This window comes from Dryobates pubescens, chromosome Z (assembly GCF_014839835.1).
Source record: "Dryobates pubescens isolate bDryPub1 chromosome Z, bDryPub1.pri, whole genome shotgun sequence".
Taxonomy (NCBI): domain Eukaryota; kingdom Metazoa; phylum Chordata; class Aves; order Piciformes; family Picidae; genus Dryobates; species Dryobates pubescens.
In genome coordinates this window covers 2,048,602-2,111,768 of record NC_071657.1, presented here as the reverse complement: position 1 = coordinate 2,111,768, position 63,167 = coordinate 2,048,602, and the positions used below count along the sequence as shown (strand labels likewise).

General features: G+C 49.8%; 3 protein-coding genes across 3 annotated transcripts; 1 reads left to right on the top strand and 2 right to left on the bottom strand.

Annotated features, from left to right (window-relative positions):
- Window positions 1-3,659: 3,659 nt before the first annotated feature.
- On the bottom strand, window positions 3,660-30,516 carry BDP1 (B double prime 1, subunit of RNA polymerase III transcription initiation factor IIIB). The gene is made up of 10 exons (XM_054178721.1): window positions 30,327-30,516; window positions 14,205-14,757; window positions 13,553-13,656; window positions 12,525-12,584; window positions 11,346-11,489; window positions 10,312-10,445; window positions 6,906-7,000; window positions 5,875-5,929; window positions 5,159-5,302; window positions 3,660-4,009 (listed from the first exon to the last, which is right to left on the bottom strand). The coding sequence occupies exons 1-10, from the start codon at window positions 30,497-30,499 to the stop codon at window positions 3,660-3,662; spliced, it is 1,812 nt and encodes a 603-aa protein (XP_054034696.1). The 5' UTR covers window positions 30,500-30,516.
- Window positions 30,517-30,806: 290 nt separating this feature from the next.
- Window positions 30,807-36,119, top strand: SERF1A (small EDRK-rich factor 1A). The gene is made up of 3 exons (XM_054178619.1): window positions 30,807-30,864; window positions 35,374-35,482; window positions 35,826-36,119. Exons 1-3 carry the CDS (start codon window positions 30,858-30,860, stop codon window positions 35,896-35,898), a joined length of 189 nt encoding a protein of 62 aa, XP_054034594.1. The 5' UTR covers window positions 30,807-30,857; the 3' UTR covers window positions 35,899-36,119.
- Window positions 36,120-49,346: 13,227 nt separating this feature from the next.
- SMN1 (survival of motor neuron 1, telomeric) lies at window positions 49,347-55,738 on the bottom strand. The gene is made up of 8 exons (XM_009901419.2): window positions 55,681-55,738; window positions 55,535-55,606; window positions 55,303-55,428; window positions 54,796-54,969; window positions 54,232-54,375; window positions 52,476-52,547; window positions 51,611-51,724; window positions 49,347-50,110 (listed from the first exon to the last, which is right to left on the bottom strand). The coding sequence occupies exons 1-8, from the start codon at window positions 55,717-55,719 to the stop codon at window positions 50,054-50,056; spliced, it is 798 nt and encodes a 265-aa protein (XP_009899721.1). The 5' UTR covers window positions 55,720-55,738; the 3' UTR covers window positions 49,347-50,053.
- Between the last annotated feature and the right edge of the window lie 7,429 nt (window positions 55,739-63,167).

Genomic DNA, 63,167 nt, shown 5'->3' with positions numbered 1-63,167 from the left:
GCCATGAATGGAGACCCCACAGACTTTCTGGGTAACCTGCGCCAGTGCTCCACCACACTCACACTGAAATGGTATTTCCTGATGTTCAGAAACATCCTCCTGTGTGCCAGTTTCACAGAATCAGCCAAGTTGGAAGAGACTTCCAACATCATCAAGTCAAACCCATTACCCAGCCCTAACTAACCAACCAGATCGTGGCACTAAGTGCCTCATTCAGTCTCTTTGTAAACACCTCCAGGGACACTGACCCCACCACCTCCCTAGGCAGCCCATCCCAAAGGGCAATCTTCCTCTCTGCCAAGAACTTCTTTCTAAGATCAAGCCTGCCTAAACTCCCCCCTGCACAGAGTCATTCATCATTGGAATGTGCTGCCCAGGGAGGTGGTGGAGTCACTATCCCGGGAGGTGTTCAAGAGGCTGCCCTAGAGCTTTCCTGCAAAGGTGCTTTCCACCCGTGCAGCCCTCAGCATGCCCTAGAGCCCGGGACTGTTCCGCCCCAGGTGCACTTGCCCTGGCTGAACTTCAGGACCTTCCTTTCAGCCACTTTCTTTGTCTTTTAAATTTGTGGAAGCTGATGAAAGACATCTTAGGCAGTATCAGCTACCATTACTTCCAGGTAATTAATTACTTCTAGTACATAAACAGTTTTCCTACATAGCATTGACTATTACCCCAAAAACGGGAAAAAAAACAACCAAACACCAACCAAACAACAATGTGATAACACAGCAAAGCAATCACAATTACAGCAAAGTCTTTATGAAACCTGTTTAGATTAAGGTAATATCCTACTGCAAAAAAAACTTTTTCATTTCCCTAAAAACACGATTTCCTTATTTTGTTTAAATTTATTATAACAATTTTAAGAACAGCAATAGAATCAGGTCTCACATCTCACAAACTCACATGTTCTGATGAGTATTTCTGTGGTTTCAGTGATTATGTTAATATAACTTAAAAAGAAAGCATCCACATCAGAGCAAGAGAAAGAGATTTTTAGTGCTACCACCTTTCCAACTGCAGGCATTTGTTACTTCTGAAAACCCCAAGCAGCTTATTTTCCATTAAGACAAATAAATGATTTTAAGTAACAATCCAAACTAAAAGTCAAAGGACATAAAATTTATCCATCACGTCAGGAAAATCCTAAGAGAATTTCACCACAAAAACCTCTCTCTACAAAGATCCTGCTTTGTCTTAGAAAGCACAAATAAAGTGAGTCACTCCCCCCCTCTGCACAAGACTTAATACATTAAAAAAAGTTACAGTGATGCAGGGATAGAAGCATGATCAGAGAAATGTAACTTTCTCTGTATGAGGAGAAATGTAAGATTAGGACTCTAAGCTTAAAAACAGTACTCTCCGAGAGAAAGAAAAGCAGCAGTACAACCAAGAATAGCTTGGAGACAAACAGAAACACAACAGAAACACAACAGAAACACAGGCATCTACAGCTCCAGGCATCAGGCTGAAAACAATCTAAAGAGCACACTTTTTTTTGTTGTTAAGTGAGTAATGAAAGGAACGGAACCCTCGGCTGCTACGTGCAATCCATCGCAAAGGCAAATGCTTAAAAAGCAGCTGGACACTCTCATAAGTGAGAAATGCATCCAAGGCTTCAGAAGAAGCTAGATGCCATCCCAGGCAGCTTCTAAAAACCCAGACCTGCTCAGAATAGAAGAGAAGAGAAGAGAAGACAATAAAGCAGACATACCTCACAGAAGATCCTTCACTTCTGTTTCAGTTCCCTCTGCCGAACCACCTCACAGAAGCCCGTACAATAAAATGACAGTTTACACAGCTCTCCTGTCTGAAGCTACACAGATAACTCAATGATTGGATTCCTTTTCTAGCACTTTCACGCCTGAAAAAAATCTTGCTTCAAGGTTTCACTGCTGATACTGTACCGCTTCACTTGGGGGAAAAAAGTAAACTGTTCGGCTGTTTTGTCTAAGAGATAAGCCAGGACAGCCAAACTTATAGCATTTTTAGCTTGTTGGAGTTCTCAGGCTTGTGGCCTGCACAAAAAGAATCCAAAACAATATAGCTTTGCCTTAAAATGACACTTTCAGATGGTAAAAAATAAGATCTTAAGGAGAAAGACCTGCATAAAAAAAAAACCAAAATACCTCTGTTTCACCAATTTCTTCAGATTGTCTTTCTTGGCTTCTACCCTCTGCAACTGGTAACTCTGAAATCTGGCTTCCCTGTAAAGCACCACCTCTAGCAGAATCCATTTCTAGCAAGACATCACTGCCACCTTCAAAGCTGAAACCAATAAAAGCACAGAAATATTATATTGATGTGTTTTAATAAGAAAGAAAGAGAGAAAGAGAGAAAAAGAGAAAGAAAGAGAATGAAAGAGAGAAAGAGAATTAAAGAGAGAGAATGAAAGAGAATGAAAGAGATAAAGAGAATGAGAGAGAATGAAAAAGAAAGAGAAAGAGAGAAAGAGAGAAAGAGAGAATGAAAGAAAGAAAGGAAGAAAGGAAGAAAGAAAGAGAGAGAAAGAAAGAAAGAAAGAAAAGCTATTACTGTTTAGAGCTAGATCAACTTGTACAGAAAAATTATACCATTTTGCCATTAAGTAACTGCATGTGCTGTAGGGATTCTGAGAAGTTTCACTTCTACCTGCAGGGTATGAGCTTTAAAGCAACTTTTACACCTTTGCATTGCTCTTTCCAGAAGATTTTAAAATCCCATCTGAATACTGCAGACTAGAAAAGTGTTGCTTTTTTGAACAGGTTTTACTACCAGAAGCACAGCATGCATAAGTGCTCTGTTTTTTGCTCCCCTGCCTTCATCCAGCAATCTGTGCTTAGTTTAAGGATGGACGCTGCTCCTTCATATGCTTCCCAGGAGGTACTCAAGCACACAGAAGTTTCTGGGAATCTGTGTGACATAACCAACAATTGCAGTAGAGTTAAGTACAGCAATTAACACACAGGATAGGCAGCTTCCTAACAGCATTTTGGATTTACCACTTTCTCACGTAGCAACTTGGGTTAAAAAAAAAAATGTGTATTGGGAGTCAGGATAAGCAATAATCTCCACAAACACTGCAGAAAAATCCACGTGAAAGCAGTTTGGTATTAGGCCTTAGCATTAATGCAGGTTTATTTTGCATGGGCTACCCATCAGGGCAAAGAATATATTTAGTGTAACTTAAAAAGAGCTTAATAAGACAATGTTTCTGAGGACAGCCCTCAGAGACAAAAAAAAAACCACCTACCTATTCTGTGCCAGATAACATCAGAGTAAGCATGAATAAAATCAATATTAAAACCTCAAACCTTTTTCATTTCAGTTCTTTTGCTAGAGTTTTCCATTGTAAACTTGCCTGCATAAACTGTCATCACTTTCTCTCTCCATTCTGTGATCCACTGGTAAGCAGGGCCCTGATCTCTCTTCCTCTGTAACAGCAGTCTCAGCTTGTTTTCCTTCCATAGCACCATCCATCTCTTCTCCACAGGTAGTGTGACCATCATTGCTGGCATCACATACCACTTTTCTTTCTGCCACTGAAGAAGAATTACATCAGTTGAGGAGAACTTTTTCTCAGCGTTTAGATATAGTAAGAAAGCTGACTCTGGAAAGTGTTGTTTTACAACCTCCCAAGGCAGTCAGTGCTATATGACAAAACAACCACCCCCAAGATCTCATGCTGGGAGTCTGTATGTCTTTATATACATTTGAACATTTAAAAGTGAGTACTTCTGACTCTCACTTTTCTTAAAGGATTTCTCTTTATCAGCAATCTTTGAAGGGACAGCCATTTCATCTGAAAGACTCTCCACTTCCTCTTCAGCATCATCTTTTCCCTTTCTCTTTCTCTTCCTTTTTGCTAATGCTGGCTCTGATGCAATCTGTTCTCCTGCTTCTTCAGAAATGCCCAAAGATTCCTCATTTTCCTTCTCAGCCATCACAGCATCTGCTTCTGCATCAGAAATTCTGGCCTCCTCAAGATCACTTTGTTCATCAGCAACTTCTGTGTTGGCATTTTTCACTGCTGAGAGACAAGAAGAGCTCCTGGTGAACAGACTGGTGGAATATTAGGAGCCATAAATCACAGACATTTCCACAAGTAACACCTTGTGAATTCACACATCACTGTGAATTGTGAATTCATTTATCACTGCCAGGCACATGAGCATGTCCACGAGACGCCTGCTAAGTCAGATAAACTTCAGCAGACATCAGCACTAAAGACAAAACACATTCAGTACATGGGACAACACTCCACCAGGATAAAGTCAATATAGGATGTGAAGCCAATGCAGAGTAAATGTTCTTGTTCCTATACTGTTAGCAGGTTACAGAGTCACTTTTGGATCCAGTATGCTTTCCATAGAGTGCAAGAACTCTCGATGATCCCCAGGTGTAGGAAATCAGGCAAGGAAGGGAAGAGACCAGCATGGTTGATTTGGGGCACTTGCAGCTCCTGGGCTGCATTGAAAGCATGGCCAGCAGGTTGAGAGAAGTGATTCTGCCACTCTGCTCTGGTGAGACCTCACCTGGAGGACTGTGGCCCTAAGCACAAGGACATGGACTTGACGGATAAGGTATAGAGGAGGGCCACAAAAATGCCCAGAAAGCTGGAGCAGGCTGTGTTTGCTATGAAGACAAGTGGACAGAGTTGGGGCTGTTCAGCCTGGAGAAGAGAAGGCTGCAGGGAGCCCTTTCAGTGGCCTTTCAGTAACTGAGGGAGTCCTACAGCAAGGCTGGGAGAGGTACAAGGGTTGTACCACTAGGACATGGAACAATGGTTTGAAACTAGGGCAGGCTAGACTTAGATTGGACCTTAGTAAGAAGTACTTTACTGTGAAGGTGGTGAAATACCAGAACAAGTTGCCCAAGAAGGTGCCGCAAGTCCCATCCCTGGAAACAGTCAAGGTGAAGTTGATGAGGATCTAACAAACCTGATATAGGTAGGGCTGTCCCTGTTTACAGCAGGGGGGTTGGACTGGATGACCTTTGCATCCCTTCCAACCCAATACATTTTATGATTATATGATTTTATGATTCTGTGGTTGAATGGCCATGGTGGTGTGGGGGTGATGGTTGGACTCAGTGACCTTAAGAGTCTTTTCCAGCTGAAACAATTCATGATTCTTGACCACTGCTCTGAAATGCTATCTCAAGCATTCTTAGCAAGTACCTTTTAGCTTCTTTCGAGGCCTTGATGGCTTCTTTTCCTTTGGCTTCTGGCTTTTAACAGCCTTTTGCTTTCTCTTCTCTTCATCTGCTAGGACCTTCTCAAGCAGCTGGGCAAAGAACTCAAAATCAAAGGGCCGCTTCTCTTCTGTCAGATTAAAGCAAGGAAAGGTCAGAGATCACAAAATTCATATTCTTCCCATGTTTCAGTTGTACATGTTATGGCATTGAAAAGCAAAGGTTATACAAATTTAAACTGAGAATTCTCTCTGAATATGCTTTCTGTGCCACTTGAGCAGGGGCTAGAGTGAACATAGGTGGACTGTGGCGGCTTGATTTTGAAGGATGAATAGCAAGAAGGCTGCAGGCTAATTCTACCATGGCACAAATAACCTGTTAACATGCTGCTCTAGGACTTCTGTAGCTCATTCAAACCACACAAAAATCTTCAAAGGTTCTCAAAGCAGTAGCTGTGCTAGGAATGCCCACAGATCAGAAAAAAAAAAATCATCAACTAAATACATAAAGTTTATATCACTCTTCCCTATCAGATACACAGAAAAGGTAAGAAATTAAACCTACAGCCTAATATCCCTCAGCTTCTGAACACAGCTGCAAGAAAAACCTTTTTGTTGCAATTAATGCAAGCAAGGCAAAGCACAACAATCACCATGAAAACAGATGAGCACCATTTAGTGACTCACTGTAGGGTGTACTTACTGAAAGCTTTGTCTATCCTCCATCCATTCGCTTTTTCCTCACGTTTGAACTTGTTCTAAAAGCAAAGGGATATTTGCCTCTTTCAGTAAGCAACAAATGCAGCAACACATTGCACAAAGTGGCAGATCAAGGTAAGCTTTTTTTCAAGGCAGGACATTTTTCTAGAAGCTAAAGCACGTTAAAAACAGGCTCACAAATCTGTCAGTGTGGGAGGATAAAAGAATACTGGGGAAGAGGACTCATGTGAGAGGCAGCTGGAGGGTCTTATAAACACAGATATCATGCCAATTGTTTTCTGTTCTTGTGTGGTGAGCAAGAACATCAGGATTCAGATAATGTAGGTATCCCACAGACTCAGAGGCACCTTACTGAATGTGCATGTGATTCCCCCCCCCATGCTGTGGGGGAAGTTCTATGCACTATGGCAAATGCTGCCTGCAAGAATCCCTGTGAACTGGTGAAAGCAGTGTTTGGAAGCTTTCTTTGCTCTCTAGCAGAGACCAAGCTTTGCATGGCCTGTTCCACCCTACCCCCTGCCTTGTGTGCCTCCACCCAGGTTCCTGCATCCTGCCTGAGCTGGCTCACACAGTCATCAATAGGTATCACCAGTCATATTTTGTATTGTTAGAAGATTCATTAATTTCAATACTTTTGGTCCTTACTTCCAATCTAAGCAGTGTTTGAAATGTCAAAGGTTTTCCCAGCTGGATACTACAGAAGAGGCATCATAGAAGACCCTTCACCAAACATCCACTGATGTTTATTAGCAGTATTTTAACTGGAATAAAATATGAGACAAATTGTGTCTAGGTATGCTAGACCTAGTGGAGATATGTTGATCAGAACTCAACCCAGCATGTTTCAGATACTACCTGGTGAAAACAGGCATTAAAAAAAAAACGATTGAACCAATTAGCTGCAGAACCAATTAGCATGAAAATTACCAGTACTAATAGAAGAGGCATAAGAACAGCAAATGAGCAACAGGAAAGTGCAAACAGAAATTTTAGAGGTTGCTTTAACCTTTTTACCTTGATCTCTGCTCTGGCTCTGTGAGGAAACAGCCGTCCAATCAGGGAGAAGTCTGTTCCTACCATACTGATAGCTAAAAAGAACATGTCTGTTTCTGGAGGTAAAAAAGAAGACAGACACATTTAAGCCTTCAGTTAACCATCCTTGCTATCTAAAAGAACAGCTCTCCCACTTAATGCAAGGAGGTTAACAACTTTATCTACTATGGCTACAAGTCTATCTGAGCTGGAATATGTAGGTTATAATCCCAATTACCTCTGATAGCATTTTCTGAACGAGCTGTAAACAGAGGAACTGTCTAATCTGTTGTGGGACTGCAGAATGTGAAACATGTTTTGTAAAGCTGGAGAATCCCAAATTGTCAAAGTTCATTGCTACTAATTTTGACCTACAACCTTCTCTTAGAGAAGCTGGCAGCTCATGGCTTAAATAGGTGTAATCTTCACTGGGTAAAAAGCTGGACACCTGAGCCCAGAGCGTTGTGGTGAACACAAGTTAAATCCAGTTGGTAGCTGGTCACAACTGATGTTCCTCAGGGCTCTGTCTTGGTGGCAGCTCTCTTTAATACCTTTATGAATGATCTGGATGAGAGGACTGTGGGCACCCACAGTTAGTTTGCAGATGACACCAAATTGAGCGGGAGTGGGTGATGTGCTTGAAGGTAGGAAGGCTCTGCAGGACCTGGATTGTTGGGCTGAGGCCAAAGGGCTGAGGTTCAAGAAGGCCCAGTGCTGGGTCCTGCACCTGGGTCACAACCACCCCATGAAGGGTCCAGACTTGGGGCAGAGTGGCTGGAATGCTCCCTAGTGAAGGAGGACCTGGGAGTGCTGGTCAAACAGACAGAAGAAGATGAGCTAGCAGTGGGCTCAGGTGGCCAAGAAAGCCACCAGCGTCCAGATTTGGATCAGCCATAGTGTGGCCAGCAGGAATGGGAGAGACATTGTCCCACTCTACCGAGCACCAGTGAACAGTGAATACTGACTACTGGGCTTAGTTTTGGGCCCCTCACCCCAGGAAGGACATTGAGAGGCTGGAGCAGGTCCAGAGAAGGGCAATGAAGCTGGTGAAAGATCTGGAGCAGAGGTCTTGTGAGGAGTAGCTGAGGGAATGTGCTGGGTTGAGGCAGCCCCCTCTCCCCACCACGGGCAGGAATAAAACACTCAGACAAACGGATTGCAAAAGTGATGAAAGTTTCAATAGAAAGCAGTGAACCCAAACAGAGAACCCAAAGCGCAGTGACAAAGATCCCAGAGCAAACCCAGAGCCATCCCATCCCCACCTGAGGGTACACCCACGACCCCCAGGGCTCCTTCTTCCCCCTCCCTCTGCTGGGCTAGTCTCAGCTGGCCAGGCCTGAGACTGCCCATCCCCCCGTGGCCTTGGGCCTCGCCAGGCCCAAAGCCAGCAGACATCTCCCCCAGTTACCGGCTGGCGGAGGAGGAAGGAAAGAGAAGGTGCCAGACCCCGCACTGGATCTTATAGTGGTGCAAAGAATCATGGTAGGAAATACACACAATGTCCTGTGTCCATCCCTCTGGGCTGGACTTCTGGACACAGGAAGTGAACACACCAGGGGGGCACCCAGCTCAAACTGCCACAGGGAACAACAGCAGAGTGAGCACTAAGGAGAATCTTCATCCTTTGATGGATGCAGGAAGAAGCATTGTGACAAGGGATGAGGAAAAAGCTGAGTTACTCAATGACTTCTTTGCCTTGGTCTTTAGTAGCAAGAGTAGTGGTTCTCTGGGTACTCAGCCCCCTGAGCAGGGAAAGGGAAGGGAATGAGGCCCCCATGCTTCAAGGAGAAATGGTTTGTGATGGGCTACACAGTTTAGACTCACACAAGTCTCTGGGAGGGGATGCTAAAGGGCCTGGGAGAAGCGACCTCATCATTTTTCAGCAGTCCTTGCAAACCAGTGAGGTCCTAGGGGGCTGAAAGTTAGCAAATGTGATGCCCATCTGAAAATTGGCTCAAAGGAGGATCCAGGGAACTACAGCCTTGTCAGCCTGTCCTCAGTGCCAGGGAAAGGCATGGAGCAGATCATCTTGAGTGACATCATGTATCATGCATGGGACAAGAAGATGATTTGTTCCAGTCAACAGGGGTTTAAGGAGGGCAAATCTCATTTGACCAATCTGATCTCCTTCTATGACAAGGTGACCTGCCTGATGCATGAGGGAAAGGTTGTTGATGTTATCTACCTTGACTTTAGTGAGGCCTCTGACACATTATCCCACAGCACCCTCCTGGAGAAACTGGCTGCTCATGGCTTGGACAGGGACACAGTATCTTGGGTGAAAAACTGACTGGATGGCTGGGCCCAGAGAGTGGTGGTGAATTGAGTTAAATCCAGCTGGTGGCCAGATAAAAGTGGTGTCCCCCAGGGCCAGTATTATGAGATTCATTAAGCTCAAATGTCAAGTGCTGCACTTGGGCCACAACAACTCCATGCAATGTTACAGGCTTGGGGAAGAGTGGCTGTAGAGCTGCTCTGAGGAGGAAGACATGGAGGTGTTGATTGAGGGCTGGCTGAATATGAGCCAGTGATATGTTCAAGAAGGCCACCAGCATCCATGCTTGATGGCCAGCAGGACCAGGACAAGGACTGTCTCCCTGTACTGAGCACCGGTGAGACCACACCTTGAATACTGGGTTCAATTTTGGGCCCCTCACTATAAGGACATTTAGGTGCTGGAGCAAGTCCAAAGAAGAGTAACTAAGCTGATGAAAAGCCTTGAATACAACTCTTATAAGGAATGGCTGAGGCAACTAGGGTTGTTGAGAGGAGGCTGAGGGGAGACCTCACTGCCCTCTACATCCCCCTGAAAGGAGTTCACAGAATCATAGAATCAATAAGGTTGGAAGAGGCCTCAAAGATCAAGTCCAACCTGTCACCCAAGACCTCATGACCACTAAACCATGGCACCAAGTGCCACATCCAATCCCCTCTTGAACACCTCCAGGGATGGTGACTCAATGTGCACTGAGATCAGCACACACAAGGATGCTTTGCATGATTCATTCCTGGCCATGTTGGGAGAACCAAGTAAAGAAGCTGCTGAGAAATGCAAACTGCTCCATACAGAGCTCAAGCATCTGTACATCAGAATCACACTTTCTGATAAAGCTGACTGGCATTTTCACAGCATCTGAACACCCAGGAAAGAAACAAAATCACAAGTAGCCTGCATACTGTAAGGATTTTAAACATGGCCATTTTCACACTAAACATCAGAGCTCTGTTTGTTCTAAGAGTCTGGGGGGTTGAGATTTTTTTTCCTCACGCACAACAGGATCCACTCACTGCACTGGAAGAAGAAACTGTTGGGTGCAAAGCACAAAGCGGGGAAAAGAAGCCTGTATTTTTCTGCAAACTCAAAACACGAAACTAAAAATGCATTCACCTTTATTTGACCATGGTTTTGTGTAAAAACTTTTCCTGAAGCTGGAATACGTAGTTGTGGAGCCACGCTCAAAGATGGGATCGTTTTCTTCAACCACACGTGGGCCTTTTGTCCTTAGAACTTCCACAGTTAAACTGGAAAAGCCAACACAGAAAGAGACATCTGAAGATGCTGCTAACAAAACACACAGCAGATGTTTTCAAGACAGCCATTCAGATTTTTTTCCCTTCCTGCCAGAAGTCAGAGTTTGTAGTGTGTCATCAGGTTGAATGAACACAGTACAATGGAAGAATGCAGCAAGACATCGTTACCTTACCCAGCTTATGCAAGTAAATTGTTCATTTTCCCTTCATTGTAAGAGATAGTACAGAGATATGATTAAATATCTTTTAAATAAATATTTTTTAAGTAAAAAACCAGCCATTTTAACATTCAAGAAAAAATTATTTGCAAAATCACAAGAGTCTTTCCATACCCTTTTAGGATACTACAAAATTTCTTTACCAGGCCTAAAAATGCCTTGCACCTTGGCCTAGATCTCATGCTGGTCGTTTTTAATTTTAGACACATTTTGAACACCCTGAAAATGTAAACACATTTGCAATAACCTGAAAATAAAATTCCTTATAAAGCTGTATTTTAAACAAAGCTACTGGGAACGCTGGCAGCTGCAGGAAGCAGCAACAGGGACGATACAAAGCTGGAGCAAACCACACCAATATCTGACTAACTGCAAGCAGGGATGCATCTGTGAGAATCAAACAAGTTAGCTGAAGAGAATATATGGCAGGCATTCACTGTTCACTCACTGTGACAAAATAAGACATCTTCCTCTCTAAGTCCTCAACAAAAAGAAAACGTTTCTTGTAGCGAAGAGGCAGATAACTGCTGTTTGTATTTTGTACTTTCCTGAGTTGGATAGCTCAGATCTCAGCACGTAAATACACTCAGGTTTGTCCTCAGCCAAAGCAGCTGCTCCCTGTTCACAAGCTAAGCAGCAGTACTGTCCCTGAGGCAGGCACAGAATTCGTTACCTTTCTTCATCCAGAATAATGGAACCATCTTCTGCTACTTTCACACGAGGAACAAGAAGTGGACCATCCTGACTCTCCTCCTCATTCTCTGCTTCTTGCTTTTCATCATCTTCTTCACGATCAGGAGCACTTTTCTCTTCCTGTCTACAATTTTAAAAGACCAGAGAAAAGAAAGTAACACTGATTTAGTTAGTGTTTTGAATTACCAACAATTTAACAGACCACCCAGCAATGCAACCCAGTGCTGAGCCATTCAACACATGACAGTGAGGACTGCAAGGGTTATTGATGGGTTAGCAGCCACAGGAGCAACTGAGAACAGTCAGGTAGGAGTTAGGACTTCTCCCTACAAAAAAGCAGCAAGACTATCAGACCAACAGAAATGCACTTGGGTCACAGATCCCTGAAGTGCTTCAGGCTTGGGGCAGGGTGACTAAAAGCTGCCCAGGACCTGGGAGTGCTGGTTGACAGCCAACTGTATACAAGCCAGCAGTGTGTCCAGATGGCCAAGAAGGCTAAGAGCATCCTGGCTTGGATCTGCAATAGTGTGGCCAGCAGGGCTGGGACAGAGATTGTCCCCGACTCTACTGAGCACTGGTGAGACTGCACCTTGTATACCAGGTTCAGTTTTGGGCCCCTCACCACAAGAAAGACATTGAGGTGCTGTAGCATATCCAGAGAAGGGCAACAAAACTGATGAAAGGTCTGGAGAACAAGTCCTGTGACAAGCAGCTGAGGAACCTGGGTATGTTCAGCCTGGAGAAAAGGAGAGTGAGGGGAGACCTTCTGGGATTCCACAACTCCCTGAAAGAAGGCTGGAGTGAGGTGAGGGTCAGTCTCATCTCCCTAGTGAAGGAACGAGTGAAAATGGCCTCAAGTTATTCCAGGGTAGATTTAGGTTGGACATTAGGAAAGATTTCTTTCCTGCAAGAGTGGTCAGGCATTGGAACAGGCTACCCAGGGAGGCAGCGGAGTCGGCACCCCTCTAAGTGTTCAAAAAACATGCAGACATGGCACTTTGGGACAGTTTAAGAGCCCTGGTGGTGGTAGCTCAATGGTTGGACTCCATGACCTGAAAGATCTCTTCCAACCAAAACAATTCTATGATTCTTTGGGTGCTTTTTTTACCAAGAGCATGTAAACTTTTTGACTGTAAGCATTTCCATCACCGAGACTTACTCTTTCATTTGACTTGGTGCAGAATTTCTTTCTGTTCTCTTTTCTTCTGCCAGTGAGGACCTAGAGTTTAAAAGAAAAAAAGGTAGAGACGAACATTTGTACAGATACCTTTCTGCTTCATTTTAAAAAACCCCTGCTTTTAGTGGATAATGGACAAAGAAGCACAGAGCACTTGAGGCTAACGAACAACCACCAGGGAATAACAAGTTTTGTTGTGGTTATTCTGTATAATCAAGGACGAAAAATATTTCAGGCAGCAATCTGTTTTAAGAACACAGAAGATAGGACACCTGGTTCACCATTATCTCCTCAAGGGCTTCTCCCTGCTACAAAAAAAAAAAAAATAACAAGGAAACTGATAACCATGAAAGCACACAAACATCACCAAGGAAGTGATAAGAGACAGTAACAGAAAGCTTATCTGCTAGTGAGAGGAAGACCACCCCCTGGACAGCTGCACTTGATGTTTATGTAACTGGTTTTGGCAGCTGGGGGCCCTGCTCTGTTTGTGGAGAGAGCTGTGAGGGTTCTGCATGAGCAGCTCTGGGGTCCTCACTCGGCCTTGCTACTGAGTAGCAGCCACATTGATCCAGCAGGGATGGAGAGACCTCATGAGTTTTGCAGTGTGCTCTGAACTTCAGCAGTTAGGAAGGAAAAATGCTTAGCTTCGTGTAATCCAATCAGATTTGACAGGCATGTCTAGCAGCCATCACTATAAATGTAACAGCAGGTAGTGAAAAATAATAAATCACTCTTTCTTACTGTTCTGCATTTGTGCAGAGATAAATAAACAGTGGGGACACGAGTTCATGCTTTTACACTGCTTTTACAAGTACATTTTCATTTCTGTTTGAACAATCAGCAGATGTGAAAACACCTAGAAGCTTCTGTTAACCACTGCATCCATACTGCATCTGTGCCAACACTCTCTGGATTTAAGAATCTTCCTTTCCACAACTGTTAAATTGGTAGGAAGAGGGGGGAAAAAATCATTTAAGCTAAGGAGAGAGAAAGAGAGCCATACTTACTTCATGGGGTTGTTTTCTGGCAGGTAGTATATCAAGTCTCTCATGGTCATTTTAGAATGGTCTGGTGGAGAGCGTCCTTCAATTATTGGAGGTCTGTGTTTCATCTGTTTTAATCATAAAAAGAAAAAGCCAAGCCATAAATTTAACCTGGAAGTACTTTACATTTCACAAGTTAGTATTTTCCTTTGTTTTGCTGTTTCCCCCCACAACTGAACTAAGCTTATCTTAAAAGTGTCCTTCCATCAGAGAGGGACACACAGACCCTTAAGTGATTTACCCTCTCAGAGAAATTCAGTACTTAGCACTATGTAACTATTCAAAATTGCAGAACTCAGTCAATGAGCAAGCTGAAAAGACAGAAGAAACCCCAAATCCCAAGCTGATTAAAGCACACTTCTCCACTGTGGAACATAAAATTGGAAAGCTGTGTGCCTGATCAATTAGTGGTGCAGTCTGTGTTAGGAGGGAGCAGAGTGCTACCACTGCTTATGATCAGACTAAGCCCCTGCAGAGTCACCATACTGTCACAGACAGTTAGCAGCAAGCAGCTGATGACCACCAGAAAACACAACTGCAAAGAGAAAATGCAGGGCTGGTGAATCACAGGTCTGTGCCCTACTCAGAGCAGCACTGCTCAAGGCAGAGGCCCTACCATCCTTTCTTTCTTCAGCTCTTCTTTAAGCATCTCTCTCAACTTCCGAGCTTTGAGGATCCTTTCGCGGTCAGAACACATTCGTTTCTCTTTCACAGGGGAAGGTTTTACAGGCAGCTTTTCCTCCTGTGTTCCTGATCTTTCCTGTGTTGGTCTCTCCTTGAGTGGGGCAGGTACAGTCTTCTGCAAGCCTTCCTCATTCTTCTGAGCAGCTGCACATGCAGTTGGCTCTTTGCTCACTGATTTTTTTAGTGGGGAAAACTGTGGCACTTGCGGCAAGGGTGTTTGCTTCTCAGGCAGCATGGGAGGCTTTAAGGGGCTTTCAGCATGACTCTTTTCTGATGGAGAGGGGTCCTTCTGCGGGGAAGCACTGCCATCAGGAGCCTGTGATGCTCCCCTCTGTGGCTTTGATGCAGGATGCTGAGCAGATGAAGGTGCAGCTCGGGGTTTGGCAAGATTGGGCATGGTGGAGATCCGCTTTCTCCTCTGGAAGGGCGCCTCTGCAGGTTTGATAGCTTCTCCAGCATCATTTGAGCCATCAGCCTTGTCCTCACTGTGGAAAAACATAAGACAGCATTCTGAAATACTTCAGTGACAAGATTTGTAACTCTTACCTTCAAGATACACCTCTGTACCAATCAGGATAAAGAGAGTGCTGCAGGAAAGTGGTTACACGCAGAAAGCCACACCAGAACCACAATGAAGCTGCGACTTACTGCCTCAGCATAATCAGCTATAGCAACTGATAGATTACTTTATAATATTAATTACTATTCATTAATGCTACTGTTACAAGTTTGCTGACCAATAACACTCAACTCACATGTTCCTCCCTGCCCCCATCTTTTTGGAAGGCTCTCTGCTTTCAGCTGAGAATACCAAGCATCAGAACACAATACTGCTTTGTAAAACATAACCCAGATGACAAAGGTAAAGTATGAAAACTGCTTAAATAAAATAAGTTCTTCACACAGGGATTGGTCATTGGGATGTACTGCCCAGGGAGGTAGTGGAGTCACTATCACTGGAGGTGTTTAGGAAGAGCCTGGATGGGGTGCTTCATGCCATGGTTTAGCTGATTAGATGGTATTGGATGACAGGTTGGACTTGATGATCTCAAAGGTCTTTTCCAACCTGGTTAATTCTATTCTATTCTATTCCTTCTACCCTACCCTACCCTACCCTACCCTACCCTACCCTACCCTACCCTACCCTACCCTACCCTACCCTATCCTACCCTATCCTATCCTACATGCAACAAGTAATTGGTGATTCCTGTTACAATCAAGACAAACATTCCACTAGAGGCAGCCCCACCCCTGCCAACATTCCAGGTCAGGTTGGATGGAGCTCAGAGCAACCTGCTCTAGGTCCAGATGTCCCTGATGAATGCAGGAGGGTGGAACGAGATGAGTTTTAAAGGTCCCTTCCAGCCTAAAGCACTCTGTGATTCTATGATCACACGTTAGCAAGTAGACGACATGTAAGCTGTGGATTCCAAAACAGCTTCAGCAGTCAAACGGGCTGATGTTACTCTACTGCTCACACTTAACACATCAACTTTTAGCTTCCCTGGAAAGCTTCCTCATTTAAGTATTTTTCCCATCCTTTACAAAGAAGTAGTTTTCAAAGTCCAAGGAAAATAGTCTGGGAAAGAGAGACCTGAGGAGAGATCTCAAAAATGCTGATCAATACTGAAAAGGGTGGGTGCCAGGAGGATGGGACCAGTCTGTTTTCAGTGGTACCCAGTGATATGATGAGGGGGAATCTCATAAATGCTGACCAATACTTAAAAGGGTGGGTGCCAGGAGGATGGGACCAGTCTGCTTTCAGTGGTACCCAGTGATATGATGAGGGAGGATATCATAAATGCTGATTGTGAGGAACAAACTCACTGCTGAAATTTATAACCAGTTTATTACAAAATAAAGGCAACACAGTGCTGGGCACAGAGCGAGTTTGCTAGAGGCGCACCCTAACAACACGAGTTGAACTTACAGAGATGGCCAACAGACATATTCATATCTTACAACGTACATATTCATCTATTCCCCAGCACGCTCCCACCCCTCTCCATCAGGACTGAGACAAAACCAGCACTTCTGACCTGGCCAGTCTTTAGACCTGTTGGCGCCTCACCTTTCTCTCCCAATGCCCCACACAATACAGACCATCCCCAACTGATCAGCCCAACGATGGAACCCCAGGCTCCCCAGTAATTCCCCTTGCCAAAGCCAAATATTAAACACAATTTCTCACAATCCCTCCCCTTCTTTCTACTACATTTGGCTTGAGCCATAATAACCTAACTTGGCAACAATTCTACAACAAGCAAAAGGATTCCAATTTCAACTTCCTGGTAAAGGGAATGGAATAACAACTGATGTTCCTTGCCTGAAAATATTTCCTCTTTTACTTTAATAGGCACCATACACAGGGAGTGGGGATGGGATATCTGGGTGACAACTTTCTCCCTCCGAGTGGTTAATCCTGGGACTTAGGAGTCTGGTTTGACTTGCAACTCCACTCACATGGCCTATGGGCTTGCTGCCCACAGCCATGGCTCTAGATCTTCCTCGTGGCAATTACAGAGGTCTACCCGGTCTTGCCTCCTTCAATCCCCACCAATGCCCTGCTCGGACCATGTCTCCTTCCCTTTTCAGTCAAGGACCATTACCAATCCTATTCTGATACTGGAACTCATCTCATGACCATCTTTATGTCCTCCATTTGGGGTACCACAGTCCATTCAGTGGGTGGATCCACCAGTCCTTTAGCTCTGGTTGCATGTTGGCTGTCTGCATTGCAGTCTCTGTGGTCCCACTAGCCAGTACAGTTTCTGGTACTTTAACACAAAGAACATAGATGAATCCTCTGTCCTAATCACTTCAAATCATCACAGTATCACAGTATCACAGTAACTAAGGTTGGAAGAGACCCCAAGGATCATCAAGTCCAACCTGTTCCAACAGACCTCACAACTAGATCATGGCACCAAGTGCCACGTCCAATCTCCCCTTGAACATGGCACTTGGTGCCACATAACCACATAGATCAATGTTCCAACAAGCAAATTTACATTTGATAATTTTGAACCCACAGGAAACCTCATTACATAACTACAATAGCACACATTTATAACCACAGTGCAGCAGAAAAATTTACCATCACTTTTCTAAGTTTTAGTAGGCCTAGTTGCAAATTCAACCTGTTTACCGTTACTAATGTTGGAGGAGAATTTATCCACACCTGGGGACAGGGTTGGACTTCTTCCAGTTCAGTCAGGATAAAATACTCCTCGATTATAACAAATACCATTTCTTACAACATTTACACTTTACCCATCCCCAATGACATCAAGTCCCAGGATGTTTTATACACAGAATGAAATGGGGGCTTTCCTCCATGTTTTCTTACAATGCAGATTCAATGTCACACAATGTCAGACGTTTCAAAAGGTGGGTTTGTCTCGCTGGCTCCAGAGCCCTCAGACCGAGGTGTTCAGAGGCACATTCCTGAAGTGGTCCTTTTGCTCATGAAGCATGTGTCCACCCTTGTTTGGCAGCAGGGACAGCTGGAGCTGTTGTTAACAAAACCAAGAAAAGATCCTTCCCAGGGGGAAATTAGCAACTCTCCTCTCCAAGTTTTTATTAATGCTTTACCCCCAGCTTTAATTTTCTATATATCAGGAATCCCAAAGGTGGGATCTGAGACCAGAACAAAATAAAAAGTTGCTTTCTGGGCCTCTCCTACTAATAAGGGCTGCTGATAAGCCCATTGGCCCTCACCTACTTACAGAATCTAATAACTTGGAGCCATGCCCTACAGGATTTTTACTCCCGTCCAGTCCTGGGTCAACACCCCATATGCTGTTTGGTTAGATGTACTTACAAAAAGATGAAATGATTGGTCCATGTCAGGCAAATTTAAAACAGGGCATCAATCGACATTCTTTTTATTTATCCAATCACTCATCATCTTCTGGACTCCATTTACTATTACTAATCAACAGTACCCCGGAAATCCGAGCGGCTGCTTGATTTCTGACCTTGCCTTACAGCAGTTACCAACATTCTAACTTTTGCCTTCTGTTTCTCTTCATGTAGTAATTCCACTAAACTTCTGTCTTGCCAATCCTCGATCTTTTCCAATTTCTTTCTAATATCTGCCCATGATTTGTCACAAACTGCATCCTAAGAAGTATCACCCCAGCTGCAGAATTGGGATCTGTTCCAGAATACATCTGCAAACTTCTCTTTAATCTTACCATGCACTCTGTAGGAGGCTTCCTCTGATGCTCACTAGAGGCTTTATCAAAATTTCTGGGCCCAGCTTCTTTAATCTCCCTTGAAGCTGTTGATAGTCCCACTGAGGATCTTGATTAGGCCACTTCTGATTTCCTGGTGCCCCCTCCCGATTTTACCTCTCCCCATAATTTCTCATGCCAGCCTATCTGCCTTTTCCTTGTCTTTGTCCTTATTCTCACTTGTTAATGTAAATATGGGAACAGGGGTAGGGCGTGAAGCCCTAATCCAGACAGCAGCATGTTCAGCTTCTTTCCTACTAAAACACTTTAGAATTCACACGATGGTTCAAAGCTTGGCAAATCCAATCATCAAAAGAGAAACCATTTCTCAACTCGTCATCATCCCAATACTGTAATACGATCCCTAACGCGCTCTCTGGGATGGGAATGGGAGGGAGTTCCGATGACTTGCTTTTCTTTTGTCCCATTCTCCCGATCGCTAATCAGTGACCGGCAATCAAAACCGAGCGGCGGCAGTTGGAAGCGCTGGCTCCGAGCCGCTAGTTCGCTCCCTGCGACCGAGCGCCACCCCCCCCCCGCCACTGTGCCGATCCCTTGCAAAGTCAAACCGCAAAAAAACCCTCACCCGCCGGGACGCAGCCCAGGTCCCTGCCCTCCTGCGGGAGGGAGCCTGAAACCACGGGAAAAAACCCTTCCCGAACCAGGTCCCTCAAACCGAGCCCCCCCCCTAGAAAGCGGGAGGTCAGACCCGCGAGCAAAACCGCGCCACGGGCCCCCACAGTTCAAGACCCCCGCCAGGAACCGACCGCGGGATACGAAAATCTCCCGACCGGGTCCCTCACCAGCGGGACACCGGGACGCAGCGCTGGTCGCCCGATCTCTACGGACGACCAGCCTCCACAGCCCCTAGACCGTAGAAACAACGCTGCCCCTTCACAGCCTGAAAACTCTCAAGGGCTGTGAAGACCACGGAATCCCCCCCCACAGTGAAATTCGGGACCCCGTAGCCAGGACCCCGTACCAAGTTCAAGACGTAATTTACCAGGGAGAGATAGCTCAGTTGGACATAAGGGTAGTTCTGGAAGAGGGGCAGATGACGGACAGAAGAAAATAGAGGGGGGTTAGGTGTAGATAACCTGTTGATCTCGGGAGAACGGGCAGTTGGGGTTGGAAGGAGGATTGTGTCTCTTCAAGCCCCAAGGCAAGGATTGTTGGGATATTGTGGATTGTGGATAGGCAGTTGGGTTTTTTTCTGAAGAATCGGTGGGTGTGATGTATGGAGTAATAAGTCTTACAATCAGGTGATGCATAGGATCCAGGCCGTTCGGTGAGTTTTGCCTGGGTAGGGGTCCTGGCTACGGGGTCCCGGAATTTCACTGTGGGTAGGGATTCCGTGGTCGTAACAGCCCTTGAGAATTTTCCGGCTGTGAGGGGGCAGCGTTGTTTCTACGGTCTAGGGGCTGTGGAGGCTGGTCGTCCTTAGGGATCGGGCGACCAGCGCTGCGTCCCGGTGTCCCGCTGGTGAGGGACCCGGTCGGGAGATTTTCGTATCCCGCGGTCGGTTCCTGGGGGGGGGCTTGAACTGTGGGGGCCCGTGGCGCGGTTTTGCTCGCGGGTCTGACCTCCCGCTTTCTAGGGGGGGGGCTCGGTTTGAGGGACCTGGTTCGGGAAGGGTTTTTTCCCGTGGTTTCAGGCTCCCTCCCGCAGGAGGGCAGGGACCTGGGCTGCGTCCCGGCGGGTGAGGGAATATAGTTAGTTAAGGATTGTAGTAAACAGGTTTTAATTTTAGAAAGTGTTCTTTAGTTAATGTAACAACTTTCTTATTTCTTTTTAGACATTAGAATAGAATAGAATAAACCAGGTTGGAAGAGACCTTCGAGATCATGTCCAACCTATCATCCAACACCACCCAATCAACTAAACCATGCAACCAAGCATCCTGATTGATGATCATTGATTTGATGGATTAATTTTAACATAGTTCTTTAAGTTTGTAAGGATTTTTGGTATTAGCATAAGTAAAGGGTTTGTTATAGGTATATTATAGAATGGGGTTTTTTGGGGTCTTACTTTGTATTCATAATAGCTTTAAGGATTATATATATCAAAAAAAAGAAAAGAAAAAAGAGGCATATTTTACAGCTAGAGTTTTGGTGATACCAGCAATGCAGGACTGCAACCATCTCAACAGCAGCACAAGAATCAAGAAGATGAAAAAACAGCATTTCCCTTGAAGTTGGAAATCACCAGAACTACCTAACACCGACCACAATGACTGTTATAATAATCTGAGAGCAAAAGCAACAATGAGAAGAATGTACCAAAAAAACATCTGAATTAAGACTGAATGTGATGATTGCTTATTTACTGTGTGATTTGAGAAAATGTTCACATGGATTTATATGTTAACTCACCAGTTTGTCGTAATTTTACATAGATAAAGGGGAAGTCAAAATCAATGACAGCACAAAATACATTTTCATTTTAGGTTATAAAAACAAAAGAGGGGAATTCAGGTATTATGTTGCAAGAATGAATGGCTGAAGCCTGTTGTATTCTCAAATTTTCATTTTATATGTGATTTTACATGTGATTTAACAAAATTTATAGAGGATATAAGAATTATGGGAGTTTTACCTAGGAGAAATTTGAAAAGAAAAAGAAGCAGCATTAGGCCAAAGTGAGTATCACTAGGACTCAGTACCTCTCCTTAGCCAAAACAGAGCACCAACAGAGCAGTGTTATTAGGATGAGTAAAAATGCATTATTGTGTTATGCTCCATTTTATATTGGGCACAACCATGAATATTCAGGATGCCATCTCTGAACCAGCCAAGGAGCCCTTTCACTCTTGCTCTTTGCCTGCAAGGAGGATGGGACCAGTCTGTTTTCAGTGGCAACCAGTGATATCATGGGGGGGATCTCATAAATGCTGATCAATACTGAAAAGGGTGAGTGTCAGAAGGATGGGACCAGCCTGTTTTCAGTGGCACCCAGTGATATGATGGGGGGGATCTCATAAATGCTGATCAATACTGAAAAGGGTGAGTGTCAGGAGGATGGGACCAGCCTGTTTTCAGTGGCACCCAGTGATATGATGGGGGAGGATCTCATAAATGCTGACCAATACTTACACAGTGTGTGTCAGGAGGATGGGACTAGTCTCTGTTTAATGGCACCCAGTGAAATTATGAGGGGGGATCTCATAAATGATGATGAATACTGGAAAGGGTGGGTGTCAGGAGGATGGGACCAGTCTGTGTTCAGTGGCACCAAGTGTTATGACGAGGAGGGATCTCATAAATGCTGACCAATACTTACACAGTGTGTGTCAGGAGGATGGGACTAGTCTATTTTTAGTGGCCCCCAGTGATATGATGAGGGGGGATCTCATAAATGCTGATCAATACTGACAAGGGTGGGTGTCAGGAGGATGGGACCAGACTGTTTTCAGTGGCACCCAGTGATATGATGCAGGAGGATCTCATAAATGCTGACCAATACTTACACAGTGGGTGTCAGGAGGGTGGGACTAGTCTATGTTTAATGGCACCCAGTGAAATGATGAGGGGGGATCTCATAAATGCTGATCAATACTGGAAAGGGTAGGTGTCAGGAGGATGGGACCAGTCTGTGTTCAGTGGCACCAAGTGTTATGATGAGGAGGGATCTCATAAATGCTGACCAATACTTACACAGTGTGTGTCAGGAGGATGGGACTAGTCTATTTAGTGGCCCCCAGTGATATGATGAGGGGGGATCTCATAAATGCTGATCAATACTTACACAGTAGGTGTCAGGAGGGTGGGACTAGTCTATGTTAAAATGGCACCCAGTGAAATAATGAGGGGGGATCTCATAAATGCTGATCAATACTGAAAAGGGTGGGCGTCAGGAGGATGGGACCAGACTGTTTTCAGTGGCACCAAGTGATATGATGGGGGGGATCTTATAAAGGCTGATCAATACTGAAAAGGGTGGGTGTCAGCAGGATGGGACCAGTCTGTTTACAGTGGCAGCCAATGTTAAGATGATGAAGGGGGATCTCATAAATGCTGATCAATACTGAAAAGGGTTGGTGTCAGGAGGCTGGGACCAGCCTGTTTTCAGTGGCACCCAGTTATATGATGGGGGGGATCTCATAAATGCTGATCAATACTTTAAAAAGTGGGTGTCAGGAGGATGGGACCAGTCTGTTTCCAGTGGCACCCAGTGATCTGATAAGGGGGGATCTCATAAATGCTGATCAATGCTGAAAAGGGTGGGTGTCAGGAGGATGGGACCAGTCTGTTTCCAGTGCTACCCAGTGACATGATAAGGGGGGATCTCATAAATGCTGATCAATACTTAAAAAGGTGGGTGCCAGGAGGATGGGACCAGTCTGTTTTCTGTGGCAGCCAATGTTACGATGATGAAGGGGGATCTCATAAATGCTGATCAATACATAAAAGGGTGGGTGTAAGGAGGATGGGACCAGCCTGTTTTCATTGGCACCCAGTGATGTGATGAGGGGGGATCTCATAAATGCTGATCAATACTTACACAGTGTGTGTCAGGAGGGTGGGACTAGTCTATTTTCAGTAGCAACCAGTGTTAAGATGATGAGGGGGGATCTCATAAATGCTGATCAATACTGAAAAGGGTGGGTGTAAGGAGGATGGGACCAGACTGTCTTCATTGGCACCCAGTGATGTGATAATGGGGGATCTCATAAATGCTGATCAATACTTACACAGTGTGTGTCAGGAGGGTGGGACTAGTCTATTTTCAGTAGCACCCAGTGTTACGATGATGAGGGGGGATCTCATAAATGCTGATCAATACTGAAAAGGGTGGGTGTCAGGTGGATGGGACCAGACTGTTTTCAGTGGCACCCAGTGATAGGATGAGGGGGCATCTCATAAATGCTAATCAATACCTACACAGTGGGTGTCAGGAGGATGGGACCACCCTGTTTTCAGTGGCACCCAGTGTTAAGATGATGAGGGGGGATCTCATAAATGCTGATCAATACTGAAAAGGGTGGGTGTCAGGAAGATGGGACCAGTCTGTTTCCAGTGGTTCCCTGTGACATGATGAGGGGGAATCTCATAAATGCTGATCAATACTGAAAAGGGTGGGTGTCAGCAGGATGGGATCAGTCTGTTTTCAGTGGCAGCCAAAGTTAAGATGATGAAGTGGGATCTCATAAAGGCTGATCAATACTTTAAAAAGTGGGTGTCAGGAGGATGGGACCAGACTGTTTTCAGTGGCACCCAGAGATGTGATGAGGGGGGATCTCATAAAGGCTGATCAATACTGAAAAGGGTGGGTGTCAGGTGGATGGGACCAGACTGTTTTCAGTGGGACCCAGTGATGTGATGAGGGGGGATCTCATAAATGCTGATCAATACTGAAAAGGGTGGGTGTCAGCAGGATGGGATCAGCCTGTTTTCAGTGGCAGCCAATGTTAAGATGATGAAGGGGGATCTCATAAATGCTGATCAATACTGAAAAGGGTGGGTGTCAGCAGGATGGGATCAGCCTGTTTTCAGTGGCAGCCAATGTTAAGATGATGAAGGGGGATCTCATAAAGGTTGATCAATACTTTAAAAAGTGGGTGTCAGGAGGATGGGACCAGACTCTTTTCAGCAGCAGCCAATGCTAAGATGATGAAGGGGGATCTCATAAATGCTGATCAATACTGACAAGGGTGGGTGTCAGGAGGATGGGACCAGTCTGTTTCCAGTGGCACCCAGTGATATGATAAGGGGGGATCTCATAAATGCTGATCAATGCTGAAAAGGATGGGTGTCAGGAGGATGGGACCAGTCTGTTTCCAGTGGTACCCAGTGACATGATGAGGGGGAATCTCATAAATGCTGATCAATACTGAAAAGGGTGGGTGTCAGCAGGATGGGACCAGTCTGTTTTCAGTGGCAGCCAATGTTAAGATGATGAAGGGGGATCTCATAAATGCTGATCAATACTGAAAAGGGTGCATGTCAGGAGGATGGGACCAGCCTGTTTTCAGTGGCACCCAGTTATATGATGGGGGGGATCTCATAAATGCTGATCAATACTTAAAAAAGTGGGTGCCAGGAGGATGGGACCAAACTGTTTTCATTGGCACCCAGTGATGTGATGAGGGGGGATGTCATAAATGCTGATCAATACTTACACAGTGTGTGTCAGGAGGATGGGACCAGTCTATTTTCAGTGGCACCCAGTGATATGATGAGGGGGGATCTCATAAATGCTGATCAATACTTACACAGTGTGTGTCAGGAGGATGGGACCAGTCTATTTTCAGTGGCACCCAGTGATATGATGAGGGGGCATCTCATAAATGCTGATCAATACTTACACAGTGTGTGTCAGGAGGGTGGGACCAGTCTATTTTCAGTAGCACCCAGTGTTACGATGATGAGGGGGGATCTCATAAATGCTGATCAATACTGAAAAGGGTGGGTGTCAGGTGGATGGGACCAGACTGTTTTCAGTGGCACCCAGTGATAGGATGAGGGGGCATCTCATAAATGCTAATCAATACTTACACAGTGGGTGTCAGGAGGATGGGACCAGCCTGTTTTCAGTGGCACCCAGTGATAGGATGAGGGGGCATCTCATAAATGCTAATCAATACTTACACAGTGGGTGTCAGGAGGATGGGACCAGCCTGTTTTCAGTGGCACCCAGTGATGTGATGAGGGGGGATCTCATAAATGCTGATCAATACTTACACAGTGTGTGTCAGGAGGGTGGGAATAGTCTATTTTCAGTAGCACCCAGTGATATGATGAGGGGGGATCTCATAAATGCTGATCAATACTGAAAAGGGTGGGTGTCAGGAGGATGGGACTAGTATGTTTTCAGTGGCACCCAGTGATATGATGGGGGGGGGGGGGAACCTCATAAATGCTGATCAATACTTAAAAAAGTGGGTGTCAGGAGGATGGTTCAGAGGTTCCCAGTGGTACGACAAGGGGTAACAGGCACAAACTAAAAGATAAAGGGTTCTCTTGATTTAAAGGTGACAGAGCACTGGCACAGGCTGGCCAGAGAGGTGGTGGAGTCTCCATCTCTAGAGGCATTCAAAACCCACCTGGATATGTTTCTCTGTGACCTTCTCTAAGTGATCCTGCCTTGGCAGAGGGGTTGGACTCAATCTGCAGAGTCCCTTCCAACCTCTGCCATTCTGTGACTCTTTGACAACTATCATTATCTTCTTAAATGTGCAGCATCCTCTGTTGCTCATCTCCTTGGCTGCTGCTCAGTTAAGGCTGCAGCAGAGTTATAACTGAGTCAGAAAAAGCTTTTCTATCTTTACATTGGAGCTAAGCTTTGTTTCTGTCCCCGAGAGCAACCACACCCCTGGTTCACTTAGCCATCTTCTGAAAGAGTCAGAAGCAAATGCCTTTGAAGGAATATACAAGTAAAGCATAAAGACACAGACTAACTTTTCCAGATGCTCTCCAGCTACTGTCTGTGACTCAGAAGATGGTTTTATTATTGGGCTGGTCTGCCCAATGCTGTGAGTCTATCCGCACAGAACATCATGGCATGAGACTGAACACATCCAAGTGCTGGGTTCTACACATTGGCCATGCAGTGCTACAGGCTGGGGTCAGAGTGGCTGGAGAGCAGCCAGGCAGAAAGGGACTTGGGGGTAATGGTAGATAGTAGGCTGAACATGAGCCAAGAGTGTGGCCAGGTAGCCAAGAAGGCCAATGGCATCCAGGCCTGGATCAGGAACAGTGTGGCCAGCAGGAGCAGGGAAGTCATTGTGCCCTGTGCTCAGCACTGGTTAGGCCACACCTTGAGTCCTGTCCAGTTCTGGGCCCCTCAATTTAGGAAAGATGTTGAGATGCTGGAAGGTGTCCAGAGAAGGGCAACAAAGCTGGGGAGGGGTTTGGAACACAGCCCTGTGAGGAGAGACTGAGGGAGCTGGGGTTGCTTAGCCTGGAATAGAGGAGGCTCAGAGGAGACCTTATTGCTGTCTACAACTCCCTGAAGGGAGGTTGTAGCCAGGTGGGGGTTGGTCCACGCTGGCAAGCAGCACCAGAACAAGAGGACACAGTCTCAGGCTGTGCCAGGGGAGGTTTAGGCTGGATGTTAGGAAGAAGTTCTTCATAGAAAGAGAGATTGGCCATTGGAATGTGCTGCCCAGGGAGGTGGTGGTCACCATCACTGGAGGTGTTTAGGAAGAGCCTGGATGAGGCACTTGGTGCCATGGTTTAGTTGATTAGATAGTGTTGGATGATAGTTTGGACTTGATTATCTCAAAGGTCTCTTCCAACCTGGTTAATTCTAGTCTAGTCTGTCCCTCAGTGAGGAGCTCAGTAGCCTCACTATGTGGTGCCTGTGTGCTTCGAGTGAGATCCATGCAAGTCCCATTCAACACCCTGTTTTTCATACAGCAAAAGTCAGTGGAAGGTAATTCTTCATTCATTCTCTACATCCTCTGTTTTGTAAAGAGTTTAATGAGGGAGCCCCACACCAGATTTCTGAACAGTTAGCAGAAAATGTATTTTAAAAAAGGCAATTATCTTAAGCTCAGAGAATTTCTACTTCCCTGACAATGAGCAAAACCCATCCAGCATCTACGAAACAAAACAAAGTAACTGACCCTGGAGATACACACATGAGGGGCTGCAAAGGAAAACCTTAGGCTGGAGGCATAGACAGGACATTTTGACATCTGCTTTACTTTTCTGACAGACCACACAACAAACACATTGTGCTGGATGTCACCAATGACTGCACTCAGAAAGTCAAACAGTGTGACCTTCCTCAAATCCACTCTTCCTAAATCTCAGGGGGCACCCAATGGGCCAATCTTCAAAGTACATCACCCAGAGAGACAGCTCCCAAAGAAGCTAATGATGCCAACTCTGCAATCAGCCCCTAGGCCTGCTCTCTCCTATTTGACTGCTATACACCTTCAAAAGCAACCAGATCTTTAAAAAACAACTATTCAGTGGAACTGAGCATGACTAAACAAGCACAAGAAGGAAGCAGCTCTTACCTGGGGGCCTTTTCTACATGCTCCCAGGACTAGAAGTTTTCTTTACAGTCTCCCAGAAGTCTTATGTGGGATGCTACCTTCTCCCTCCAGCTGAGCTGTAGGACACACCACAGCACCCCAGTAGTCCAACCTGTCTCTTCTTAGAAGAGCATCTTCACCTTTCCTAAGCTAAAGAACCTCTTTACTAGCCACATCCCACACATTTCACTGCACTGGCAACCTGCAGAGACTCAACATGACTTCATCTAACTGTTCTATGTTTGCTTTAAAACACCAGAATGTGGCTTACTGGATTTGTACACTGGGATATTTCCCACATTTATCCAGGAAATTATTTTAAGAGCCTGCTAGTTGTATGGCAGAGGTCTGTTTTCCAAGCCAGGTGAACAGAGCCTTAGAATATTCTTCTCTTTCAGGAGGAAGTCTACTTTGGAAACTCACAATTAAGACTGCACTGTAACACCCATTAAATTGCAAGCACAAAAGTCTCTCATAGATCTGCTGAATAATCAGCAGCAGGACCACAAACTGAAAACCAGCAACTGTACCTTCATTTAAGGAAAAAAAGAATAGAATAGAATAGAATAGAATAGAATAGAATAGAATAGAATAGAATAGAATAGAATAGAATAGAATAGACCAGACCAGGTTGGAAGAGACCTTCAAGATCATCATGTCCAACCTATCATCCAGCACCACCTAATCAACTAAACCATGGAACCAAGCATCCTGTCAAGCCTCGTCCTGAACACCCCCAGCGACAGTGACCCCACCACCTCCTCAGGCAGCCCATTCCAATGGGCAATCACTCCCTCTGTGTAAAGCTTCCTCCTCACCTCCAGCCTAAACCTCCCCTGGTGCAGCCTGAGACTGTGTCCTCTTCTGGTACTGGTTCTGGTACTGGTTGCCTGGGAGAAGAGACCAACCTCTGCCTGATTAGAACCCCCCTTCACGTAGTTGTAGACAGCAAGAAGGTCTCCCCTGAGTCTCCTCTTCTCCAGGCTAAGCAACCCCAGCTCCCTCAGTCTCTCCTCACAGGGCTTGTGCTCCAAGCCCCTCACCACCTGGATCATGTATGATCCAGTAACCTGATCTATCTAACACAAAAGTGTTGTAAATTGAACTGGAAGAAGAGCACCCATACAGCACAATGCAAAACAAGTTTAACTACAAAACATGTCAAGTATGAGTTCAATAACAGGCAGCAGAAAGACATGTCATGGCAACTACTCTGATACCTACTCTGAATTTATAGTCACAGGAGAAAAAACCCAGAAGAGTGTAAGAAGACCCTGTGGTAGGTGATAAAGGTCAAGTTTCAACTAAAAGAAGGATGCAAAACCAAGCAGTTAGAAGAAGTGTGAAGGTTGTTCTGAAGGGAGAGTGAGTGCAAGAGGGTTGATGTGGGTGTCTGTCAGTGGGCAAGAGGTGGAGAGGGCAAAATAGTCTTCCCCTGGCAACCACACGTGCATCAGAGCTCCCTGCAAACCAACAATTAACAGGCTAGGGAAGGGTGCTGAAGAACTGCTCTGTACTGCTTTTGGTGGGGACAGAGTTAAGTTTCTTCACAGTAGCTCATGTGGTGCCATGTTTCAGGTTTGTGACCAAATCAGTGCTGACAGCACAACCTCTGCTTCAGCTGTACCTGACCACTGCTTACATAGCATCAAGGCCTTTTCTCACACCACCCCAGCAGCACATGGAGTGGGGATGCACAAGAAGCTTGAAGGAAGCACAGCCAAGGCAGCCAACCTCACCTGACCACAGAGATATTCCACACCATGACACCGCACTCAGTGTAAAGCTTGGAGTGAAAGGAAGAAAGAAGGACATTTGGAGTGATGGCATTGGTCCTCCCAAGGAACAGCTACAAATACAAAGCCCTGCTCTCCTGGAGACAGCCTTGTGATGGGGAGTGGGGAATGAATGCCTTACTTTGCTTTGCTTGTGTGTGCAGCTTTGATTTAATTATTAAGCTGCCTTTACATCAACTCATGAGTTTCCTCTTTTGTGGTTTTTTTTCCCATTCTGGGCCTATTCCACCGGGGGGGGGGGGGGGAAGCAAGCAGTTCTGTGAGGCTTAGAGGCCAGCCAGGACTAATGCACCACAGCAAGCTCCTGCAGGACTGGTCCAAGAAGCATCCTCATGATGCACTGTCACTGCAATTAAAACCACTTATGAAGCTGTCCAATCAAAAAAGAAAGTCCTCCCTTGCTAAGGCATGAAGAAGTTAATTCAAACAAAACCAAACAAACAGAAAGTGCTGTCAGAATGCAAAAATGAAGTCATTCAGTTATGGAGTGCAAATACTTTTGTTTCGCTGTATACAGCAAACCAGAGCTCCCTGCTGCTGCAGTGCCAGGGCAAAAAAACTGACTGTCAGGCCACACCAGGCCCCTCCTTTGCAGTCTTAACTTCTAAATCATCTCCAGCACGTGCAGCGCAAGTGCAGGAGGGCGATGCACCTTTTGCTTAGCTTGCAAATGAGTCAGACACCCACGGAGTCGTTGTCCTCTTAGCACACACCCCCTCCCCCCCCCCATCACAAGGCACCGACCGATGGGCAGCGCAGCACCTCTCTTTTGGGAGGTCTTCAAGACAAGACGACTCCAAACCATAGCAGGGACAAGCCAGGAGGTGAACGGCCGTGACAACACGTCACTCGGGAGCCGGCCGCCCACGACATCCCACAGGGCTTGTGAAGGGGAATGGGAAAGGAATGGGTCACGCTCCCCACCTCCCCAGGCCAGTCCCATTCGCCGTGGCACCGGCCCAGTCCGATGAAGCCCCGCGGCGCAGCCCATCCCATCCTCCCCCACAACCCTGGGGAGCCTCGGCGGGACTCACCTCTCCACCTCCGGCGCGATCGGCGGGGGATCAGTCGCCTCTCCCGCCGCACCCTCTGCACCGGCAGCCACAGGGGAGTCCGAACCCTGAGGCTTCGGGTCGGCCGCGCTGCCGGCACCTCTGCCCGCGGGTCGCACATTGGGCCGCACATTGAGGCGGGCACGGCGGAACATGGCGGCGGCTGCGGAGGGAGGGGTGCGATGCCCGGTAACGCCGCGACCCCGGCAGCTTCACAGCATGCCTCCCCACCACGGCCCGCTCCTGGGCGCGCGCCTGCGCGTCATCAGCGTGCGCCGGCAGGATAGCGGAAGGGAAACGGGAGGCAGCCCTCACTGGCCGGTGCCAAGGGTCACATGCCCCGCTCCCAGGCCGCTGATTGGCCCAGATATGCCGCCCTCCGCGAGCGCCGTGACGTCACGGGGCAAGGAGGCTTTGTAAGCGTCGCGGCGGTGGGAGGGGAGGCGCTGGTTGTGGCGGCTTCCCGAACCTTCAGGCGCCTCCGCGAGTAGTGCCAGCCCGCAGCGGTACACCATGACCCGTGAGTATCGGCAGGCCCTGAGGGGAGCGCAGCCGGCTGGGGGCAGGGAGATGGGTGGGTGGGTAGGTGGGTGTTCGGCCGCTTCACCGGTCTGGAGAAGGGTGGCCTGCGAGTCGCACCGAGGGCAGCCCTGTCTCTTGTGAGCCTGGAGGTAAGGGTCAGCGCATGGTGTGGTGCCGCTGTTCCCTGTGGGCTTCGTGTGGCCTGTGGCGAAATCCCGCGGAGAGAGCGTGGAGGGCTGGGGCTGGAGGCTTCTCCACGCTACTCGTCCCGGGCTTGGGGCAGAACTATGTTCTCCCCATCCCTCGTCGCGGCTGGGCGAGGGGCGGAGGAAAGGTGGTGGTAGCTGCAACAATACTAACACTCAGTTTCAGCCCTGCCTGTTGTCCGTTGTGAGACTAACGGAGTTTTATATCACTGCCGAGTGGTTAATAGCACTGTGGTTAAACAGTGATTATTAAGGTTGCCCTAGGAAGGGCAAGGGAATTGTTATCCATGGCTTTATTCCGAAGTGACGTGGGTATATCCGCTCGAAAATCGCAGGGGGCTGAAAACAAACCTGGAATGCTCGGAGACATCTCCCTGGCTGCCCAGGGAGGTGGTGGAGTCACCATCGCTGGAGGTGCTTAGGAAGAGACTGGATGGGGTGCTCTGTGCCACGGTTTAGTTGATTAGATGGTGTTGGGTGATAGGTTGGACTCGATGATCTCAAAGGTCTCCTCTAACCTGGTTAATTCTATTCTAAAAATAAACATAGCTTAACGTTAGAGAGGAACAGCATCTCGTACCTGAGCATAACAGAGTAATAACATTTCGTTTGGGGGTGACCTGGTTGAATACAGTGTGTGAAATACTGCAAGTGTAGCAGTTGTGATGTGTAACCATAGTGTCTCATCTTGGCTGTAGTACCTGTGTCCATAACTCAGCACTTTGTTGTTAGTCAGGGTTGGGCTGAAACAGACAAACAGTTAAAGTAGTTGCTTATTATCGACTTAACATGCCTTCAAGCTCATAAATTAGTGGTACATGTTGCACTGCCAAATTTCAGCTGAGTAAAGCTGTGGAAGTGGTGATAACTAGATAAATTGGAGGTGGGGTGTTTTTGTCACTTGTCTTCCATTATTGCTTTGTTCTTGTGTCAGATGTCTCTGTTTGCTTTTGATTTCTGTTTTTGGCACACAGTGACAGACACTTTTCTTCTGCTTTAAGGGGTTAGATCCTTTGCTGCTTAGAACTCCAGGGTTCATGATTGCAGTAGCCAATCCTTACTGCCATTCCCTTTGACCTCCTTGCATTAGAGATGATTGCTGCTTGCTCCAGTGCTGTTCAGAGGTCTTTAGCTTATCTTTCAAGAATAGGGAGATTTTTTTGAGCTGGAGGAGCAGGGAAAGAATAGGCAGATATTTGGAGCTGGAGGAGCAGGGACAGGTTGAGCTGAGGTGTATATCTTGCAGAGGCAGACAAGGACAGGGATGTTCAGGCATAGTTATGAGCAGCGAGGGTGTACCAGCCTTTATGTGGCAGTTCATACTTGAGCTGCCACATTACAGGAAGCTGTTCTGCCTTCTGTAAGGACTGGACCACACTTCACAGAAGATTTAGGTTGATATTATGGAAAATGGCAAACAGCATCGTTTCCTTTGGAGTCAGGGATACTTGTTCAGCATCCCAGGTGAAGTGCTGGGCCCAAGCAGCCCTTGGAAGCAGGGATGGTATAAGCTTCTTTTCAAAGACCTCCCTGCCTCTGTCTGCCTTGTATGCACTGCTCTGCTCTCCTGCCTGCTCAGCCTTGCTGTGCCAAGCTTTTCAGTGATGCCATCCAGTCTGGTTCTGAAGTTTACAGTCTTGCCCCATGCATGGAGTAACTGCAGACATCCTGCAGGGTGTTTGCTTGTAAAGAAAGGAAGTGCATCAAGTTAAGGATGACTGCTATGTAAGTTCTGACTCTAGCAGTGTGTTTTGGCTTCCCTCCTGGTAAGAGAGGATACCTCATTTCTTTAAGCACCACAGAAGAGCTGTTTCACTGCTCTTATCTTGTTTGTGTGACGTACATGCCCCTCAAGCACCATAAAAATCAACAACCATTTATAGCCTGGAATGTATCATCTGCTTGTGAGTCATCAAGTTGTAATCATCATCAGTACTGCCAGTGACAGCTGTTTTATTTTGGTTTCTGAGCAAATAATGGCCCTTCTACCTGGACTTTGGGACAGGATGTCACTGAATGATAGTGGGGAGAGTGGAGCAAGAGTACTCACAGCTTTTTCAAAAGGTAGCACTTGATGTTCTATCACAGATGAAGTACATCTTCAGCAGCAGGCCCCAGGAAGCAGCTGTTTACATTTGAGCTTCTGGCATCTGTGGCCAGGCAGTGCCCTTGCTGGTGTTGAGGATTCACAGTGCTCCTGTTTCTTTGCTGGGCTGCTCTTGTCCACGTGTTGACTTGGCAGGTATTTTTATCAGCTCAGAAACGGAGGCAATACAAAGCTGTGGATCACATCAACTGGTGGCTGTTGAAAATTGGCCTAGCCCTAATCTGCTTCCCTATGTCTGAAATTACAGGCACCTGAAGACTGCAGAGATCTGGTTTTGAGGCTGAAGGATGGCAGAGAGGACCTTAAAAAAGGAGAGAGACTGGAAAAGAGGCACAACAAAAATTAGGGGGAGATGAAGCTTTCGGTTTTGAGCATGGGAAAATGTGATGATGGTTTTGTGCTGGTTTCAGTCTCATGCCCTCATGAATGTTGTCTGATCACAAAGATTTCATGCCCAACTTGCCAGCAGATCAGGGGCTGGTACCTGTGGGGGAAGCTGGGTGGCTGTCCCTCCAAAGAGGTGTCCTCTAAAGTGGCAGTAGTTGTGGCTTTCTGTGCATATATATATATTTATATATAATGGGATTCTTCTCACCTGGAAGTGAGCTGAAGCTCACTGCAGTGCTCAAGTACTGTTTCATTTCAAATGAAACCTCTTTGGAGGTCACCTCATTAATAGTATTGGAGTGTAATTAACTGAAGGGACTAAGAGGGAATAGCATTAGGGTTGACCACCCTGTGCAGGGATGTTGGCAAGCAGTTTGTCCTGAGAAAGCCCTGAGTTCTTTTATCCTAAAGAAGCTGTCTTGAGGACAAGCTGAGTTTTGGCTGTCTTTGACTTCAGCTTTGTCATCCCTGCTGCCTTTGCAGGGGGCTGGGAGGTATCTGGTAGGTGTAGCTTTCCACATTGCTTGTCTTCCCAGCAGCAGGGTGAGAATCTCAAGCACATCCTATGAAGTGTCTCTTCAGTCTTTCACAGACCTATCTCACCTAAACAGAAATTGTAGTTACCAGCCACACAAGGACAGGCAGGAACTGGTGGGATATCAGCTGTGAGTCATTTGAGTGTATTCACCTCCTCACCAATAATCCCTTGTTTTCCCACAGCAGCTGAAGAGAGTCTGGGGCTGAAGCTCCATGGTTGCAGCAGCCTTGCTGTGTGTGTATATATCAGGGGCTCTGGAGCAGAAATGAATCAAACCTACACATGATTCCTTGGGTACTATGTGGCCTTCTCAGCTCTTGTGGTACCTGGATGGTAGAGTTTGATTACACTAGCTGAGCTGCTGGGTGCTGAGTGCCCAGTCATACATTATGGATCTTCTGTGAAGCAGTTCTGGGGATTTTATTCACTATCAAGTAAAGCCAGAGTCCCAGCTCTGCTGGTCATCATCCAAGCAGCACCTGCAGAAGTGTGTTTTCCCCACAGATGTAGCTGATGCCCTTGACTTCTAGTTCTAAGTATGAGCAAGATTTAAGTGGTGGTGCTTGACCAGGGCATGTGATGGAACCTGACAGTAGTTTTCTGAGACAGCACTAAAAACAAAGCAGGTAGATGCTTCTGGATCCCAAATATTTACACCCATTTGCTTTTGGTTTCTTAGAGGGCCTTAGGAAGAGTTTGAGGAAGTCTCTCAGGCTACCTTTGTTTTAATGATGTTCTTTTAATCTTGAATTAATTTGTAAGCTCTCTTGGGTGCTGGAATCTGGACACTGGCACAGGTTGCCCAGGGAGATGGTAGGAGCCTCATCCCTGGAGGTTTTGAAGGCCAGGCTGGAGGTGGCTGTGAGCAACCTGCTGTAGTGTGAGGTGTGGCAGGGGGGTTGGAACTGGCTGATCCTTGAGGTCCCTTCCAACCCTAACAATTCTATGATTCTATGAAATAGAGAGGATGACTTATTTAGGGATAGATTGCTGTGTTGATTTTGCCTAAGCTGTGGATGGAATGATGAATGCCTTTTATGGGACATAAAAGCCTTGAGTTTCTGGAGGGAATGATGGAAGGGATTTCAGTGATCTCTTGGTCATGACCTGCAGAAATATGGGAACTAGCAGGCTTTCTTGGGGGGCAGACTGTGGTGGAAGATGCTGCCAGATCAGCTCTACAAACCTTTATCACCCTCGTGGCAGAGTTCTGCCCATGACAGCTGTGTGAGGGGTGGTGGTACCTGTATAAACTCTGCTGTCTCACAGGTGGGAACCAGCGTGAACTTGCCCGCCAAAAGAACCTGAAGAAGACTCAGGAGATCCACAAAGGGAAAAGGAAAGAGGATAGTTTGTCTGCTTCTCAGAGAAAACAGAGGTAATACCTAGCAAAGCTGAGTGAAATGATTGGGGGGGTTGGGGAGGAAGTGTCAGAAAGAATCCAGTGTCTTGACTGAACTGCATTTAAGTACCTTGCTGTGATTCATGGTCCCTTCACTGGCCAGGGCATAAACTGGATGTGGGTTTTAGGGACCAAAAAAACCCCAAACCCCAAGATAATAGAAACAGTGTGCTTATGGCTGACTGAGATGGATATGTTTCTCTATCTGGACCTTTTTCCTGTCTTAATGGGGGCTGCTAAAGGGCAAACCCAAGACTCTGCTTAGAAAAAACAATGAACCAGCATCTGAAATCCAACCTTTGGTTTTCTTCCTTCACAGAGACTCTGAGATTATGCAGCAAAAACAAAAAGCAGCAAATGAAAGGAAGTTATTGCAGTCAGGAGGACAATGAGCTGCCTGTGTGGAGAAGATCAGAGTGCACCAATGAAGCAGAAGGGCCTAGAAGATACTCATGCAAGTGTCTGGCCATTAACTGTCTTATCTTGCAGAGTTGTTCACCTAGCAGTAGTGTAGAGTTTTCTTCTGGTTAGCATAGGTATAGCTGTCTGGAATGTGACTTCAAAGCTGACTACACTTTTCTGCATGCACATGAATAAAATTACCAAGCAATAGTTTCACCTCAGCTTTTGCTGTGTTTCTTGGTTGCATTTAATGGTTCCAGTAATCACACAGCTGCTTGTGGGCTGACTGAGGTAAAACATCTCCAAGGGGAGAACTTTGAAACCTTTGTACAAGCTTGAATGGACCCAGCTGCCCTTTGAATTGTAGAATGTATTGGGCTGGAAGGGACCTTCATCTTGACCAACCCCCAGGCAGTCAGCAGGGACATCCCTAACTGGATCAAGCTACCCAAGGTCATATCAAGCCTGATCTTGAATGCCTCCAAGCACAGGGCCTCAGCTACATCTGTGGGCAACCTGTTCCCATATTTTACCACTCAATGTGAAGAACTTCCTCCTGATGTCCAATCTAGATCTACCCTGCTCCAGTTTCCTGTCCTATGTTTGTAAACAGTCTTGCAGACCTCCTTCAGGTACTGGAAGGCTGCTCTAAGGTCTCCCTGGAGCCTTCTCTTCTCTGAGCTCAACAGCCCCAATTCTTTCAGTCTGTCTTCATAGGAGAGGTGCTCCAGCCCTCTGATCATCTTTGTGGCCTGCTGGATGCCCTCCAGCAGGTCCCATAGTCTTGCTCTTAACAGCCTTGAGGAGAGTTTGAGGGAAGACATAGCTGTTTCTGGTGATGCAATGCTTGTAGGTGCTGAGAAATTAAGCTGTCTTAGGGAGTTGCTCTCAGCCAGCCCACAGCTGGGCCCTTGCTCTAGAGCATAAGTAGTTCCACTTGACTTCAAGAAAAACCTTTCCTTAGAGTGATGGAGTCCTGGAGCAGGCTGCCCAGAGAGACTGTGGAGTCTCCTTCTCTGGAGAGATTCCAAACCCTCCTGGGCAACCTGCTGTGGGTGCCCCTGCTTGAGCACAGGGGTTAGACTGGATGATCTCCAGAGGTCCTTTCAAACCCTCTACCATAATGAGGGTCCCGAAACTAAACTCAGGATCTGGGGAGACAATGCCTGCTCTGGTCCTTCTGCTCATGCTATTGCTGATCCAAGCCAGGATGCTGTCCATATTGTGGCTCATCTTTGGCTGTCTTCTGACCAACCCTTCCAGGTCCTTTTTCTCTGGGCAGCTTTCCAGGCCCTCCACCCTAAGCCTGGAATTTTACATGGGGTTTTGTGTCCCAGGTGCAGTACCTGGCACATTGCTGGGGCAGGACAAGGAGTGATGGGCCCTGCCAGCCTGCTGAGAAGTCTGTTGCCATGTTTCTGAGAGGCCCCTTGAAGTTCTGAAAGGCTGCAAGGTCTCCCTGGAGCCTTCTCTTCCCCAGGCTGAACAAACCTCAACTCTCAGCCTGGTCTAACAGCAGAGGGCTTCCAGCTTTTGTATCATTCTTGGGTCATAAACACAAAGAGCTATATCTGAATGCCCAAACAATGGTGTGCTAGGTGAGCTGAGACACCCTGAGATATGTACAGGGGAGATTGGTACCCACTGGTTGGCAAGATCTTGAGGCATCCCAGGTAGAGCTGTGTTCTTGTGCCTGAGCCAGCTCTGTAATACCTTAGTTTCTAAAATAAAATCCAGCTGTAGAAGCCCAAATGAGATGTCTGGGGGACACCATCAACTGAGGAAGCTCTCATTTGGGTACACAGTTGGTGCTGGTGGAGAGGAGCAAGTTCCTCCTTTGGCAAGACTGAGCTGCTCCACAAACACACAGCAGACTCAGATGCCTATAAACCTCTGTGCTTTCCCTGCCATGAAGCTCCCTGCCCCTTTGACCTCACCCAGCTTTCGGATTTGAGACAAACCAAGTTAAATGAATCCTTTCACACTCCAAATGCCTAGAGCCCACCAACCATGTTCACACCAAGGCTTGCACAGCTGCTTCTAAAGACTTCCATGCCCAAGGCTGAAGTTTGTTGTTTGCTCTGCCCACAAGTGAGGGGAGAGAAGATCTGGGAAGGGGCAAATAGAAAGAGGAGCTTCAGTATCCAGGTTCATAACAGCAAGGAGCTGAGAGTGTGGGAAGAGAGGTGAGCAGGAAGAGGAGGGGGAAGGTGGCTGCAGGGCACAGGCTGCAGCTGCTGCAGCAGAGGTGCTCAGGCCCTTAAGGGGAGGCACAGAGCTCCTGAGTCCTCCTGCACAGGCACAGCAGCTTGGGGTAGAGCCCCTGGCAGAGACATCTCTTGCTGAGCCTGCCCCGGGGGGGTGCTGGCTGCTGCTTCAGCTCCAGCCCCTTCAGAGCTGTCTTCTGCCAGGCTTGTGCTCCTGACTGGCTCCCTGGGGCTGCCAGCTGCAGCCTGTGCTGAGACAGCTGGAGGTGCTCAGTGTCCTCAGCTGGGAAGGCTGCAGGGCAGCATCCATGGCTGCATCCATGGCAGCTGTGTGCAGAGCTGCTTGCTGGGGAGATGGAGGAGAGCAGGGCCCAGCAGGCAGCACCTGGCAGCACCACCACTTCCCTTGTCTGCAGGCCAAGTCTGAGCAGGGCAAGCGTGGAGGAGATGGGGGAAGGCCCAGGCCGGCAGGGCTGAGTGGGAGCCTGGCCCTGACCCAGCTCGGAGGCAGAGGGGCCAGAGGGGCCTGGCTTTGGCAGGCAGGGGAGGCAGCAGCTGCTGGCTGGTGGGAGCTGCTGCCTGGCAAAGGAGAGAAATGATGCAGGGAGGCTCTCAGAGGCTGGCTGCTCTGCCCCTCCCTGCCAGGCAGAGATCAACAGCAGCACAGCATGCAGTGCTGGCACTCACACCTAGCAGCTGGGTACCTGCTCTGCCCCTGTACCTGCAGACATGGGGCTGCTTTGTGAAGCTGCTGGTGCACAGCATGCAGTGCTGGCACTCACACCTAGCAGCTGGGTACCTGCTCTGCCCCTGTGCCTGCAGACATGGGGCTGCTTTGTGAAGCTGCAGGTGGCTGCTGGCTGGGTGAACTCACTGCCAAGTGCAAAGCCTCCTCATTTGACTGCCTGGGAATTTGGTTGTGGAGCCAAAGGCTCTTTGCTCTTTTCCTGCTGGCCTAATCATGGCCACAGCACTGAGTTTTCCTCTCTGGTGGCTCTTTGTCTGGCACCATCCTCCTCTTTCCCAAACTATAGCTCAACAAGGGCTGCAGGACACCTTCAGGCAGGCTCCAGCCCAGAGGAAAGAGGGAGACCTCTTCTTCATGACTGTGTTTGCCTGCACAGGTGACTCTGTGGCTGCCCTTACCCACCTGGAGTGGAGCACACTGTCAGAGAGCTACAGACACACACAGAGGTTTGTAGCTTGGCTGAGCCTCAGTTCCATCAGCCAGCTCTGAAAGGCAAGTGGAGAAGGGGCTGCTGCTCTGGCAGGAGCAGGTCAGGCATTCCCAGCACACCTCACAGCATGCTCCACTCGCATTAAGCACCCTGGCAGCAGCAAAGGAGACTTCCACACTCACCCAAGGATGGGCTCCTGTGAATTCTCCTCTGAATCCAGGGCTGATTTTGTCTGCAATGAGCAAGGGAAGAGTCACCAGAGGTATCAGCAGCCTGCTGCACACCCACAGGCTGACATCTTTCTTTCACAGCCTCCCTCCAGCAGCAGGGGGGATCTCCCACAGCAGACATGGCCACAGAGCAGTCTTCTGTCAGGTCTTTTTCTGGCACACTTCCTTGTGTTTAGTTTCTGCCCTGGCTTGCCAGCAAGCCAAAGAAATAGCAACTTGCTCAAGAAAAGGCTTCCTGCACTGCACAGCAGCTCCCAGAGCAGCTTTCCCCAGCTCTTTCTTTTCTCTTGAGCTGCTGACAGGATTTCCCCACCAAAGCTTCCCCTGATGCCACTTAGCCCTGGCAGTCCTGTAGCCAGGAGCTCTCCCAAGCCAGTGGTATCTCAGTGGTGGTGTGGTTTCAGAGCAACCCCACAAGAACACCCTCCCCAGCAGGCAGATTTGCTGCTCTCTCCCTAGCAAGAGCCTCTGCTCACTTGGGAACAGCTCTGCCATCACCCAGGGCTTGCCCAGCAAATGGCTGGCAGCATTGGCAAATGCCAGCAGCAAGCCAAAGCCAGCAAGGAGTCCTGCTGCCTCCTCTGCAGCACCACACAGCAAGTGCCCAGGCAGCAGCCAGGCAAGGGCAGAGTGTCTGGCTCAGGAGGCTCTTCCTGGGAAGAGCAGGCATGGGAGACTGCTCTGTGCACCGGGGAGACCGCTCTGAACGCTGAGGCCTGAGGCCCTGCTGCTTCTGCTGCAGCCCTGCAAGCTTTTGCATCACAGCAGAGCCCTGCTGGCTGTGTTTGGGACACCAGCAGAGCCACCCAGGATCCTGTGCACCTAAGCACTAAGGGCCTTGTCAGCTGTCCTCTCTCACCAAGGCTCACCACAAGTCCTCATGCTCCATAACCTCTTGCTCAAAGGCTTCATGGATTCATGGAATGGTTTGGGTTTGGAAGGGACCTTAAGGATCATCCAGCTCCAACCTCCATGTGCAGGGACACCTTCCACTAGACTGGATTGCTCGAGGTCTCATCCAAGCTGGCTCTCAACACCTCCAAGGATGGGGAATCCACAACCTTCCTGGGCAACCTGCTCCACTTTCTGACCACTCTCACTGTAAAGAACTTCTTCCTGATCTCCACTCTCAATCTCCACTCTTCAAGCCTCAATCCATTGCCCCTTGTCAGGTCACAACAAGCCCTTGTGAAATGGCCCTCCCCAGCTTTCTTGTAGCTCCCTTCAGGCACTGGAAGGCTGCTCTGAGGTCTCCCTGGAGCCTTGTCTTCTCCAAACTGAACAGACCCAGCTCTTTCAGCCTGTCCACAAAGGCGAAGTGCTCCACTCCTCCCCTGGACCTGCTCTAGCAGTTTTGTTGCATCTTATGCTGGGGACCCCAAAACTGGAGGCAGTGCTGCAGGTGGGGTCTCAGCAGAGCAGAGCAGAGCAGAGCAGAGGGCAGAATCCCCTCCCTGTGCTGCTCTGCCTGCTCTGGATGCAGCTCAGCACTCAGCTGCCTGCTGGGCTGCCAGGGACCACTGCTGGCTCCTGGGGAGTTCGTCAGCAGCTGACATCAACCCCCAAGTCCTCCTCCTCAAGTCTGCTCTCATGTAACTCCTCACCCAGCCTGAGATGGTGCTTGGGATTGCCCTGACCCAGGGGCAGGGGGTTGCACTTGGCCTTTTTGGACTTGCAGGAGTAGCTCAGACAATGTAGAAGCAGCTTTAGCTGTGTCCCTGTCAGAGCACTGTGAGGGAACAAGGATGCACAAAGGCAGCAGCCAGCAGAACCTTTGGCTCGGGTTGGAAGGGACCCCAGAGGTCACCTGCTCCAACCTCCCCACCACGGGCAGGGACACCTCTCAACTGGACTCAGCTGCTCAAGGCCTCATCCTGCATGCCCCTGAACCTCTCCAGGGAAGCAGCATCCACAGCCTCCCTGGGCAGCCCATGCCAGACTCTCCCCACCCTTGTACTGAAGAACTTCTTCCTAAGCCCCAGTCTCAAGCCACTCTCCCTCAGCTTCAAACCATTCCCCCCTGCCCTGTCCCTGGACACCCTCAGGAAAAGTCCTCCTCCAGCCTTCAAGAAGGTTCCCTCCAGCTGCTGGAAGGCAGCTGTAAGGTCCCTGGGGGTCCTGTCCCCTCCAGGCTGGACAACTCCAGCTCCCCCAGCCCATTCCCATGTGGTGTGGGGTCAAAGGCTGGATGATGCCCTAAGCACAGAGAAGTCTTCCAGAAGGAGCAGATCAGCCCAGGGGGGGACAGCCACAAAGTGTCCTTTGTGTTCTTTCATGCCCACAGTCCTGCTCTGCTCCTCTACAGGAATGGCCATCCTTGTTTGCTCTGCCCTCTCCCTCTCTCTCTTCCTGCACTGCACCAAGCTGGTATCTCTCAGGTACTCCTGGGGCAGTTGAGGCTCTCTGCCCTGGGCAGTTGAGGCTCTCTGCCCTGGGCAGCCTGGCTGATTCCTGCTGCCTCCTTCAGGCCTGGGCAGGGAGGTGTGGAGGGAGGGCACTGAGCCCTGGGGGTCTGGCCTGGCTGGGGGGAGGGCTGGGAAGGGTTTTCTGGCCTACTGAGGTTGTTGTAAGGCCAGGTTGGAGAGAACTGGGCTGAGACTGACCATGCATTTGTCTCTCCTGTCTGGGTTTGTGCTGTTGTGTGTAGCTGTGAAGAGAACTTCCATTGAAACTGCCAACTCCTTCCCATCCTGTGGGGAGTGGTTTCCTTTTGCTCTTTGGGAAGGGGGAAAACAGCTTCTGTCCCCTCACACCCAAGACGCCACAGCAGAGCTGCTCCTCTGCTTCACTCCTCCCTGTGGCCCTGCTCTGCACTCCCTCCAACAGCTCTGAGTCCATCCAGGCCTGCAGGCAGTGCTGCAGGAGGGGTCTCAGCAGAGCAGAGGGGCAGAATGCCCTCCCTCTGCTGCAGCTCTCACAAGCCCCAGCCCCCAGCCTCCTGCTGAGGCCAGAGGGTTGTCTGCTCAGAGACTGGCAGCCAGGACCAGAGTCACCAGGGCTGGGAAGGGCTCTTAGGCAATAATGGCCTCTGGAGGGAAACCGAAGGCCTTTGGTTGGGGACTGCATTGCTCTGTGCACTTGGGGGACCTTTGGCCCTCAAGGACTGAAAGAGAGAGAAAGAGCTGGAAAATGTTTCCTTTCATCCTTTCCTTCTGAGGGAGTGACAGATTCAGGGGACAAGGGAAGGCAGCTGATGGCAGCTCCCTGGGCTGAGAGAGTGGGAAGAGAGGTGAGCAGGCAGGGGAGGGGGAAGGTGGCTGCAGGGCACAGGCTGCAGCTGCTGCAGCAGAGGTGCTCAGGCCCTTAAGGGGAGGCACAGAGCTCCTGAGCCCTCCTGCACAGGCACAGCAGCTTGGGGTAGAGCCCCTGGCAGAGGCATCTCTTGCTGAGCCTGCCCCGGGGGGGTGCTGGCTGCTGCTTCAGCTCCAGCCCCTTCAGAGCTGTCTTCTGCCAGGCTTGTGCTCCTGACTGGCTCCCTGGGGCTGCCAGCTGCAGCCTGTGCTGAGACAGCTGGAGGTGCTCAGTGTCCTCAGCTGGGAAGGCTGCAGGGCAGCATCCATGGCTGCATCCATGGCAGCTGTGTGCAGAGCTGCTTGCTGGGGAGATGGAGGAGAGCAGGGCCCAGCAGGCAGCACCTGGCAGCACCACCACTTCCCTTGTCTGCAGGCCAAGTCTGAGCAGGGCAAGCGTGGAGGAGATGGGGGAAGGCCCAGGCCAGCAGGGCTGAGTGGGAGCCTGGCCCTGACCCAGCTCGGAGGCAGAGGGGCCAGAGGGGCCTGGCTTTGGCAGGCAGGGGAGGCAGCAGCTGCTGGCTGGTGGGAGCTGCTGCCTGGCAAAGGAGAGAAATGATGCAGGGAGGCTCTCAGAGGCTGGCTGCTCTGCCCCTCCCTGCCAGGCAGAGATCAACAGCAGCAGTGCTGGGCAGAGCAGCACAGGGCAGGGCAGCAAGGGTGGAATCGGAGGAGGAGAGACCCTGAAGGGCTGCTGCTGAGCAGCTCCTCACTACCTCAGTGCCCACAGGGGTCCCTGCTAATGGGCAGTGCCTGCTCCCACCAGACTGGGGGGAGAGTGGTGAAACACTGAAACAAAGTGCTCAGGGAGGTGGTAGAAGCCCCATTCCTGGCAGCATTCAAGGTCAGCTTGGAAGGGGCCCTCAGCAACCTGCTCCAGCTGCAGACCTCCCTGCTCACTGCGGGGGCTTGGACCGAGCTTTGGAGATTTCTTCCAGCTCAAACCAGTCTCTGATTCTGTGGCCTTCAGAGCTAAGCAGAAGGGAGTTGCCCACTGCCATGACAGGCTTCCACCCTCTGCAGTCCTGCAGCGGTAGCCCAAAGGCTTTGTTGCCTCTTGGGACCTTCCTGGATGCAAGGTACCCCCTGACCACACTACTCAGAGCTGCTGGGTGGCCTTAGGCTGTTCCAGGGTTCAATTTCAGTGCCCACAGGGGGATGCTGCTAATGGGCAGTGCCTGCTCCCACCGTGGTGCTCCTGCAGCTCAGAGGAGCAGCAGCCCAAGGCCTGTGGCTGGTGTGAAGGATGGAGGCAAAACAAGCCCTGAATGCCTCCCCTTTTGCTGCACCCCTGTTTGCCAGGGGAGCATCTTCACCAGGTGTGGGTCCAGTGTTCTCCTCCTTGAGCTATCAACATCCCTGAGCAGCCCTTTCTGTCTGATGGCACAACCCTGGCCAGGTTCAGCTCCAGTGCAGCTTTGCCCTTTCCTGCTGTTGGGACCTGGGTGTCCCTCTGGGCTGGGTCAGGCAGCAGTTCCTGGAGCCAAAGCCAGCAGCTGCTGTCCCTGTGGAACTTGAGCAAGGGCCAGGAGGCTGCAGCTGGAGCAGCAGAGGTGGCTCAGTGGTGCTCAGCTCAGCACAGGGAGGGCCATTGGGTGCTTTGTGCCAAGCCCCACAGCACTGGAATCAGGGCCAGAGCCCCTGCAGGAACACAGGGCCAGGCACCATGGCACCTTGCTGAAGCAAAGGGGCCCTGAGGGCTGGTGCCAGCCCCAGCTGCTGGCCCAGCCCTGCCTTGGGCAGCACCTGGGACATTCTGCTGCTGCTGCCAGCAGGGTGGCTTCCTCTTGGCTGGGGCTGAGCCCCTGGGCTGCCAGCCCTTCTCTCCAGGGGTGCCTGTGGCCCCCCACAGCCCTGCTGGGACATGGGTGGGTTTGTCCCAGCCTCCTGGGCCTCCTGCCGGGGCTGCTTTGGCTGCCTGGGGGTGGAATGGGAGCAGGGTGAGGGCTGCCAGCACCCCCAGCAAGGGCAGCTGTGGAGGTGCTGGGCTGGGCCTGCCTGCTGCTGCCCTGCAGGCTGCGGAAGGGCCCAGGCCAGGCATGGCAGAGCCTGGTCAGGAGGCAGCAGGGCTGGGGGTCATGGCAGGGCTGGGGGTCATGGCAGGGCTGCCCTCCAGGCCCAGTGAGCAGTTCATAGAATCATAGAATTGTCAGGGTTGGAAGGGACCTCAAGGCTCAGCCAGTTCCAGCCCATCAGCCATGGGCAGGGACACCTCACACTGCAGCAGGTTGCTCACAGCCACCTCCAGCCTGGCTGCAAACACCTCCAGAGATGAGGCTTCCACCACCTCCCTGGGCAGCCTGTGCCAGGCTCTCACCACCCTCACCAGGAACAACTTCTTCCTAATATCCAATCCAAATCTACCCATTTCTACTTTTGTTTCATTCCCCATTCCCTAACACTCTAAAAAGTCCCTCCCCAGCTTTCCTGTAGCCCCCTTCAGATGCTGGAAGGCCACAATGAGGTCTCCTGGGAGCCTTCTCTTCTCCAGCCTGCACAACCCCAACTCCCTCAGCCTGTCCTCACAGCAGAGCAGCTCCAGCCCTCTGCTCATCCTCGTGGCCTTGCTCTGGGCACCTTCCAGCACCTCCAGATCCTTCCTGGCACAGAGGCTCCAGCACTGACCCCAGAGCTCCAGCTGTGGTCTCAGCAGAGTGGAGCAGAGGGGCAGAATCCCCTCCCTGCCCTGCTGGCCACACTTCTCTTGCTGCAGCCCAGGCTCTGCTTGGCTCTCTGGGCTGCAAGTGCTCCCTGCTGGCTCCTGTTGAGCTTCTCCTCCCCCAGCACCCCCAAGGCCTTTTCATCAGGGCTGCTCTCCAGCCAGTCCCTGCCCAACCTATATCACTGCCTGGGATTGCCCCTACCCAGCTGCAGGACCTTGCCCTTGGTCTTGTTGAACCTCATGATGTTGTCATGGGCCCAGCTCTGCAGCCTGTCCAGGTCCCTCTGGATGGATCCCTATCCTCCAGCCTGTCTGCTGCACCACACAGCTTGGTGTCATCAGCAGACTTGCTGAGGGTGCACTCAATGCCACTGTTCATGGCACCCACAAAGATGTTGAACAAGACTGGTCCCAGGACTGATCCCTGAGGGACTCCACTTGGCACTGGCCTCCTAGTTGCCCTGAGGATCTTAAATTCTATTGCTTCATGGTCACTGCAGCCAAGGTTATCCCTGAGTCTCACACTGGTGACTACCCTTCCCTACTGGTGAGAACAAGGTCCAGCATAGTTCCTCTACCATTTGGAGGAGGAAGTTGTCATCTCTGCATTCCAGCAGTATCCTGGAATGCTGGTACCTGGCTGTGTTGTCCCTCCAGCAGATGTCAGGGTGGTTGAAATCCCTCACGAGGGCCAGGGCCTGTGAAGGTGAAGCCACTTCTGTTTGCTTGTGGAGTGCCTCATCTGCTTGGTTCTGCTGGTCAGGCGGCCTGTAGCAGACCCATACAGTAACAACACCCTCTGCTGGCTTCCCCCTAATCTCCACCCATACGGTCTCGACCCTCTCATCATCCTTGCCCATGTGGAGCTCCACTGATTTCAGCTGTTCACTGATACAGAGAGCAACACCTTCTCCCCTCCTACCCCTCCTTCCTAAAGAGCTTGGACCCATCTATCCCTACATTCCAGTCATAGGAATCCTCCCACCAGGTTTCAGTAATAGCCACTGTGTCATAGCATTCCAGCAGCACAGTGGCCCTTAATTCATCCTGTTTGTTGCCCCAGCTGTGTGCATTGGCATAGAGGCAATTCAGTTGTGCTGGCTGTGCCACCCTCTTAGGTGAATCCACCTTGATTCCCTTGGAGTGCCCCAGTGCTTCATCCTTGGCTTGCCTCAGGGCAACAAGTGGAGAGCCCTGGCTAGCATCCATCCCTCTGCCTCTGGGGAGCTGCCCCCGTTTGTCACAGGCAAGCATGAGATTAACAACCCCTTCCAATCCAGTTTAAAGCCCATCAATGAGCCCTGCCAACTTCTGCCCTAGAATCCTTTTGCCCGTCTGGGACAGGTGCATCCCACTGGCTGCTTGCAGCTCTGGTGTCCTGTAAACTGAGCTGTGATCATAAAATCCAAAGCCCTGTCGATGACAGCAGTCCCAGAGCCATGAATTGACCTCTTGGCTCTTCCTACATGGTCCTTCATCCATTGCCAATGCCAGAGGGATAGAGGAGAACACAACTTGAGCTCCTGATCCCTTTAGCATTTGCCCCAAGGTCCTGAAGTCTCTTTTAATTGTTCAGAGACTGGGAGGAAGCTAATGTTATGTAAAAAGTCTGTGCTTCTCCCCAAGTCTGTCCTTGTACAGAAGATGGGATTAAAAAGGTAATTACTTTGTCTGTCTAGGAGATAGTTGATGCCTCTGCTTGATGTTAAGAAAAAAAAAGAGCACCAAAGCAAACCACTGCCTTCAGGAGAGGCAGCCACTAAGTGCTACACTGATGTGAATGATCTCATCCTTGAAACGATCACCTCCCCCAGGAATTCAAAACAACCTCCTCACTCTTGTATTGTTAAACTCCCAGTCCTCAAACTCTTACCCTCCTGAAGGCACTGACATGTGCCTAGGTGACCAAGAAGGCTAACAGCATCCTGGCCTGCATCAGCAACCGTGTGGCCAGCAGGAACAGGGCAGAGATTGCTCCCACTGTTAAGGCTGCACCTTGAACCCTAGGTTCAGTTTTGGGCTCCTCCCAAGGACATTGAGGTGCTGGAATAAGTCCAGAGAAGGGTAAGAAAGCTGGGGAAGGATCTAGAGCACCACTGTCGTGGGGAGCAGCTGAGGGACCCAGAGGTGTTCAGTCTGGAGGAAGCTAAGGGAAGACCTTCTCACTCCCTACAACTCCCTGAAAGGAGGCTGGAGCCAGGTGATGATGGTGTCTTCTTCCAGGTAACAAGTGATAGGGTAAGAGGAAAGGCCTCAAGTTGTGCCAGGGGTGGGTTTGACATTAGGAATGATTTCTTCACCACAATTGTCAAGCCCTGGAAGAGGCTACTCAGGGCAGTGGTGGAGTCCCCACCCCTGGAGGGATTTCAAAGCAGTGTGGATGTGGTGCTGCAGGCCATGGTTTAGTGGTGACCTGGCAGTGCTGGGTTAATGAGTGGCAGTGATAATCTTGAAAGAACCATTTTGGTTGCAAGAGACAGGATGCTAACTCTGACAGACAGAGCCTTCAGAGTGGCTGAGGGAAGTTAAGATGATGTCTTTCCTTTTTTGCTCAGTTCTTTGTGGGAAAACTGATTTTTAACATGACAGCAGGAAAAGGAACTGAACAAAGGCAGCAAAGTTCAGGTCTGTATTTGGCTGTTTTCCCTGAACAGCAAACCAGCAGCATGAACTACACTGCTGTCCAGCTTTGTGGCTGCAGCCTGTTTTGCAAGTCCTAAGGCTGCAAAGGCTGACATCGAGGTCTGTGCTTACCAACAGCCTTCCACAGCCTTCGGGCTGCAAAGGCTGACACCAAGGTCTGTGCTTAACAGCCTTCAGGCTGCAAAGGCTGACACCAAGGTCTGTGCTTAACAGCCTTCAGGCTGCAAAGGCTGACATCGAGGTCTGTGCTTACCACAGCCTTCCACAGCCTTCGGGCTGCAAAGGCTGACACCAAGGTCTGTGCTTAACAGCCTTCAGGCTGCAAAGGCTGACATCGAGGTCTGTGCTTACCACAGCCTTCCACAGCCTTCGGGCTGCAAAGGCTGACATTGAGGTCTGTGCTTACCAACAGCCTTCAGGCTGCAAAGGCTGACATCGAGGTCTGTGCTTACCAACAGCCTTCAGGCTGCAAAGGCTGACATCGAGGTCTGTGCTTACCAACAGCTTTCCTTCTGCTTCTAGTTTGCTTTTCCTGGTACTCAGGAAAAGGCCACACAGCAGAACTTCCTGGTCTAGTTCAGCCATTCATCCAAGAGAAAAACATCTACAGAAACTAAAACCAAAAACCACCCCAAAACAAACCACTTTATTAACAATCATTTGTTTGGGAAGAGACTGGGTGGGGTGCTTGGTGCCATGGTTTAGTTGATTAGATGGTGTTAGGTGATAGGTTAGGATCAATGATCTCAAAGGTCTTTTCCAACCTGGTTAATTCTATTCTAACTAAGCATTTCTAAATCCACATGGATCCTAAGAATCTTTTCTCTTTTGTTTAGCATGGTGGAGCCACTGCCAACATTCTGTTCCTGTCACAAGGAACTGCTGATTCTGGTGCTGCCACTCAAGCCAAAAGCCTAGGGAATAGAAGAGGTGTCAGAACAAGAGGTAAATGGAATGTAATCCAGTGGGTTTAGAAGACTTTATATCACATGGTTAAAAAAGGGTTAGTTGTTTCAAGGGGAGTCAAAAAAATATTGCTGCAGAAGTTTCAGAATTGTCTGAACAGGTCCTCAGGGAACAGCTCATTTCAATGCACAAATAATTAGGAGTCTCAAGTTACTCACTGTCAGGGAGAGTTGAATGATAAGAAAATATTAAGGTTAACTGTCTTAATTAAAGCCCCATCTTCACCATCAGCCACCTGTGCACAAGTGACACACACACACACACCCCTCTCAGGGGGCAAGGCTGGTGTCTGGCTTTAAGAGAGAAGCAAGAACTTGTGTACAAGAGTTTGGGTGTTGGTTTAGTTTTGCTTTTTTAACAATGAATTGTTCAATTGCACAGAGAAAAAAAAAAATCAGAAAAGACAAATCCCCAAATGAATACAGTTTTGTCCTAAAAGAAACTGGACAATGTGCCATAAAACTCTGGTGACTTCCAACTAAAAGCACAGGCAATGAAGCAGTGAGAACAGAACTGCTCAACCACATCCAACTGAAGTGTTTCTTGCCCTGAAAACAAAGCTCAGCTACAGAAGCTGCATCTGTACAGCAGCAGCTGCTCCTCAAGAGGTATACATGGGTGAAGCAGCTGCATTTCACTGAACCACCTCGTTTCCCCAACAAGCAGCTCATCACAGATCAAGCCAGCTGTGCTGTGACTCCTGATGTAGAGATGCTGTGGTTTCAACCTTTCATCAGAGCAATAAAACACTTTTCTTCCTCCTGGACAAAGAAAGACCATTTCATAGCAAAGGAGCGGACGCTGGCAGAAGTGGTCGTGGTAGAGCCATACTGGTGGGAAGTCCTGAAGCTCACAGCTCCTGCACTGAATTAAAAACCCTGTTGAGAGCCTTCTAAACAAATTGGTGGATCTTCATTTAGCACAAAACTGCAATAGTGACAATCCTTCAAACCAAGGATGGGTATTCAGTTACTTTGCATCTGTCTCTCTCGCCATCGCTGCTTCCATACGGCCTTGCTTTAAACCCTAAGGGATAAAAGTCAGTGAGATCTTGGTTTTACTGACATGGAAATAAAACACTTTACTCACACAACAAAATAACCTATCTTCTTTTTTTTTTTTGGGTTGTTTTTCAAGTAATTTACAACTCTGGGATAGCTTTTACCTCAGAATGGGCAGTTTAGAAAGGAAGGAAGCCAAACTACAAGTCGCCTTTATCACCAGTGGCTCTACAGAGCTGTTTCAAACAGGCATTTCTCACCCCACTGAAAGCCAATTAGAGCAAGCCACAATGACAAACAATCTCAAGCAAGACACTCCCAAAGCAGTCTTCTGAAAATGCCACATTGGCACCAAATTCCCCCCTTTACCACTTCCCCAGTAAGAAGAGTTTAATTCCTCCTGTAAATGTCCTTCAAGTGTACAAAGGAAAACAGGAAGCAATACTCTGTGTCACTGACATCACCTGCTGGACCTTCACAGTCACCTGAAAGGGAGATGGATCATTATTTCTACTGCTATTTTACATGTTAGCCACAAGCCAGCAGCTTTCTTTTGTAGCTGAGGCAGCCAATGGCATCCTGGGATACATTAAAAGTGTGGCCACCAGTTCCAGGGAGATTCTCCTCCTGCTCTACTCACCCCTAGGGAGGCCACTTCTGGAGAAGTGTGTCCAGTTCAAGAGAGGCAGGGAACTACTGGAGATACTCCAGCAGATGCTACCAAGATGAGGGGCCTGGAGCATCTCTGTGAGAAGTAAAGGCTGAGAGCCCCTGGGGCTGTTGAGCCTGGAGAAGAGCAGTCCCAGAGGGGATCTGAGCAATGGTGATCAGTATTTAAAGGGTGGGGGGCAAGAGGATGGGGCCAGACTCTTGTCACTGGTGCCAAGTGACAGGACAAGGGGGGAACAGGCACCATCTGGAACCCAGGAGGTTCCAGCTGAACATGAGGAAAAGCTCCTTTGCTGCAGGCTGCCCAGAGAGGTTGTGGAGTCTCTGGAGAGATTCCCCAGCGGGACCCTGTGGAACCTGCTCTGGGTGCCCCAGCAGAAGGGGGCTGGACTAGAAGGTCTCTAGAGGTCCCTACCTACACCTGTGAGGCTGAGATTCGGCGATTACTGATGAATGGCCTCTGCAAAAATGCCAAACCTGCTCCTGACCACAATTCTGATCACCAACACTGAAAGGATACAGACAGAAGACTGCCTAATAAGAAACATGTTCAGCTTTACTCCACTTTTGTAACAGAACTGGCCGGTTTGGAATGGCCACAAAACTGGCTAGAGAAGTACCTGCTGGGACCCCTCCAGTGAAACAGAACTGAGACAGCATTGACTGGTTGATGTGACCCCTTGTCAGGGGCAATAAAACATGCACAATGCAAAACACCCTTAGAATTTATCTACCATCACTTACCATAAGAGGTATGAAAAACATCCCTCCCTGTCTTAACTTCTTGCTGAAAAAGGCAGCAGCCAACACAAAAGCAAACCCACAAAGATACTTCAAGGCAACAAGCAGCACATACCAGGTAATACCCAGTGTGGTAACCACTCATGTACCAGGACATCAACATGCTCCCCAGGGCTTCATCATCCTCAAGTGCATCTGGACTTGGGAATTGTGGTGGAGGAGGAATCATCTAAGAAGGCAGAGATGTCTGTGTCAGTAGGCAACACACCAGGTTAGACAGCAACACATTCACCAAACCAACCAACCAACCCCAATCAAAACACAAAGCTGAAATAGGAACTAATCCTCAAAGCATCTGCTGAAAGGGAGGCCACTAAGATGGTGTTTCCTGAAAAATGTAATTCCTAAAGCCTGGGACAGGAGAAGGTTCCTGTAGCTTGACTGTGCATAAAGTTAACATGGGAAAACACTTACCTGGATCAGTGAAATGCTGTTAGTCAAATTACAACTGAAAATGAAGGTGGTGAAGCACTGGAGCAGGCTATCCAGAGAGACTGTAGAGTCTCCTTCCCTGGAGAGCTTCCAACCCCACCTGGCCATTGTGATCCTAGGCAAGCTGCTGTGGGTGCCCCTGCTTTAGCAAGGGGCATTACCTTCCCCTATGATGCTGGGATTCTGTGATTACTGATGAACAGCCCCTGCTAAAATGCCAAACCTGCTCCCAAACCAGGTACTGATCACAGTGACATGTAAGGGGTTGTTTCTTCAAATCACCTTTACCAACAGCAGGTTCCCTGTCACAAAAGCAAGTGCACAGCAGCCCCTGTGCATTAGATTGCTGTAATACAGTACTTTACAAACTGCTGGGAGGATGCAGACTCCAAACACAGAAACACAGGTGGTGAGCACCTCCAGTTAGAAAAGCTGAGCTCACCAATACTCATCCCTGACACTTTCTTTCTCCTCCCTCCATCACTTACCGGTGGTGCTGGTGGGAAGGCTGGGGGCCAGAAAGGTGCAAAAAGTGGAGATGTCGACCATTTTGATCCAGGCTACAAAGAGGGGAGGGCAAAAAAACCACACAAAGCAACAGTGGAAATTAAAAAGATATCTCAAGTGTCAGTATTTTATTTAGGAGAATTATTTGAGGCACCCTCAAACTAAACATGCCTCAAACTAAAGGCAACAGATCCCAGCCACGTAATGAAACAGCCTCAACTCACAGCAGCCTGTTCCTGGCATTATTTTCTTAATGGGAAAGTAAAACTGAGATGATACCTGCTGCTGAGGCCAACTGTGTCCTAGTTTATAGGAGCATTTTTAGAAAGCCCTTTTTTTTGTCCCTAAATAGAGGCCAGCACTTACACCCTTACACAAAGCACAGCTGGTACTGTCCACAGGCTAAACAGAGAATCCCTCTGCTCCTGTGTAGCCACACAGGCACAACTAAATTCCACTAGACTTGTGAATGCCTTAGACACTAATCTATTGATGTGAGAGGGGAACAAAACCACACCAAAAACATACAAGAGAAAATCTTGGGCAAACAGTAATATTTAAAACCAGAATGCTGCATTTAACTGCACAGTAATATTTTTTAGACCCCTGCACAAGAGGGAAAATGAAGAGTGCATCAATACTGCTCTCAGAGCTTCTATGACATCTGGGCCTCACTTTTGCTGCTTTCAATGCCCTGTATGGAGAAGCATACCTGGAAAGCTGCCCAGCACAGAAAGACCTGGGGCTAGTGATTCTCAGCTGGCTGAAAATGAGCCAGCAGCGTGCTCAGGTGGCAGAGAAGGCCAACAGCATCCTGGCATGGATAAGCAATAGTGTGGCCAGCAGGGGTAGGGAAGTGATCACGCCCCTGCACTGGGCATTGGTGAGAGCACACCTTGAATCTGGGGTTCAGTTTTTGGGGCTCCTCACTACAAGGTTATTGGGGAGCCAGAACATGTCCAGAGAAGGGCAACAAAGCTGGTGAAGGGTCTGGAGAACAGGGCTGGAGAGGAGCAGGTGAGGCACCTGGGATACCTGAGTCTGGAGAAGGTTGAGAGGAGACATTATTGCTCTCTACAACTCCCTGAAAAGAGGCTGGAGCCAGGTGGAGGTTGGTCTCTTCTCACAAGTGAAAAGTGATAGGACAAGAGGAAAGAGCCTCAACTTGCATCAAGGAAGGTGTAGGTTGGACATTAGAAGACAAATTCCTCACTGAAAGGATTCTCAAACACTGCAACAGTCTTCCCAGGGAGATGGTTGAATACCCATCCCTAGAGGTGTTTAAAGGAAGCAGAGATGTGGTGCTGAAGGACATGATTTTGCACCAGCCTTGGCAGAGCTTAGAGAATGGTTGGACTTGATCTTGAAGGTCTTTTCCACTGAAAATGATTTTACCCTACACTAATTTGCTAGGAAAAGCACAATCATAAAACATTAACAGCACTGCCACAGTCCATGGATCAACATCCCTTTTAAGTCATAAGGCAAGTGCAAAGCAGGTGTTACCTGGAGAGGTTTTCCTCACTAGACAGCAGCACTGTGAAAGGGCTGCACTGTGTCCAGGTTATTACAAAGTGACAAACCAGTGGGTTCTAAGAGGTGTGCCTGCACATCCATCCTCAAAATGCCGTTGTTTGGTTTCCAGACAATGATGAACATCATCCTGTTGCCTCTGAGCTTATAACTGCACCAGGCTTAGAGTGGCACACAGATTCTTTCAGTTAAGGCTGAGCTTACCCTTCCCAGTCCTGGGGCTTCTAGTGGTGTTGAACAATGTAGGTTTGGAGAGTGGAACCTTCCTTTTGTGCAGCTGTTTTTGTTTCGAGGGGATTGGGAAGACTTTTCACTTTCATCTGTTGAGCATGGAACATCATTTTCATTCTAGGAAACCAAGACATTTTTTGATGAGATGCACTACAGAAGAATACACAGCAATCACTTTCAGTGTGATAAAGCTTGGGAGAGCCACATCCACATCCTTCCCTCTCTGAAGCCTTCCCAGTCCCACTCAGGAGAGATCTTACAGCCCCATAATGCCATTTCATTTGTTGTTTTAGCTGTTGTCTTTCATGTGTGAATTTCTTCTTGTTCCCTCCCTTTCTCTCATGCTGAATTCAAGATGTTTTCATTCCCTCCATCAGCTTGGGCCCATTCACAATGGAATCTGGCACCCAGTCTCACTCTGGCTACTGCCAGTGGTATCAGAAATACTGCTAGAGTTGACTCCCTCCAGTTCTCCCTTCCTTTTCAGAAGAGTTAAAGAGCACCCCTCACCTCCCCAGAACTCCCCATCCCATTTACTGTTTCACTGCTGGTTGGAGGAAGTAAATCACACAGGTTCTGCTCCTCCTGGTTTCCATATCCCGTGTAAGTTATGACACAGGTGCCTCTCTTCTGGTTGATGGAGGTGATAGATGCCAAGTACACATTCCCATCCTCAGACCAAACAGCACTACAGCTGTCACCAACTTTCCACTGCAACAGAAGCAGGAGAAGCAAGTAAATGCCTGCAACAATGCTCAGAGGGAAAGGTGCCTTTTTTTGAGATACCTTTTGTCCCAAGCATGAGAGACCTCCCACCCACCAAGTTTTACCTTTGTAAATACAAATATACACAAGGTTTGTGTAAATACAAATACAAACAGCACAGAATGGTATTTGCTCAATGTAACCCATAAAGGACCTTCACAGCATTATCACCCACCACCCCCCTTTTTGCATGTGCTTCTCAAGGGGGTGAAAAAGCTACTTTGAGGTATTTCAGAGAAGCAAAACACACAGCAGAAGCACATTTACAGGCGACTTAACCGGTTGCAGCGCGACTGTGCCGTTCTTCTTCCGATTTCTGTTCTTTTTGTTGTTTTTCCTCTTCATCCCCAGGCGCTGCTCCTGCTTGTCTGAGGCTTCCGAACACTCTCCGTTCTTTAAAGCGTTCTTCGGTGAAAAAAAAAAAAAAAGGAAAAGGGGAAAACTATAAAAGGCAACACAAGGCCCTGAACCCAGGGTCCCACCGCGGCCGGGTCCCCCCCCATCCCCTTACCTTAAAGGAGGCCACCGCCTTGTCGTACGCCTTGATAAGCGCCGTGTCGTCCCACACATCCGAATCATCGCTCTGCGGAGGCCACAGACCGCATTATAACCGCTCCGCGGCCCCGGGCCCACCTCACCACCCCTCCCAACGCTCACCTGTCCGGTCCCACGCCGGAACAAGACCTGCTCCGCCATGGCACGGCCCGAGCCCCGCTGCGCCTCCCTCAGCGCGGGCGCCCTGCGTCACTTCCGGCGCGACGCACGAGAGGGAAGGGGCTTGCAGCACCACCGGAAAAGCATGGGCGGCGCGCCCAGAGTGGGGGGCCGGGGCAGAGAGGCCGAGCGGGGGGGCGGGGGGCAGGACAGAGAGGGCGAGCGAGAGGGAGGGGCGGGGCAGAGAGGCCGAGCGGGGGGGCGGGGGGCAGGACAGAGAGGGCGAGCGAGAGGGTGGGACGGGGCAGAGAGGCCGAGCGGGTGGGGGTGGGACGGGGCAGAGAGGCCGAGCTGGGGGGTTGAGAGAGGGGGGCTGGGGCAGAAAGGCTGAGCGAGAGGGAGGGGCGGGGCAGAGAGGCCGAGCGAGAGGGAGGGACGGGGCAGAGAGGCCGAGCGAGAGGGAGGGGCGGGGCAGAGAGGCCGAGCGAGAGGGAGGGGCGGGGCAGAGAGGCCGAGCGAGAGGGAGGGGCGGGGCAGAGAGGCCGAGCGAGAGGGAGGGGCGGGGCAGAGAGGCCGAGCGAGAGGGAGGGGCGGGGCAGAGAGGCCGAGCGAGAGGGAGGGGCGGGGCAGAGAGGCCGAGCGAGAGGGAGGGGCGGGGCAGAGAGGCCGAGCGGGGGGGGGGTGCGGGGCAGAGAGGCCGAGCGAGAGGGAGGGGCGGGGCAGAGAGGCCGAGCGAGAGGGAGGGGCGGGGCAGAGAGGCCGAGCGAGAGGGAGGGGCGGGGCAGAGAGGCCGAGCGGGGGGGGGGGTGCGGGGCAGAGAGGCCGAGCGAGAGGGAGGGGCGGGGCAGAGAGGCCGAGCGGGGGGGGGGTGCGGGGCAGAGAGGCCGAGCGAGAGGGAGGGGCGGGGCAGAGAGGCCGAGCGAGAGGGAGGGGCGGGGCAGAGAGGCCGAGCGAGAGGGAGGGGCGGGGCAGAGAGGCCGAGCGAGAGGGAGGGGCGGGGCAGAGAGGCCGAGCGAGAGGGAGGGGCGGGGCAGAGAGGCCGAGCGAGAGGGAGGGGCGGGGCAGAGAGGCCGAGCGAGAGGGAGGGGCGGGGCAGAGAGGCCGAGCGAGAGGGAGGGGCGGGGCAGAGAGGCCGAGCGAGAGGGAGGGGCGGGGCAGAGAGGCCGAGCGAGAGGGAGGGGCGGGGCAGAGAGGCCGAGCGAGAGGGAGGGGCGGGGCAGAGAGGCCGAGCGAGAGGGAGGGGCGGGGCAGAGAGGCCGAGCGAGAGGGAGGGGCGGGGCAGAGAGGCCGAGCGAGAGGGAGGGGCGGGGCAGAGAGGCCGAGCTGGGGGGTTGAGAGCGGGGGGCTGGGGCAGAAAGGCTGAGCGGGGGATCAAGAGCAGGGGATGATGCAGAAGGGCCAGGTGGGGTGAGAGTGGGGAGCCAAGGCAGATACACAGATTGCATTGGGAGAGACCCTCAAAGGTCATCTTTTGTCCAACCCCCCTGCAGTCAGCAGGGACCCAGGCTGTCCAGGGCCACATCAAGCCTGATCTTGAATGTCTCCAGGGATGGGGCCTCAGCCACAGGCCAACCAGTTCAGTGTTTCAACACTCTCACTGTGAAGAACTTCCTTCTGGTGCCCAGCCTGCATCTGCCCTGCTCCAGTTGCAAACCATTGTCTCTCAGGCATCTGTGAGGACAGTTCTTACAGAAAAGAGAAAGAATTGGTACAGCTGGTCTTAGAGCAGATATTTCTCCAATGAAATTGTTTAGAATAATCTTTAGTTTTCCCTTTTACACCCAGTAGTGATTTACTTATATTTTTCTGCTTTTCTGCTCAAATGCTGTAGCAAAACTTCAGAGGCATAGCCTGAAGCCACCACAGAAGCTCAACAACTGCCAAGTGTAGGGAACTGCACCCGTGGGGGGATAACACCATGCATCAGCACTAGCTGGGGGCTGACCTGCTGCAAAGCAGCTCTTTGGGAGTCCTGGTGGACAACAGGATGACCATGAGCCTGCAACACACCCCTGTGGCCCAGAAGTCCAGTGCTGCCCTGGGATGCATGAGGAGCGTGGCCAGCAGGTTCAGGGAGGTTGTGTTCCCCACCTACTCTGTGCTGGTGAGGCTGCATCTGGAGTATTGTGTCCAGTTCTGGGCTCCCCAGGTCAAGAAGGACCTCAAATAACTGCTTGAGAGGGTACAGCAAAGGGCTACAAACATCTCTATTACAAGAAAAGCTGAGAGGCTTGAGGCTTTTTAGACTGGACAATAGATGTCTGAGGGGGGATCTTAGCAGTGCTTACAGGGTGGGTGTCAGGAGGATGGGGCCAGTCTTTATGCAGTGGTGCACAGTGACAGGATGAGGAGTAAAGGGCACAAACAATGAGCATAGGGAATTCCATCTAAACAGGAGGAGGAACTTCCTTACTTTGAGTGGTAGAGGACTGAAATAGGCTGACCAGAGAAATGGTGGAGTCCCTGTTTCTGGACTAATTACAAACCTGCCTGTGCAGCCTTCTCTAGGTGAACCTGCTCTGGCAGGGGGTTGGACATGATGATCCCCAGAGATCCCTTCCTATCATTCAGTGATTCTGTCCTATCACTGCAGGCTTTTCTAAACAGCCCCTTCCCAGCCTTCCTTAGGGCCCCTCAGGCACTGAAATGCTGCTATAAGGTCTCCCTGGTGCCTTCTCCAGGCTGACCAACTCCATCTCTTTCAACCCATCCTCATAGCAGAGGTGCTCAGCCCTCTGATAATCTTCTTGTTCCCCCCTCTGGAGCTGCTCCAGCAGGCCCATGTCCCTCTTGTGTTTGGGGACCCATAGCTGGACACAGCATTCCAGGTGAAGTCTCCCCAGAGGGGCAGGATCCCCTCTCTCCATCTCTGGCCATACTGCTTTTGTGCAGCCCAGGCTGCCATTGCCCCTCTGGGCTGCCAGTGCTCTTTGCTGGCTTATGGGCAGCTTCTCACCCATCAGCACTCCCAAGCCCTTTTCTGCAGGGCTGCTTCTCAATCTCATCATCCCCCAGCCTGGATTGATACTGAAGGTTTGCCCTGGCCTAGGTACAGGACCTTGCACTCTACCTTATTGAACTTCATGAGATTCTCCTTAGCCCATTTCTTCAGCTTGTCCAGTTTGGCATCATGTCCTTCAGGCTTAACATCTTGGTATCATCTGCCAGCCCGCTGAGGGTGTGTAGGAATCCTGTCTGGATGCAAACCACCTTGTGATTGTATCAAGAACCGAGATATGTCCCAACAAAGGATAAGATCTGCTCACCAGAGAGTAGCTGCCCAGGAAGGGGACTGTGAAAAGCCCCTCTGGAACGTCCATCAGCAGCTAAGATTGTTGTGAACGACCTGCTTGATGTGTCAGCTCTGCTCACCAGAGAGCACACCTGGCAGGCACACATGCATCAATGTGACTGGGGTGAAGGGGGAAGCTGTGATGGGAAAAACTGGATAGAAGAGACTGAGCTGTACCAGCTTGGGTGTGGAGGAGACATCACCACGCAGCCTGGAAGCAGCAGCCCAGGAATCCTCTCCACCACCACCAAGGAAGGAACAGGGTGTGCCCTGAGTTTTGCCTGCTGTAAGAGGAACAGAAGAACTCCTGGAGAAGAGAGAAGAGCTCTACTGAGAAACACGAGGAGGATGCTCAGAGAAAGGAAAAAACATCTCCCTCTCTTTCTCCAGCTGAGGACTGGGCAAGCTGACAAGGATGGACCCTGGGACATCTCCATCTCCCTCCTCTCCTCCAAGCCAAAGCGGCAGCAGCCTTCCTTGGACCTGTTCCAGCTAAAGAAAGTATCTGGGGTGGTGGTGGTGTGTGTGTGATAATAAGATTCCTTTCCTGCTCCCCTCTTTCTCCATTTCTTTCTCTCTCCCCCCCCCCCCCCCCCCTTTTCTGTTCAATTATCCTTTAATAAATAGCTTTTGATATTTGACCTCGTTTGTGCCTTAATTTCAGAACACAGGAGAAGAACTTTTAGAGCTTAGTCTCTTTCCCCCTCCGGACCGAGGCAGGGTGTCCTCAGTCTTTGTATCATTGGGCCGGCTCTCAGGTGGGCCAGCTGGGAGTAGCAGGCCCTCTCCCCTCCCCCCCCAATGGCTTAATTAATCACCAGCTGCAGGTGTTGCATCAGCAGAGCTCCCCTGAAGCCCATTAACAAACAGTTAAGAAGGACGTGGACCCGCTGGGGTGGGTCTAGTGGAAGGCTACAAAGATGATCAGAGCACCTCACTGAGAGAGCTGGGGTTGTTGAGTTTGGAGAAGGCATCAGGGAGACCTTGCAGCCTTCCTGCACCTGAAAGGGTCCTATGAGAAAGCTGGTGAGGGACTCTTTCCAAGGCCATTTAGCACTAGGACAAGGGCCAATCATCTGAAACTAGAGCAAAGGCAGATTTAGACTGGACATTAGGAAGAGGTTCTTCAGTATGAGGAAGGTGGAACAGTCAAACAGCTTCCCAGAGAAGTGGTGGAGCTCTGAGCAGCCTGATGTAGTTGGGGTGTCCCTGATAACTGCGGGGGGGGGGCTGACAAGATGACCTCCAGAAGGCACCTTCCAAGCCAGTCACCAAGTCCCCACAGGTGATGGGTTGCAGTGTGCCCTGAGGGGTACATGGTGATGTCACCTGTGACTAGGTGCTCCTCACAGCTCACCCAAGTGTTACCCAGTGACTCCTGCTGCCAAACAAGGGTGTTGGTGCTGATGGCTGTGCTCAGGGTGGTGTTGGTGGCAGCTCTGGGAGCCCAGCCTCAGAGCCCTGCCAGGCTCAGGCTGCCAGGGCAGCCAGGAGGCAAGCCTGCAGTAGCAGAGGTGGTCAGGGCAGGGAAACCTCAGCCTGGGCAGCTGGGAGGGTTCCTTCCCAAGGGCCACGGGCATGCTTCCAGCTGTGCCTGGGCCAGCCCATGCCCATAGCATCTCTTTACTTTCTAGCACACCAGCTGCTGCTGCAGCCCCAGGGAGAGGGAGCAGCCAGACATCCCCTGCTCCCCACAGCCCTCCACAACACAAGGAGGGCACGGCCATGGAGCTGGACACCCCCTGCACAATCTGCCAGGAGGGCTGGGAGGATGCCAGCTCTGTGCTGCCAAGCCTGCAGCAGTCCTACAGATTCTGCATGGAGCAGCTCCAGGTGCCCCCTCTGACAGGGGAGAATCTCCTCCATCCTGCACAAGCTGCAGGCTGATGATGACTATGAGGAGGTCATCATGGCACACTGCCTGCAGCATCAGAGCCACTGGGTGCCAGGCAGGAGCAGCTCCTGGCCCTGCAGCTGCCCACAGCCCTGCAGCACCACAAGCAGAGGCTGTGGGGATGGTGCCTGGGGCTCCTCTAGGTGCCGTGTGGGCTGGCAGCTGGGCATCCCTTTTCTGGCAGCACCAGGAGCTGGGGAGCATGTTTAGGAGAAGGCCTTCCCAGGCAGCCCTGGGAGAGGAGCTGCTCATACCCTGCTGGTTCTCTTCAGCCTGGAGCAAGAAGTTGCTGCAGCAGCTGCTGGTGGCCTCCCTGGAGAGCCACACAGCCAGCTTGGTGCAACAGCCCATGGAGGGGCCTGTGCAGAGCTGCAGCTGGGAGGACTGCAGGATCTGCTGGTCCTGGAGGACAGCCTTGCTGCCAGAGGCCAGGAGGGCAGCTCTGTGTCTCAGTCCAGAGAGGAAAAGAGTTCTTTTGAATATTCCCATGTTATGAAATTAGAGGCACAAATGAGGCCAAAATATCAACAGCCCTCGAGGCTATTTATTACACAAATGAAGTGGATGGATCAGAAGGGGAGAGAGAGCAAACAGAGAGGGAGAGAAGAGGAAAGGAATCATATTACCACACCCCTCACCCCACCCCCCAAGATAGTTTGAGTCTGTGTAGGAAAGGTGCTGCAGCTTTGGATGTAGAGGAGACGTTGGGTCTGTAGAGGAAGGGTGCTGCAGCTTTGGCTGCAGAAGAGATGCTGTCCTTGTTGGCTGTGCTGTCCTCTGAGCAGCCTCTTCAGCTCCATGAGTTGTAGAAGGTGAAACTTAGGCCACAGAGAGAGGGTTCCCCTTGGTCTGCTTCTTCCAGGCTCCATGGGGATGTCTCTGTCATTCTTCTCTCCTGGTATCCTCTCTTGTTTTTCTTCAGAGCAGCATTGCCCTGGGCTTTTCCCTCTCTCCTGATTTCCTTCCCAGCAGCATTGTCTAGGTCTTTTCCTTCTCCTCCTTTCCTTCTCCTGTGTTTTCCTTCTCCTGAGCCAGCAGTTGCTCAGATCTTTTATACAGTCTTTAGGTATGTATATTCCAGGGAGCATCGATTGGCCCCTGCCCATTTCCAGGGCAGCTGCAGTCTGCTGAGCAATGCTTATCTATGCACCTTCCCCAGGGTCATTCCAGTGACAACTGCCCAATACACATCAGCTGCTGTCTGGGCAAGCAGCAAAGGTGATTTTGTCTTTGTGAGTCACATCAAATGGGACAAGATTTAGTCTCTCACAGTGTGCACTGGAGCTGAACCTAGCCAGGGTTGTGCCATCAGACAGAAAGGGCTGCTCAGGGATGTTGATAGCTCAAGGAGGAGAACACTGGACCCACACCTGGTGAAGATGCTCCCCTGGCAAACAGGGGTGCAGCAAAAGGGGAGGCATTCAGGGCTTGTTTTGCCTCCATCCTTCACACCAGCCACAGGCCTTGGGCTGCTGCTCCTCTGAGCTGCAGGAGCACCACGGTGGGAGCAGGCACTGCCCATTAGCAGCATCCCCCTGTGGGCACTGAAATTGAACCCTGGAACAGCCTAAGGCCACCCAGCAGCTCTGAGTAGTGTGGCCAGGGGGTACCTTGCATCCAGGAAGGTCCCAAGAGGCAACAAAGCCTTTGGGCTACTGCTGCAGGACTGCAGAGGGTGGAAGCCTGTCATGGCAGTGGGCAACTCCCTTCTGCTTAGCTCTGAAGGCCACAGAATCAGAGACTGGTTTGAGCTGGAAGAAATCTCCAAAGCTCGGTCCAAGCCCCCGCAGTGAGCAGGGAGGTCTGCAGCTGGAGCAGGTTGCTGAGGGCCCCTTCCAAGCTGACCTTGAATGCTGCCAGGAATGGGGCTTCTACCACCTCCCTGAGCACTTTGTTTCAGTGTTTCACCACTCTCCCCCCAGTCTGGTGGGAGCAGGCACTGCCCATTAGCAGGGACCCCTGTGGGCACTGAGGTAGTGAGGAGCTGCTCAGCAGCAGCCCTTCAGGGTCTCTCCTCCTCCGATTCCACCCTTGCTGCCCTGCCCTGTGCTGCTCTGCCCAGCACTGCTGCTGTTGATCTCTGCCTGGCAGGGAGGGGCAGAGCAGCCAGCCTCTGAGAGCCTCCCTGCATCATTTCTCTCCTTTGCCAGGCAGCAGCTCCCACCAGCCAGCAGCTGCTGCCTCCCCTGCCTGCCAAAGCCAGGCCCCTCTGGCCCCTCTGCCTCCGAGCTGGGTCAGGGCCAGGCTCCCACTCAGCCCTGCCGGCCTGGGCCTTCCCCCATCTCCTCCACGCTTGCCCTGCTC

What these genes read in the sequence shown, in the direction of transcription:
- BDP1 (XM_054178721.1), bottom strand. Translation starts at nt 30,499, where the DNA reads ATGTTCCGCCGTGCCCGCCTCAATGTGCGGCCCAATGTGCGACCCGCG. An exon ending in CCAGAAAACAACCCCATGAA is followed by an intron (nt 12,585 to 13,552) that starts GTAAGTATGGCT and finishes TTTAAACTCTAG; the next exon opens with GTCCTCACTGGCAGAAGAAA. An exon ending in GCCTCGAAAGAAGCTAAAAG is followed by an intron (nt 4,010 to 5,158) that starts GTACTTGCTAAG and finishes CTTGTCTCTCAG; the next exon opens with CAGTGAAAAATGCCAACACA.
- SERF1A (XM_054178619.1), top strand. An exon ending in GCTTCTCAGAGAAAACAGAG is followed by an intron (nt 35,483 to 35,825) that starts GTAATACCTAGC and finishes CTTCCTTCACAG; the next exon opens with AGACTCTGAGATTATGCAGC.
- SMN1 (XM_009901419.2), bottom strand. Translation starts at nt 55,719, where the DNA reads ATGGCGGAGCAGGTCTTGTTCCGGCGTGGGACCGGACAG. An exon ending in TCCGGCGTGGGACCGGACAG is followed by an intron (nt 55,607 to 55,680) that starts GTGAGCGTTGGG and finishes TGGCCTCCGCAG; the next exon opens with AGCGATGATTCGGATGTGTG. An exon ending in GCACAGTCGCGCTGCAACCG is followed by an intron (nt 54,970 to 55,302) that starts GTTAAGTCGCCT and finishes CTTCTGTTGCAG; the next exon opens with TGGAAAGTTGGTGACAGCTG.